This window comes from Chaetura pelagica, unplaced genomic scaffold, assembly GCF_000747805.2.
Source record: "Chaetura pelagica isolate M959 unplaced genomic scaffold, ChaPel_1.0 scaffold20, whole genome shotgun sequence".
Lineage (NCBI taxonomy): Eukaryota > Metazoa > Chordata > Aves > Apodiformes > Apodidae > Chaetura > Chaetura pelagica.
Genome location: NW_009951958.1, coordinates 2,023,628 through 2,095,716, shown reverse-complemented (window position 1 = coordinate 2,095,716; position 72,089 = coordinate 2,023,628). Strand labels below are relative to the sequence as shown.

The following is a 72,089-nucleotide window of genomic DNA, read 5'->3' as shown; positions in this document are numbered from 1 at the left end:
TTTGGGAAGGCTTCATGTGTGAAGGCAGAACTATCTACACTGCATTTTCTCCGGACTGTGTTTTTCCTTATAGTGGACGGTTTACTGTGGACTCTCAAATCAACTGACTTTCTCTCTTCCCTCTTCTAGAGGGAAACCACAGCCGTTGGAACAAAATTTTCTATTTTTGCCTAAACAAAAGAAAAAGACATTCTTTAGCTTTGAATAAGGAGGGCCCTTATTGGTCTCTTGCACAGTGTCTTATGCACCCAAGGGAGCATATTTATAGTCACACTTCTAGGCCTCCTCTGTTTAAAATAAGTTACACAGTTTTTTAGCTGTACCTGTACTGTTTAAAGTAGTACTTTTCTACAGCAGCTATATTGTCTTAGGAATGTTGCAGAAAAGGGTCTAAGATCTACTGGTGTACACTTAGTAGTGTAAAGATATGCCTCCAGTTAATATTACTCTCACAAGCAGTGTTAAAAGCATATTAAAAATTACAGTGTCACCTTTAACTGATAGAGTTATGTTGGCATGAAAATTTAGTTAGCCAGAATTTAAATTAGTGGTACAGTATGCAGACCTCAAATAAACTTGTCACTGTGTTACCATTATAGTTTTTAATTGAATAGTTTGATGTAGGTCTTCACTTGAGGTCTTTTAATGGGAGTTTAAAATTAAAGTCTGGGTAAAGTTGATGCTGTAGAGGCATCTTGTAATTCTGCAGTTCTGTGGCTGTCTCAGCACAGTAGTATTACACAACTTTTACAAATTTATTTATTTTTTCCAGAAAAATCACCTAGATCTGTCTCACAGTATATCCAGTGTGGGTATGCAAAGTACACAGTTGATGTCCTGTACTTATTTGCTGGCTATGGAGTTATAAATTTAAATTGAGCAGTAAGTGAGTAAGTAAGTGGCAATATAAGAGAAACAGTGAGGCACATTATTCTAAGAATAGCTTTTTGTGAGGAACAGCAGAATCCTGTCTGCTTAGTCTTCTTGCAAGTACCTAACCAAAGAACTAGCAGATACATTCTGTGGAACAATACTATACTGATAGATTTGTATTTATCAGACTGGAGGAAGTACCTGAATGCTCTAGCCATGGCCCCAAGCATAGTTGTTAGGCACTATGCAACAACTGTTTTCCAGGTTGTGCTTGTTGACTTCCAACACCCAGGTGAAAGGATGACATAGACACTGAAGTGGGACTAAATGACAGGCTGCAGCTTTTATAAGCAGTAAATACAGGTATGAATTGTTTCTAGCAGAGAGGTGTAGGTTTCTGTACCCATGCTTGTGGTATGTCAAAATCCGCTGTTTAGTTAGAGGAGACTTCTTCAGAGATCTGAAGGTGTCCATCCAGAAACATGAGATTCAACGTCCTATTCTGCTGCCTCTATGCACTACTGCTATGCCTAGTCCTTCTGGTGGCTATGGCAGGTTCTTGGGGCTGGGTTGCTTGTCCAGCACAGGAAATGCTGTGGTAGAGGCTCCTGCAGCTGGGCACTGACTCCTGCTGAGCCATACAGTACAGGCAGTTAGAACACTTTTGGCTCTGACTTGGTCTCACCAGTGCTTGCAGGACACAAGTTTCCTGGCTTCGAACTGTCTTTGTTCCAATATCTGGAAGGGCAACCATTATAGCAGCCTCTTAGGCTCACTGTGGCCATTTAGGTAACGTGAAAAGTGTTTTCTGTCCAGTGCTCAGGTACACCACCCTGGCAGTGTTCCTTGGATTATTGATAGCAGTCTGCCTCTCTTACCCACATTTGCATTTGAGCTGATTAGCACCAGTAGAAGTGGTCTCCGTCACCGTATCTGTCGGTTTGCGACTGCTTCATCTCGTCACGAGGACAAGTAATGAGCCTGCAAATCAAAGAGAGAGCAGCAAGCTGGTCCATTATACTCTAAACCATCGTCTCTGAGGAGCAGAGCTACTACCTGTACTATTCTGAATGATCTAATAAGTTTAGGATTGTGTGTGATAATTGAGGCAAGTGTGCAAGCCTCCATATCTTTATCCAGAGCCAAATGCTCACCTTACCTCTATTTGTATTATGTATTATATTATCCAGTTTATGTTCTCTGAAGAATATTTCTATGGTTATAAATACATAATTTCTTATTGCAAACCTCAGGTGACAGGAAGTTGTAAAAATTTACTATTACAAGAATTTAATGTCTGACGCTGTCTCTTGTAATGTCATTGTACCTCATGACATTGTTATGTAGTGTTTAACTCAACAAGCTATTCTGCAGGGTTATTTTGTATGGTGCATATTCATGTCTGTAGTATTTTGTTGATATTAAATGGTTTTGGTTTTGGTTCTCCCATAGTAAAACTTGTAAATTCTTGGCATTATGCTTAGGATGGAGTAGTCTGAGTGCTCGACAAGATGGTGCATGATCTTGTTTCCTTTCCCAGCTTACCAGAGAACCCTTTGAACTTTCACTATAAAATCACTTTTAACTACAGCCATGAAAAAATTACTCAGGAATATGAACGACTTGGAGAACAAGGTGTGAAATTTACTATGTATCTTTTGGTATTTTACTCATGTTTTGTGGTGCCAATGCAAATACAAGGTATGAATCCAGCTTCTAATGGCTGAATAGAGCTTGTGCCCTGGACCAGAGTTAAGAATGCTAAAAAAACGGACAGCTTTATTATTTTTTTTTTAATTGAAAAAGCCCTGCTTTTTGGTGTTTCTTTCACCTCTCAGGTTAACATGAATTACCTTAAAATACCATTACAACTACTGCATTTTTCTGAATAGCTATATATTGATCTTCTATGAAAGACTTTCTGCCTCTATGCAAGTACTAAAATGATTTTATACACTGGCAGAACGTTAAGAACATTAGAGGGTGTAAAAAGCAACTTTGATTTTATATTGCTTGTGATTTTTAAATTTTTTTTTCCCTTGGATTTTATATCTCAACAGACCTTGCGAATTTTTAAGGTTTGTTCTGTTCCACTGCAGGCAAATGGATTTCACATCAGTTTGAAGAAGCAGCTTAAAAATGTTGTGGCAATTGTACGATATTTGTCGTTTTTCCAAGAAACTGCTGTAGAAAAGAAAATGTACTTGAAGGGCATATTTGCTTGTTTAGATTATGCAGAAACTATGGCTATTTACTTCAATTGTTGTTGCCTTTAACTTGAATTTTGTGGGGTTTTTGGTATTATATATGTATGACATCACAGTTGGTGGATTAAAATGTAATTCATTGTATTCACAGATTTCTTGTTTTGTGATTAACTTTTCCTTGTCAAAGAAAAATACTAATGATTTTGCCTTTTAAGCTTTAGCCACATATTAGTTGAATAAAAGCAGTAAACCAGATTATTTGCAGGTGACTTGTATGTTCCTGTAATGGATGCAGCCCAGCATGGAATGATTCAGGCACTGTAAGGGAGCAGTGTTCTCTTGACCATTAGTGTTGCATAAAGACACGACAGAACTGTCAGTCATGACCTGTAGGGTTATTATATGCACAAGCCTGGTCTTCTGTACTTGAGCTGATGTCACCAGGGTCCTTTGAAGGTGCAGGGATGCTTCCCACAGCCCAAACTCTTGCTAGAGCATACAAGTCTAGACTTTGTGCAGGTTGGTATTATTTTAGAAAAGGCTTTTACATGTCACATGCATGAAAACTTAACAGGCTTTTCTTTGAGTCCTAACTGAAACAAAAGCAGAGATGTCACATCATTCAGATTGCTTTAGTTAGCACGAATCAGATCATCTGTAAGCAGTGGCTGGAAAGGTGAAAAGCAGTTACTCATTAAGGAGTGTGTTAATGGCTTCTTTGGGGGCCATAAGGAATTTCCAGCAGGGATACCTCAAACTGGTGGTGCTTGTCTGGCTGGCAGCTGCCTATAACCTATGAGCCACATCCAGTAATTTTTGGTAGGAATCATCAGCTCTCTAGTTCAGGCAGTGAGAGATGAAGGTTGTGTCTGTTTCCCTTGGACAGGGAGTAGAGTAGAGCGGTCATAAAGCTATCAGGTATCCAGAAGGTGTTGGTGACCAATGTGCAAACCTGGTCTTTGAATCTGAGGTGGCTAAAAATTGAGTGAAGAAGATAAGGAGAAAGAATCGTGTAGTCAGAGTTAACAGATCAGTTCTAGCGTTCTTTTTTTTCCCCCTCTACACTGAGGAAGTTTACTCCTCTACAAGGCAGGAGCTGCAGTCTGAGACTAGGGAAAAACAAACTTTTTTTGTAAAAGCACAAATATTTTTTCATTTTTATGCTTAATCTTTCGCTGAAGTATTTGATACTCATCACTGTCAAGGATGGGTTATTGAGTTAGAATTATCAAATTTGGAGAGGCAATTTTGCATTTTAAAATTAATATATCTTCAGATGTTCATTGGAAAGATTTAATATTACAGTTTTAAAAATCTACACAATGTAGCTTTTCAGTTAGAGAAGTTACTCTGTGTTCTAAAAGTAAGTTCATCTTCTATCTCTTACGACATCCTCATTATAAAAGGTAGCTTGGATACCATACAAACTTGATCAAAGGCTTGCAGATCTGAATTTTTCCTTTTACCCCAAGGGATAAGACTTACTAGAATATTTGCTGCATTTGTTTTCCATTGATTTTTACTTTTGTATTTTATCAAGAAAAATAAAATTGTCTTCCCTTTTACCTAGTGATATTTTAAATATTCCATTGGATTCCATTGCATCCAGCACATACAATTTAAGTATAAAGTATTTGTTGCCTGATAACTGCAGGATTAGAGGTTATAAGGTGCTCTGGCTTCTGTATTGCACACTTAAAACAATAATAGTCTGTTAGAGCTCAGCTTCTAGAAATAGCCCTTAAGAGTGCAGAAGGCTTGGAACCTGTTCCTGCTTGGAGTGTGGGTTTTTAATGTGATGAAAGAAGAGCTATAATAGGATAATAAAACCTCAGCAGTAATTTCATCTCTTGCTGTCCTGTAGTAGGCCTTCAAAGAGTTGTCCAGTCATTTAGGATGTGGAGTGTCTTGTCCACATTGGCGAGCTCCTGCGGAAACATCATCATATAGAAAGAAAGGGCTTTGGCAGGTCTTCTCTAAAAATAGACTTGTATTTGACCAGTAAAATATAGTTACTCCAGAAAAAGATTATGGCTGAACAATGTGTTTTATCTACTCTTAATATATTACTGAATGCTGTATGAATAAGTGGCATCAGCTACTTGACTCTTGGTAAATTCAGTATTCTTTTAAAAATGTTTTTGTATTATTACTGTCACATGAAGAGCCCAAAGCACAGGAAGATCTCATGTCCATATATATAGTTTAAATTTTATATGTAATAATTGGCATTCTCGGTTTATGTGACAACATGCAAAACCAACTAGGTTTTGTGGTCTTGGTTTTCTGTGGTGAAGCACTTGTAAACCTGTTCCTTGACTTTGTTGTATGTGATAGCTTTTAGAGTTCACCCTTGCAAGAGTAGGGCAGAACAAAGCCTCTGGAGGTTTTACAGCATATACTCTGGAGTTTTTTCAGTATTACAAGGGCTATGTGTAGTTATATGTGAACATTCAAAAGCAACACAAAAAACTAGTGATTAAAGAAACCTGCTTTGTCAAAAAAGAAAGAAAATAAGAGAAAAGCTAAGGTCCTAGGTGTGATTATGCCTTTTAGTGCAGCAGAATCTGTGGTGATGCAGCAGTCTTGGCTGTGTGGAACTGGTTTGAGGAAGTTGGTACAGAAAATTAGCCTTGGGATTGTTTCATCTGCAATTGGGATTTCACTTAATGGTTTATTTTCATATACCTGAGTTTACAATGTATTTTTAAAAACTTCAGTTCTGGAACTCGTTCCATGTGGCTTTTTAAGTGTATTTTGTGAATTTGAGCTCACTATTTTCAGTGCTGAATGTCTGCTGTGAAACTTGAAGTGTGCTGAAGTTGTCAGCAGTGCATCTTTGCAGGATCTGCTCTGAAGTTTTGACCTTGCCTGGAACTTCTGAAAATCTGAGTTTCAGAAACATGGTTGTAGCAAAAGGTCCAATGTGAGAAACAACTCGAGAGACTGAGATAAAGCAGGAACATGTTACAACTTTAAAAGCAGTATAGCCTAACTGATATCACTTTGTGCAGTGTGCTAAAATTCTATCTTCAGCTATGTGTTGTAGGTACAGGGTTGTTTTGGTTTGGGGGGAAATATTTTTTTAAAAAGGAACCTTACATCAAAGGGTATTGGTCTATCTATTAGATTAAGTTGGTATCAGTTTAAGCCAAATGTGATGCTTTTAATAGTTTTAAAAGGTGTAACTCTGACTCTTAAGAGTAGTAGTGTTCACGGTCACTGTCATCAAGCAGCAGAAAACTAATTGTGACTTTTAGAGCAGCTGAATTTGTGTTCTGAAGTCTTAGTTCTTTTTTCTAATGATAATGTTATCGGACAGTAATTATCCTTAGGAATGAAGAGCTTGATCTCATACTGCTCGTAGAGCATTTTCTTTAGCTGAGGATAGTTTGTCATGTTCAGAGATTTTTATTTTTTTTTTGGCCTTTCCCCCCCCCCATACTCCCTGAGAAGGAGACTTTGAAATTACAGTAATGAACAGGATATAAAAGTTTTGGTTAGAATGCAAGGTAAACTACAAATAAAGTATTTGTGTCATGTAGAAATCCAATGCTGAGTTAAAAGTCAGAACTCCTATTTACCAAATTATAACGTGAGGAGTCTTTTTGCTTTGCACTTTAGAAGTGAATTTGGATTTAATGCAAGAGCTGTGAGATTGCTTTCTCTCAAGCAGCAGTTTTGTGTAACTTAATACCCTTGAAATACTGAGTGTGTTTGTCCTCATAAAAAATATTCTTGGGTATCACTCTATGCTGATAAATTACTGGCAGCATTTTCTCCATTCAGTTTTGTGCTAGAGCAGAGAGGGATTTCTCTTGGTCTGGGCAGGAGGCCTGGAATTCCAGAGCTCTCACCTTGGCTACTCACTCCCCTGCCTGCCTCTGGCAACATTTTACCCTTTTTTTTTTTTTTTTTTTTTTTTTTTTTTTTTCCTTCAGTTGCTGCACCTGTGAAATGGAGACAATGCCTCCTCACAGGAATGTTTTGCAAATTATGTAGGTGGAGTTAAGCGCGTTCAAAGTGAAAGATCTCTAACAAAAAAAAATAGTCCTTTGAGATATTTCTGTGTGCAGCTCCCCGAAATGGATGGCCCAGCATAGTTCCTTGCTGCCATCAAGAGGCACATCAAGAGATCCTGTTCCTGGCAGCCTGGTCTTGTGCTTGGTCCTGCACTAGCTGGTGTTGAGCTGGGCTGAGGGAGCTGCAGCCTCTCCTTCAGGAATGGCGAGCTGCCACACAGCCTGTTCTGCTGAAGCAGTTAATCTATCAAATATTTTGATAGCCATGGGCTTTATTTAGGCATCTCAGCTGCCTGTGTTGGTAGGGGCAGCATTCTTCTATTAAGAGAATGTGGTTTTTCTTTTTTAAAAAACAGAAATTGGTTTAAATAGAAAGGCATCCCTTCTAGCAGCTGTATATACATTTGCTTTGCCCTTCCGCTTTCCCTCCAAATATGCATAAGAATACCCATTTTTTTATTTCCACGAGTGCTTTGCCAGTATGATTTTTGTGATGATTTGACTCAGTTTTGTTACAATATAAAGTACCTAGAATAAAGGTTTAAATTTTAAAAAAGCACAAGAGTAAGTGTTGGTTTGAGTGTGTAACTGCCCTAACAGTTAGAAAAAGTCTAATTGTTTGAGAAAATGATGTAAAAATGCTAACAGTACTGATGTGATTTTTTTTAATTATTTTTTTTTTCCAGTATAACATTTCTAGTCACAGTATTGTCTGTTTTTACTAGAACAAGTTGAAATCATCACAGAAGGATAAAGTGCGTCAGTTTATGGTCTTCACACAATCTAGTGAAAAGACAGCGGTGAGTTGTCTGTCCCAAAATGACTGGAAGTTAGATGTTGCAACAGACAATTTTTTCCAAAATCCTGAACTTTATATACGAGAGAGTGTTAAAGGATCATTGGACAGAAAGAAGTTAGAACAACTATATAACAGATACAAAGGTGAGTACCTGAATTTTAAGGCTTATTTCCTAGTTGTATGTGTGTATTCTTAACTACATCATGGGTAGCTGTGCTCTTGTGCTTGGAAATGCTCTTTTGGCTTTGTTATTTTTATTACTAATAATACAAGTTAGAAGGGGAATATATGTAGGGTTCTGCTTCACAGGAATTACGTGTTGTTTCTTTGTGCTCTAGATATATGTACTTTTATACAAGATTAGGGTCTGGAACTGGAATTGTGTGTATAGTGAGCAACTGTAATGGTTAATGTGGATTTTAGGTGATTCATCTGGGGAAATCACATCACTCAGGGCTCATTCCTGACAGAGTGGAAGGTTGCATACCAAGAATGGATTCTACCTTCATTTTTAGTGACCTTGTGCTTATCAGATAGATGAAACCAAAGCAGAAAACAAAGTCTCTTTATCTGTTATATGCCTGTTCAACAGATGATATCCTACCCCAAGTATTAAAGTGGATGCAGTACAGTAGAAAAATTTCTGGTTTAGCACTTAAAAAAAATAAATAATCTAAAAACAAGTGCTACATTTTCTGTCAGCTTTCATATGCATGCATAATCCAAATACCATTTTCCTGAAGTCTTTGTTGGCTTGTGTTAGTAGATCTTTGTTAGTGCACTTGAAATGTAAGCATCTCACTTCCAGACCACATGTTGATTCCTTCATGGAAAGAGCAGTGTGTCAGACTGACTTGGAATTGGTAATGGGGCAAAGTCACTTTCCTCTTGAAGGTTACCATGTCCAATCTCATGCATGCTGGTGATGCTAGAAAATGCATAAAACTAATGTCTACTGAGTAGTTTATGGGCAGATTTGATAATTGTATCAGTACAGCTTGCAGATGGACACTGCAGAATTGTTTATAATGGTACACAGATCAGCAGTCTTACCAAAGACACAAATAATTAAGTGTGCTGGTGTGAAAGGACCATTGTTCTCTGTATTGAATGAGTCTGAATATCATACAGAAAACAAATGTTTGTGGTGCTTTTGTCTCTCAATGAAAATAACATAAGCTTTGTTGTATGGGAGGCTTTACTGTAACAACTTCCTCAATTGTTAGTTTTACCATTGAAAATACTAATTTATTTATTTTTTTTTAAAGTGAGGTGATCCCCAAAATTACTTACTTAAAATGTTTACTTATCTTAAATACTCAGGTTGAATAAATCAGTTTTTTCAAAAACCTGGGTTTTTTCTCATACTTACTTTTATTTCCTGAAGATCCTCAAGATGAAAATAAAATCGGTATAGATGGTATACAGCAGTTTTGTGATGATCTAGCTCTTGACCCAGCCAGCATTACTGTACTCATCATTGCATGGAAATTCCGAGCTGCAACACAGTGTGAATTTTCAAAGCTGGAATTCATGGATGGAATGACTGAGCTAGGGTAAGTGTGTAGTAAGTATTAGGCACTGACAGTGTAATCCAGTGTCAGAAGCTGGACCGTAAGTTGGAACAGCCCTATTTTGAGGAATTCACAATCACATTGTCCTTTCTGACCTCAGAGACTTTTTGGAGTCTGGCATCTCTTGTCTGCCTCTGTAAAAAGGCACCTGCTGTCAGTGTGCTGGGTGCTTAATGACCAAAAAAAGGGAGGCAACTTTGAGTACTACTTGTCTTGGTTGTGTGACCATTTGTTAGTTGCTTTAGAGCTACTCAAGTAGGTAAAGCAAGGATGCTGGTCTGCAATCTAGCATACCTAGGTTTTGTCTGCTGTGTGAGACTATATCAGTTTTTATGACCTTTTTCTAAAAATCTTCTGGATTATGAAATCTGATGTGTCAGCTACTACATGCAAATTACAATGTGAAGAAATACAATGATTTCATCTCTTTGTTGCTATAGGTGCAGACTAATTAAGGGCTTCCTTTTTGTTCTGATAATCATGTTGTATTCCACAAGAATTGTATCAATTTTATGTCTAACTTATATTTTATGGCAAAATTAATGATACGCCAATAAAAACATGCTTTTTTAAAATGCAGATGTGACAGCATAGAAAAACTGAAGGCCCAGATTCCTAAAATGGAACAAGAATTAAAAGAGCCAGGAAGATTTAAGGATTTTTATCAGTTTACTTTCAACTTTGCAAAGAATCCAGGACAGAAAGGTTTAGGTATGTATTGTTAATCACAAACATTTGTTCTTAAACATGGGAAATGACTGATTGAAGAAGTAAGTGAAAATTTTCTTGTCATCCAGTGAGTCAGAAAGATAACCACCCTTGGGATAATGTACATCTCTCTGTTGTGTAAGATAGATGCCAATTTAAGGTGTTAACTCGATGGGAATATCTGCATTATTAGTATGGACAACAGAATGTTATGAGAGAGGGTTTATTCTTTCACTAAGAGTGCGTGCAATTCCCAGTAAGCACAATGGATTATGGTCTTACATTAAAGGTATAATTACACCACTTAGAATTTGCAGGACTGAGCAGATTAATTGAATTTTCAATGTTAGGATAAATTTAAGCTGTAAAACTGATTTCCATGTAATTACACTTGTACAGTCTCCAGTAACACCAAAAATGTTTGCAAATGTCTTGGCAAAATAGAATTGGAATAGTACAAATAGGTTTCTGTATCCTGGGCTTCCTACCTGTTGTGCAGTTGGTAGCAGGTGCCTACCTACAGCCTTTGGGGTTTTTCTCTCTGCTGACTGAATGTGTTTTTCCATTATTTTCAAGCTCTTTTTCTGATTGTGGTTTTGATTAATACAACAGGTGAAGTGGAAGAATCACTTATTAAATATAATTTTTTGGAGACAAAAGCCAAAACTGTGATAGAGCACCACGGTTCTGATGGAAATAAGTGAACAAACTGTAGGTCTGTCTCTTCTGTACAGCAGAAATGAGGAAACAGGAATTTCTTTGGGGCAGTATTGTTAACCAGCCAGAATGCATATTCATTTATATATGGTGTAGTTGAAATATTAGCCATAACTAACACTTCATTACTCTCTAACTTTTAACTTTGTAGATTTTAACTGTTCTGCTTTTGACAAGAAGTAAAATAGGCCAGTAGGATCTTCCTTGGCTGCTTGTGAATTTATTTTTCTCAGTAGTGAGAATGCCTTAAATTGATTGCCACTGTCCAGCCTTTTATTCATGCACTGTGAAAAGATGAGCAGTTCTGCTGTGGTTTGCTCTTCTAGATGTGAGCAGCTTCTGGCCTAAAATGAATATTGAAAAAGAAGTAACTAAGTAAATGCTCCATGACTTAGTTTCAACTCTGTCTCCTTTAATGTCTTTCTGAATCCTGCTTTTTTGAATTGAACTGTGAGTTTCATTGACAGAAGCCAGAAGAGCACTGCTAAACTGCTTAAAAATACTTGTGCATTCATCTAGTCAGATCTGAATCCTGCAAATAAATGAATGGACTGATTCTTATATCTTGTAGAAAGTAATGTTATTTTTTTTAGGCTGCTTCAACAAGGAAAATGTGGACAGTAATTGAATTGTGAGAGGACAGAAGTTAGATCACAGAGTGTCAGTGTGGAATCAGTTCTGCAATGTAAATAGTTGCAGGGATTTTTTGGTTTTATTTTTTTATGGTTATCTTTGTAATATTAGTATGTTGTTTTTAATCTTAGCAACTTTACACAGCAAGGAGTATTCTGCAGAATCTCTCTAAGGTGGGAACAGTGAAATGACAAACCACAATGATATCATAATTACATGATAATTTTAGTTGTATTTCCTCAAAGTTTCAGAATAACAGAACTGTTTGATGTAGTACTTGCCTCTCACTTTCTTCTTCATATTTCTAAGGTATAAGGAAGACTTGCATTCTTTTTCTGATTTTTTGCCCCCTCTAGTCCTCTATGGAAATGATCTTTTGAGTATCCCAGATGGAACAGACTTCAGTAAAAATTATTTACCAGGAAAACTAAGTCCCTTGCTTTATTTCTCATTAATCTTAAAGCTTCTTTAAGCAGTTTACACTCTTAACAGTGGCAAAGACAAGTATAGTTTTCTCACCTTCATACAGCATATGCATAGTGTGAGATTTTTTTAAGTCTGGGTCTGGAAGTGATGTAGAACTAAGCTTAAAATCTGGATGCTTACCAGCCCTTTTAGTGCCAATAAATACATGGTTATAGGCATGAATTTGTGATAGGGCAGAATAATTCTGGAAACCCTGAAGCAAAAGACAATTGGGAGAAGTACAGTGCTGAAAAGTAAGTGCTCCTAGTTAGGCAATTCATTTTGGAGTGTCTAAGTAACTGCTTGTAGGAACTTGCAGATTGATTTTAATGTATATTGGTCTCTAATCTTCTGAACATTGTGTAGTAGTTCAGGCACAGTTCTGGAAATGTATTTCTTCTGCATAGTTCCTTACTACCATGTAAGTAGTGCACAGTACTTACTGTGGATGTCTTAATATTCTTGAGAAATTTGCCTGTCAGTTGAGAATACCTTTTAGCTGATGTTAATCTCAAACATGGCTTGCTTTCTGTCTCTCTGGATAAAACTCAGAATGGAGCATGTATTTTGAGACTTTTATATTTCATCCATGAGGACTTTATTTCGACTTTTAAATGGAAACCAAAAATTTTACTTTCAAGTTCTGTTTTCATAAAATTTCTTCTAAAATGGGTAGTTTGCCGTAAGGCATCATGTTTTGGAGCTTTGCAGGTTTGGACTCACATAATGAGTTTGAGGTTTGTAGTATCCTGAGATCTGTTTTTTAAAGGCCTTTGCTTACCCAAAAGAATAATCTCAAAATTGTATAAGCATGTCGAAATGCAGTTTGTTTATAGTGTTTGTTTATAAACCACTATAAATATGGAGTGGTTTGATGACCTTACATTTTTTGTATGCCTGCTATTAATGCAACACGAGTAAATAAAACTTAGTTTTCTAATCTGTTTCCCTGAGGAACTGATCAGCTTGTGTCTATTCATCGTTAGAAAGGCAGTAGTTTTAGTTGAAGGCTGGAGTACAGATTTTTGTATCTGAATCTTTTGTTAGAGATACTTAGCCTGTACACCCTTTAATAATTGTTTATTTGCACATATGGCTTGTTTACTGAGGAGTAGTGGCTTTTGTTTAATTAGACTGTGCTTCTCAAAACTCAGACTTACACTTTTTTCTGAAATCACACTCCTTTGCAGCTGCTGGAACATCATCTGCAAATTTCATTCTTTAATTTGGTCAGGAAGCATTTTAATGTGAATACCCTGTTCGAGCAGAACTTTTAATATCAAAGACACCAAACAATTCATAAGCTCCCCCCCATCACCATCAATTTTCCCTCCAGCAATGCAGAATTCATGCTTTGTTTTGGTTGCTATTGGTTTCACCTCTTAAGATCCACCTCCCCATTTTTTTTAAATAGTCTGTGGGAAGGGAGTGGTTTTCTTGGGTTGTCTCAGGTTTTTTTCTCTTACTTCCTGACATGCCTCTTCTCTGTGCTCTCACAAGAGGATTGTTTGTGAAAGAAGAGATTTGTTGGACCTCAAAAGATATAAGAGCTTTTGTTAAAAAAAAGAGGTCACTTAACTCGGTAGGCTGTAGGGGTTGCTGTGTGTAGGTGGTGGTGGATACTGAGTGCAGTGAGGTCACAGTTAGTGCAGAGGTCCTTGATGTTTCATGGTAATCAGACTAGGTAGGGATTTTTTTACCATCTACCACTGTATGCCAGTAATAAACAGTAAATGCATGTCAGTTTAGCCTTTGGCAAATAGCAGGGACTTGAGATGGTGGGATTTTTTCGCCCCCTGACGTGCTAGACTAACCAGTCTCTTTTTCTAACCTCCACGATATAACACCACCTACTGCTGACAACCACATAGGTTGCCTGACAGGCAGTAGGTTGTTGTTCCAGAACTGTCAGTTCAGGTTTCTCAGTCACTGAGAAACAGATTCAAAACAAGCAAGAACACAACAGGAGTCTTTGGGAGGGGCAAAATCCCCAAACCAACAAAAAAAACCCTTCCAAAAACCCAACCAGAAATAGACCAGGAACTTACAAACCAGCTCTCAACCATCTGCTTGTATTTTTTTCAAATTGAAACCTGATTGCAGAAATGAATACTTGACAAAAGTCATGTTACAAAGCCAGCATCTCTAATAAATGAAATAATAAGCTAGTTTTCTGTACATTGTCTTTTATATATTTTTAGCAAAGCAGATATAGCTACAAAATACTACAAATTTTCAAGTCAATAGCATTTTTAAGACAAAAATTTTAAACAGTTTTAAATAAAATATTGTTAGATAGCAAAAGATCACTATAGCTGTGATTGATTTGGATGTTTTAGATAGTAATATGGGCAATTTTCAGTTCTTCTATATTCAAGTAATAGTAGCAAGATCCATAAAATATTTGTATAACTGTTTATGTTTGCCCTTTTGTAAAGGATCCAGAGGTGTATCTGCATTAGCTTAATCTTATGTTTCATCTTAGTTTTAGTTATCTGTGGAGATTATATATTTGAAATGTATATCTCTAAAAGAAATATATTTTAATATTACAGATTTAGAAATGGCCATTGCCTACTGGAATTTAGTACTTAATGGAAGATTTAAATTTCTAGACTTGTGGAACAAATTTTTGTTGGTAAGTTTAACTCTTTACATAAACTGGACTGCAGTATTTTGAAACTTTGGCAGCTAAATATGTATAAACTATTGAGTAGATGAAATAGACTGTTTTCACCCTGAGCCCAGATGCTGCACTTCATAGTGTGTACAAGAGGGGGATACAAATATGCCCAAGACAGTAAAAATGAACGTGTGTAAAGGTTTTCTGATTATTTTTTTTTAAAACACAAATTTTCCAACCCTTTGAACAGGAACATCATAAAAGATCAATTCCTAAGGATACCTGGAACCTTCTTCTAGACTTTAGTACAATGATAGCAGATGATATGTCTAACTATGATGAGGAAGGTAAACATTTTCATTTTCTTTAACTTCTGTGTTTCATGCTATGTTTATTACTCTGTATCTACTTTGGCACAACTAACTAACAGCTTAATTAGAATATTACTGGGGATCTAAACTTCAGTTAGAGCTACTTTAATGCATGTTGTTAGCACCCCTTTGTTACTGCAGGTTTAAAAAATAACTACTGCAACTTTTTAAATCCATTCTATTTTTTTTTTTTCTGCCTGAGCTTAAATATTCATTCTTAAGTATTGAGGCAAACCTTGATATTTGTCCATTTACAAAACAGATTCTCTGTCAGTGCAGTTCATGGCATTTTAGCTAAGTAACCTAATCATGGCCTGTGTATGTCTTCGTAGGCTTCTCTGATCATTGCATTTCTTAAGCTGAAATTATTTTTTAGGTTTGTTTACTTCAGTTTATGTGAAGATTTGACATGTAATAGTATTATAAAGTGAAGCTGACAGCATGAAGAGATTGTTAAACATAAGTTATTTCCAATCAAAATGGTTCTTGATTGGGGACCTTTTGGATATGGCTGCCCACAATATGTGAAATATAGGTACATGTTTTAACTACCTCCTGTAAAGGAATATGAAAGAGCACATCTACTGTAATACCAGCCCTGTATGCCATTATACCTCACTGCTGGCTTTTGGAGTTCATGTTGGTGTTTTCAGGTACAGCTGAGTGTGCTGATTCTAGCAGAGGATCATGGTGTTAATGCAAAATCAAATTGTGAGCAGTAAGTGCTGTAGCATGTTAGATGTGCTGCTGCCATCAGCTCTTGCCATCCTGGAGATCAAGTTCTGTTGCCAAAACCAGGGCAGGTTTAAGCTGGAATTTTTGTCTGCTTTTTAATTTTTCTTCTTTTTTTTTGGTCAAGAAGATGAAGGAAGTAGGACCCTTGAAAGGAAAATGTATTAACTGGTTTAAAGGAAGGATGAATCTTCAACCAGCTCTTAAATTTCAAGCCAGAAAATCAAATTACAATTTTTTTGCTTGCATTTATGCCAGTTAAAACTGGAGAGTACATAACTTGACTAGATCTGAAGCTTTGGAAAGGATGTCTTGTGGAACCCAGTTCTTATGTTTTGGTCTTTTTTTTTCTCCTAGGTGCATGGCCAGTTCTTATTGATGACTTTGTGGAATTTGCACGCCCTCAAATTGCTGGGACAAAAAGTACGACAGTGTAGCACTAAAGGACCCTTCTAGAGTGTACATAGTCTGTACAAATACCTGAAATGGAAAATTGCACAGTCAATTTCTGCTGGCTGGACTGAACTGAAGATCAATCCTCACACTATGACTGAGGGTTGAGACAAACCTTTAAGGATACATCTTGGACCATATCGTATTTCATTCTTCTACTGGTGGTTTGGGCTTTTCTTCTAGTCTGGACCACTCTTGCCCATTAAAATTCCAACATTGTGGATTTCATCATGGAATTTTTTTTTTTTTATTTTTTTTTTTTTGTGGACCACCCTTGTTTCATCTCCCATAAACCCTAGAAGCTTTATAATTATTTTGAGGTTTCTGGTTTCACATAAAGCACAATGCTGGTCATCATCAGGCAACTGTTGTATGGCATCCGAATTATACAGATCAACATCAAAACAGTTTTTAAAAGAACCCTTAAATATACACTTGGGGCTAGTTGCAAAGACTGCATTGATAGCACTTCCTGCAAGAGTGATATATTTAAGTGTATTGGGTCTGATATTGTGTGTTTTTTCTCTGGAAATGTGCAGGTATCATCTAAGTGAGTTTGAGTATCTGGTAAAAGCGATTATGGAAATAACCAGGAAAACCCCAGGTTGTTGATACTGGCCTATCTAGGTACCTGTCTGAAGGGTTTGACTGTACATCAGCTGAGTGTGAGCACAGCTGTGGTACGACACAAGTGCTGTGCACCTGAAGCCCCTGTGTTCAGAGTCGGCCTCCGGTGAGTGTCCTGGAGAGAAGCTGAGTGTGGCATGATAGCATCTAATATGCTCGAGGTTATTATCTAAGAAATCAGATTTCAGTACAGTTTGGAAATGCTTGTCTGTCTGTCAAAGGAAGGTTTTTCATTTCTGTGGAAACCTAAAACTTGAATATACTGAATTTGTGTCTTAAGTATTTGCTACACAATACAGTATTTTGGAATTTTTATGGTTGAGGTATGACGGAACAAATGGCCCTGTTGTACAAGAAGCTTGTGAGTTTGATGTGAATCTTATGTTTTGAAACCATTATTCTGAGAAGTTAGTTAAATCTTTATAACATACAGGTACTGTCATTATGGATGACACCCGTTTTTTAAAATTATTTTGCTGAGTTTCTCTTGATTGACATATCACTGTGGTTGCCAAATACAGAAATTAAGAGTAAAGCTTTCCCAAACAAGCACAGATCAGATGGAAAAATACTACACTGGCTTTGTTTGCTTAAATTATTTTGTTGATCCATCACTACTTATTGTCTTACTGCATTTAACTAATTTGTTTCGTTCAAAACAGGTTTTATCAGATGCAATTCTTCTTTATTTTTAATATTACAAGAGCTCTTGAGCTGCTTTTTGTGCTTTTTTACTCCTCACTGAAGTTACTTGTGAAGAGATTTGATAAATACTACTCAGTGAAAAAAGCTGGAACCTACCAAGCTCCAGGAAAAAAAGATTATAGTGACAAGTAAAGATAGAGATGTAAGTCCATGCTCTAAATAGTCCCATGTGAGGCTGGAATTCTTTTTGAAATGAGTAGTAATTGGCAGTTGGAGTAAACAGCAGAACACTTTTATGCAAATGCTAAAGTATTTTAGGAAAAAAATTATTAAACTGCTAAAAGTGTTTTATTTGTATTCAGTGAAGTTGACCAGGTTAGCTCCACTTGGGGCAGTGCTCTTTTAAGGAAAGTTAGTTCTGTATTTACTTCAAGAACACAGTTCCACAAAAACGTTGCAAACTTCCTCCAGCTGCTGGAATTGGCTCTGTGAAAACTGGTGTGTTTTGCTGCTTTCAGTATTTCCTTTCTCAGTTTTGTGTAAATGTAAGTGGGGTCTTGAACTTCTGGGGTGGGGAGGGGACGGAAAAAAAAAACCAAGCAAGCAGCTCTACAAGGTCTCTCTCTCAGCTGTTGCTGTCCTGAGGGTTTTGGTACCTTTGCAGGTTATTTCAAGCATCCCGTGTTTGGCGAGGAGAACTTGCTTTTTCTCCCAATGCAGACTTGTCCCTCAAAAAGTCTGAGCTTGGGTAGTGGTGTTTTAAAGAATATTCCTTTTGAATGCCAGATCTTTTCAACAAAGTAGTGTTGTCATCAGTTTGGTACTACACGCTTATAATTACTGTGTAATTATAAAGAAATACAACTTTGGACTATGTTGCAGAAAAGGGTTGTTTGTGCTATGATGGCATCTTAAAAGTTTTTCCAAATGAGTGACTGAAGTTGAAAGCAACGTGGATTTAGCAGGGTGTTGTTCTAAGGAGAAAATGCCTGGGTACAGGGAATATTTTGTATTGAAACGTGCTCAGATGTGGCCACGTGTTTTTTCCTTTATATATTTGTGTGGGTGGTTTGTTTTTTGTTTTTTTTGTTTTTTTAAGAATGCAGACAGTTGCTTACTTGGATTGCTTTAATTCGTAAGTGCTTATGTCTTCAATTTGATGAGCTCCCCTTAAATGGATCAATTTAATTCTACCAAATGTCAAAAAATGGAAAAAAAAAAAGTCGGCGAACATACAGTTTGTGACCTGTTTTTTATACATTAAATATGTACAAAATTAGAAATGCCCTGATATAAAACACTATCTCGAGATTATATTTAGTAAAAAAAAAAAAACCCAACCCATCATTTACATATTGCTGTAAGTTCAAATGTAACTTCTTACAATCCCTCTCATTACCAACAGAGGCAATAAAGCTCCAGTGAAATTGCCACGACTAAGTCTTCTCATGCATTGTTTCAGTGTATTATTTGCAAGACTTCTTGCTAGAATGCGCTTTAAGCAGAAGGAAGATGTATTGAATACTTGTCTTCTGCATGAAATACACTTTATTGGTAGGAGGGGTTTTTTGTTTGTTTTTTGGGGAAAAAAATAATCCAAGAACTGCTGCAACTCCCTGTCTAGTGCTTAAGATTTTAGCACAAATAGGAGCTGATCTTTCCCAGCTGTGCTGTGTTGCCAGGACTTAGCATGTGATGGAAGACACCAGAAATGGTGCATTTCTTTTAACTGTGGGTGAAGATTGCCATACAGAAGGGACTTTTTTTTAATTGATCAACCTGTTGATAAGAAACTTAACTTATGACTTGCTCCAAAACTGTTTTACAATGAAATCCATACTGAGAAATCCTTATTTAAGAAAGATATAATTTTTTTAAATAATGCATTTAATAAACTTTTGTCATTCACGCTTTTTATTTAAATAATATTGCCAGAAGTCTCTGTAGATTTTATTTGAGTTTGGTACACTGACTGTGTTTGGTTTTTAATGCCATGGTGCTCATCAGGCCTCAGCTCTCAGGTAGACCACACCATTAAATAATTCATCCAGTTATAATGGTACCCATCAGAAATAGGCCTTAGCTCTGTAATACTTGGGTAAGTGTTTCTGTACCAACATGTAGAAGTAGCTGCAAGAGTAAAGACCAGAGTGCTTACTGACAGTAACAGCAGTGCTCCTGACAGTGTGAGCTGTAGTTCAAACCCACGTCTGAACATTTAACATGGTACAAAATTCAACTCCCTGCTTCTCAAAGTTCTTCTGCTGACTTGTCCTCAAGTTCTTAATTTAGCAACAGCTGCCTAACTGTAACTTGATTGTTTTACATGACATTACAACTGGTTCCTTTCTAAGCTCAAGGCTGTGGCTTCATTATATGAAATGTCAAGTACTTCTCCCTTGAAGACTTCAAAGGACAATCTGCAAGAGTCAGTCTGATAAACTTGTAAATCAAGTGAGGAGCAGGGACCTGCCCAGGATGGATCTGAAAACTTCTGGGGTGAAGAAGACAAGGCTGTGGCTGGGCAGCCAAGTGATCTCTCAGTTACATTTGCTGTTGAAGAAAGGAGAATGAAGCCCATGTATCAAGTTTTGGGTTTTGTTTGGTTTTTCTTGGTATGGTTCTGGGGTTACTTCTTTCCATGCTTGGAGCTCTATGTCTGTGCTCTCTGGCACGGGCTGTGCATAGAGGGGGGGTGTGTGTCTGGTGGGAAGGTATCTTAATCTTGACTATGAGCCTGGGCACATGGAGTCTCAAGCCTTGCTTTTCCTTGGAATATTTCCCTCTAATATTTACAAAATTAAAACAATGACTCTGGTAGAAGTGAAAGGTTTATTTAATAAATATAATTTTCATTTTTAGAACAATATCTACTGACCAAGCTGTACAAGGAGCAAGCACACTGACTCGCTGGCAGAGAATCAAAAAAATAACGAGGCAGCCACAGTGTCAGAGGTCCAAAGTTTTTGTACTAATTATTGCTACAGTTTCCAGTTGTCAATGCTCCTTATTTGCCTAAAATTAAGGATCAGCATCTTTTAGAAATGTACTTCTTGCAGAGATGGTATCAGTCAAGTGTTTGTTTTCTTCAGAAAGAAAGAAAGGAAAAAAAAAGCAGAACTGGCTCACACGCAGGAGTCTGGATGAGTTATTTTTGCATGGATAGGGCCTGAAATCTCTCATGGGACCACAGCTGGGAATTGTAAGAATATATTCTTTGCCGCATTAAGGGTATCTTATAGCTGAAAGTGTCTCATTTTTAGTAATTTACCGCCTGAATTATCTTTTACCCCACTGTCAAAATGCAAAGAGGTGGAGAACCTGCTGGTGTATAAAATAATAATTTCCTTTAAAACTACCAGGGAAAAATTAACACACATGGCAGGTCATTCAGGTGCACATCAGGGTTCCTGCCAAATAAGTCACACTTGGTGTTACAAAGAGCACTGAAGTTCATTTCTGTCCCCTGCATGTTACACAGGACTTCAGCCCACAGTCCCTCCAGTTTTATTCATGTCTGCATTTATACAAACTGGAAACAACAAAAACTGTATCTACAGTGAGGACAATTGTATGTACTTGTTGTAATACAACATCCTAGCTTGGCAACAGGGTTGAGAACATTTCTTAGAACGAAAGCATCAGCAACTTGGGCAGGACACAGGGACTCTCTTATTCCCCCAAAGCTTCTAGGAACATTTAGCTGAAGGAACAAATCTATGGGAAGCAGAAGCCTTGCAAATACCGATGGGAATGCGCTGCTAAAGGAATTTGCCTGCAGGAGCTGACACAGCCATGAGCATCCCAGCTTTCCTCCTCCTGTTCACAAACTGTGTCATTCCAGTAGAGAGAGCAGGAACCAGACAAATCATGCCACTGGAAGCAAACAACAGAAGCAAAAACATACAAAACTACCAACAATAAGAATAATTGGCAGAAAAAAACCCCAAAAAACAAAAAACCAAACTAACCCTAAAGCAGATCTGCTACAAAGGAAGTTTAACTGGACAATAACTTTGGAACAGAAAGACTGATGTTAGTTTGGTGACCAGTTGACCCAGCCCTAGGAATAAAGGTAACCCAGCAGTGCAGTGACAATGGTGGGAGAGTTGTTGGGTGTTTCACTCTGAGAAAACAAGAATCTCAGAATAAATTGCTCAGAAGCACATTAGGATTGAGCAGCTTTGAAGACTGAGTTTCACCAAATCACTCATATTTAGAAGTGTCAGCTAAAACAAGGAAAAATAATGAAGGCTACAGCTTTGAGACACTGCTAACACTAAAAAAAATACATTTTTTTTTTTTCCAATAAATAAGTCATAGTGTCATTAAAAAAAAAACAACACAAGAAACCCATGTGTCTGAAAGTACTACCAAAGCTTTCCAGAAAGAAATTATACTTGTCTAATATGCATTCTAAGGTGCATCTTTTTCTTAAATAATCTTTTGCACTAGAGAACAAGAAATAATTCTGATTATGTAAAGCCAAATTTTCAGTATCCCATCCTTTGCATTTATTTGTTCCCCCTCCCATAACCTTAAAAATATACAGAATCTTAAGCAGAACATTTACATTTCAATTTGTGAAACAATTCAGAGCATCTACCCACTTAATGTTTTCCACAGCAGCCTTCAAAAAGCAGTAACTTTGGCAATTAAAATAATGATTTTTTTTCTAAGTAAAAACAAACCCTATTTCTCACAAAACAGCTACAAGCCACTGACAATCCTGTTCTGAAGGAGCCTATGGAGAAGGTGCTTCTTCACTGACACCACATAACAGTGACTCTACAGCACTCTCGTTTTTAACTGAGAACACCTTTTTGCCCTACGTTATGGATTTCAAGGCTAAGAGGGACTTTAAACCGCTTCTTCTCTAGGGCAAATTGCCCCACTCACCCATTCACTCCAAATCAGGGAGCTAAATGCCAGTGATGCACAGAATTAGCTGTATTATTTTCTGTCTTCATGAAGAAATTCTACCCTGTATCCAAAGCACAGGGAATGTTTCACACATTTCAGCTGTCAAAGAAATACACAAAATCCTTTTGCCTCCAATACAAGTAAATTTTTTTTTTTCAAAGCTTTGTGACATCAATACAAAAAAAACCCAAAACAATAACTTCTTCCATCCAAAGTATTTGTCAGACCAAAGAATCTGGTCTTAAGCAAATCAATCTCACATTCCTACTAAATAAGAAATTACTGACTTAGATTTACTGCAAAGAGAAAAATATACCTTGGCAGAGTGATGGATTCTTAACTTCTTCCTGAATTGTTTAAATACGCATTTCTTCCGTAACCTTACAAACACTGGGAAGAGGGAAGGGGGGGGGGGGGAAAAATGGAAGGTTTTAAAGAAACACATAATGAACATAAATTATTCTTCAAATATAGGACTGTGCTGCTTTTCTGCAAATACCATTAATGTGTGGTAAAAGCCAAAGCACATCTGTACAGAGCTCACTCTAAATGCTTGGAGCAGGGTTGTCTATCAAAGCCTCTGCCTTCTACGCAGACCTGGCCCCAGGTTGCAGGTGGAGACGTAAGACGTGGAGCACACGGACTGGAGAGGTTAGATGGGCACACAGAGGGACTGGGTGAGCAGAAAGGCTGATGTGGACAACAGGTACTTCTGAGGAGTGGAACACTGTGAGTTAAACATGAAAAAATAAAGCTAAACAGCAGATATCTGATTAGATATTTTTAAAATATATATGTGTATTTTAATAATTTATTATATCTAGCCTATAAAATAAGTTACAAGAATCAGTGAAATCCAAGTGTGTGTTTTCCTACTGTGTGTCTGGATAAAGGTTTTCCTGGGGGACTGACAAGATGACAATTTATTGTAGCTCTGCACATCAACAAGGTTTCAAACTACGTGCAGTCAGGAAAGTCATGTTCCCATTACATGGAGAACATGAGTCTCACTTTTCAGTTATTTCCTAATTGTCTGAACACTCAAGGTGAGAAGTTAGTGGTACAACTGACATTTTCAAGCTGAAGCTTCACTACACCTACTCCTTTGAAGGCAAGATACAGATATGATCTGTAAGCACTGAATGAAACACTTAAAAGGAAAAATTCCTTTATTTTCCTTTTGTTTCTTGTGTTTCATAACTCATGTTTAGTTTCTTAATCTATTTGTGAACTGGCCTTTATCTACGCCATTTCACCAAATCACTCATATTTAGAAGTGTCAGCTAAAACAAGGAAAAATAATGAAGGCTACAGCTTTGAGACACTGCTAACACTAAAAAAAATACATTTTTTTTTTTTCCAATAAATAAGTCATAGTGTCATTAAAAAAAAACAACACAACAAACCCATGTGTCTGAAAGTACTACCAAAGCTTTCCAGAAAGAAATTATACTTGTCTAATATGCATTCTAAGGTGCATCTTTTTCTTAAATAATCTTTTGCACTAGAGAACAAGAAATAATTCTGATTATGTAAAGCCAAATTTTCAGTATCCCATCCTTTGCATTTATTTGTTCCCCCTCCCATAACCTTAAAAATATACAGAATCTTAAGCAGAACATTTACATTTCAATTTGTGAAACAATTCAGAGCATCTACCCACTTAATGTTTTCCACAGCAGCCTTCAAAAAGCAGTAACTTTGGCAATTAAAATAATGATTTTTTTTCTAAGTAAAAACAAACCCTATTTCTCACAAAACAGCTACAAGCCACTGACAATCCTGTTCTGAAGGAGCCTATGGAGAAGGTGCTTCTTCACTGACACCACATAACAGTGACTCTACAGCACTCTCGTTTTTAACTGAGAACACCTTTTTGCCCTACGTTATGGATTTCAAGGCTAAGAGGGACTTTAAACCGCTTCTTCTCTAGGGCAAATTGCCCCACTCACCCATTCACTCCAAATCAGGGAGCTAAATGCCAGTGATGCACAGAATTAGCTGTATTATTTTCTGTCTTCATGAAGAAATTCTACCCTGTACCCAAAGCACAGGGAATGTTTCACACATTTCAGCTGTCAAAGAAATACACAAAATCCTTTTGCCTCCAATACAAGTAAATTTTTTTTTTTCAAAGCTTTGTGCCATCAATACAAAAAAAACCCAAAACAATCACTTCTTCCATCCAAAGTATTTGTCAGACCAAAGAATCTGGTCTTAAGCAAATCAATCTCACATTCCTACTAAATAAGAAATTACTGACTTAGATTTACTGCAAAGAGAAAAATATACCTTGGCAGAGTGATGGATTCTTAACTTCTTCCTGAATTGTTTAAATACGCATTTCTTCCGTAACCTTACAAACACTGGGAAGAGGGAAGGGGGGGGGGGGGCAGAATCGGGGGGGGGGGCAGAATGGAAGGTTTTAAAGAAACACATAATGAACATAAATTATTCTTCAAATATAGGACTGTGCTGCTTTTCTGCAAATACCATTAATGTGTGGTAAAAGCCAAAGCACATCTGTACAGAGCTCACTCTAAATGCTTGGAGCAGGGTTGTCTATCAAAGCCTCTGCCTTCTACGCAGACCTGGCCCCAGGTTGCAGGTGGAGACGTAAGACGTGGAGCACACGGACTGGAGAGGTTAGATGGGCACACAGAGGGACTGGGTGAGCAGAAAGGCTGATGTGGACAACAGGTACTTCTGAGGAGTGGAACACTGTGAGTTAAACATGAAAAAATAAAGCTAAACAGCAGATATCTGATTAGATATTTTTAAGATATATATGTGTATTTTAATAATTTATTATATCTAGCCTATAAAATAAGTTACAAGAATCAGTGAAATCCAAGTGTGTGTTTTCCTACTGTGTGTCTGGATAAAGGTTTTCCTGGGGGACTGACAAGATGACAATTTATTGTAGCTCTGCACATCAACAAGGTTTCAAACTACGTGCAGTCAGGAAAGTCATGTTCCCATTACATGGAGAACATGAGTCTCACTTTTCAGTTATTTCCTAATTGTCTGAACACTCAAGGTGAGAAGTTAGTGGTACAACTGACATTTTCAAGCTGAAGCTTCACTACACCTACTCCTTTGAAGGCAAGATACAGATATGATCTGTAAGCACTGAATGAAACACTTAAAAGGAAAAATTCCTTTCTTTTCCTTTTGTTTCTTGTGTTTCATAACTCATGTTTAGTTTCTTAATCTATTTGTGAACTGGCCTTTATCTACGCCAGGGGGACAAAAAAAAACAACCTCACATACTGCATGTCCAAGTCACTCAAGTCTCAAGCTAATGTTGTGATGACACTTTCACAGGAACATTGCCTTGAGCAACGAGATCTTGAAAATCCCCCAGTACCAGTAGCCTTTGGTACAGATGGCAGCTTCCAGTCATTCATGTAAAAATCAAGTGAAATAATACTGGTTAAAGTCATGAACAGCAGAGCTGTTTATAGGCAAGGAACATCTGAAGCGTTTGAGGAACCTCTTGAACACCTGAACACTCTCTCCTGCAGCTCATTGAACTCGGGAAAATTTGGGATGATCATAACAAGAGGGGTTCATTTCTCTGGCAGCAGCCCAGGCCCCACTGAGGTGTCACACCAGAAGGGTAAGATATGTCTGCCTGAGTTATGGAATAAAAGTATCTGCAATGTGATTAGCCTGGGAAGTGGCACTTCAGCCAACAGTGCAGGCAGGGGGGAAGCAGCTAAGAGTGGTCTGGCCAAATTCTAAGCTTCACGGTGTATTAAAGAAGTTCTCCAAGATGCTATTTACAGTCTGGGTTATTTACACTGTGGTGGAGCTACTGTTGATTCTGCACCTTTACATCCTTTACTGTCTGACAGGAAAATTCTAGTTATTGGTGGGAATTTCATGACAGTGACTGATAACAAACTGCATATCAAAACAAGGGTCCAGAAACAGAAGCAATTTTACCAGCCTCTAGCCGTAAAAAGTGCTGTACCCAAAGCAATGTCTGTGGTGGCACCACCTCCATTTTACCTCCCACATATAAGTGCAACCAAGAGGTTTAGTCATCTGAGCTTAATGCACAGGCAAATGTTGCTGCCCAGCCCCAAGCACACAGACACGTCTATACTGGGACAACAGATGTACCTGCAAGATGCACCTGCAAGATGTATCATTCCAAGCTCCATCTGTGCAATTTGTTTTTATTGGCATTCTTAGGTATCAAAACATTGCCATGAATATCTCAGATCCTTTAGATATATTAAGATAATTAAGCATGAATTGTATCTTCAAAGAACAACAGGGACAAATATAAATACATGAAAAAGAATAAAACATGCAAAATTTCCTCATCTTTAAAAGGGTAATTTCAAAAATTTATGCTAGTGAGATTTCTGCACAATCCACCAGTTCTTACAGATTTTTTTTTTAACATCTCAAGATCAAGAATTGTTACCAAAACACCCAGGGCATAACAACAGAGGACTGCCTTCTGAACTATAGTTTAAGAAAGAGCGATCCGTTATATCCCTTATTATTCTAAATCATTAATCTGTAAAAGGTGACAGTGCTTTTCAAAGCAATTACTAATGTATTGCCTTTCATACACTAGCATAAATATTTGAGCTGTATTTAACTCTCAAAAATTACTAAACTGGTTGCTTATAGACTATAGTAACCATGGAAATAACAAAATTGGTTTCCAAACTGCTAAGACAACAGCTGTAAGAGACGGCTCAAAATTAACCTGGGTGTTGGAAGTGAAGGGTCATCAGGAAAAATGCAACTTTTTTTGAGGTTTCACTGAGCAAATTCAGTTCTACAGGATCACAGGAGGGGAAGGATTTTGTCACTGCACTACAGTGACACCTCAAGTATCAAATGCAGGATTCCAATCTGTTCATATGGTAACAAAAAAAAAGGTTATCTGACCAGAGGTAAAAGCATTCCTCACACAAAAAATGTTATTTAGCAATTTGTGGATATAATTAGAAAAAAAATATTGGAAGCAATGTCCAGATGACTTATGCTAGGGCACAGGACAAGCCCAGCTTGTATTTAAAAGTCATGGTTGTCTTTTCTAGGGCAAGGATGTAGCACTGAACTCGCTTCAGAACCTACTAGAAGTGTGTGAGCACCAAATGGCTTCCACAAGGCATTTACAAATGTCCCTGTTAACAAGTGGACGAGTCCATTGTGGAGAGAGTCAAGATGCTTCTGTCGTTGGCATAGAAGGGATCCGAGGAACTCCAAGATCTAAAGTAACAATAAAAGAAAAGTTTGGCTGACTCTGGGGACTTATAATCTAGAGGTGAGGAGAGAAGTCTATGAAAGCAGATAAGTGTTAAGAGATAAGGCAGATGTAACTCTTTAAAAGACTACTCTGTTAATTTCATGTAGGCACCTGCAATTCAGCCAGACCTTTGAAATCAGACTGCAATTAATCATCCCAGCTATGGCACTAACAATGCTGTATTTATTTTTCTGGCAGATATTTCCATGACCATGAACTAAAAAGATCAGAGCTTTATATGCCAGTTTTAGAACCACAAGTTAAATGACTGTGCCTCCTGGAAAATCTGACTGTTGTGTGTGCAACCTGAGGCACTGGGAGTGCCACAGCCTGATGTAGCCTAAGTTATTCTAGTAGAAGCCTTGTGAGACACACAGCTCAGCATGGTAACCTGGTGTACTGCTGCCCTACAGTTAAACACCCATGCTGCCTGAAGCTGCTGGCAGGCAAAACTTGCCTACAGTCTATGTATCTAGTTCATCCCTTACTGTTAAGTTAAAAGTTAAGGCCTCAGGAAAAGTACCTGTCACACAGCTTTTGATTGAGATGGGATTTCACAATGTCTCTCTTTTAAGGAGAGATTACTACTTAGGAAGAAATGATGTTCTTGGTTGGACAGTAAGATAGGACTGTAGGTGAGAAGCTGAAAAATAGAAGGCTGGAATGCAGGAAATCAAAATATCATGAGCTTCTACTCCAAATTTGCCTCTCTCAGAAATCTGCTGTTTCTTTAGAACTTCTACATGCAGTGCCTTGACACAAGCACCACTGGTGAGAAATCCAAACAATTCATTAATGAATCCTACTGTACAGGATGCATGTGATCCAGCATTCCCTAATAATTTAATGACTGACAAGCTGACAGACAGTTTAATGGAACAGACAGACAAAAATGCACTTATCATACCACAACACACATTTTATATTACAACTGGTGAATAAAGCTATAGGAAATACTTCTAAATACATTTTACAAGCAGTATGTTAAGTAAGAGACACATTGTTCCTGTGGCCCACTACTCCAAGCATTTGTACAACTTTGACTCAAAGGTTCTATCAAAATTTGATACCATGATGGATTTCATGTTCAGTCATTGTATTTGACAGAATATCATATTTGACAGAATATAAGAAGCAGAGAATACCACACAAGCTAGCTACAGCATCTGCATTTAAAATAGTGTTCTTCATTCTACAGCACCCTCACAGACAAGGGTATTTATCAGCAGCACTTCATACAACAAAGATAATTTGCAGCCACCTCCTAGTTGAATAAGAAGCTCCTTCACAAAGTGCCAAGTACTCCAAAGATCCTCTGCACAATCTCCTGAAGAGAGCAGCTTCAGGTAAAAATAAAAGCAGCTCAAGCTTGTGAACAAATGCTCAACAACCAAATGGATTTCTTAACTGTACCTTCAGCATTTCACAGCTTGAAACTGCCTTATGTGATTTAAGCAATTAGTACATTAAAAACCAGAGACTTTCACAGATTAACAGAAAAGTGTAGGGGAAAAACTAGTCTCTAGTACCCTGAAATGTAGACTAGGTTTTAAGCATGAATGCTGAGTACAAGGAACAGAAATAACTGAAGAAAACAAGAGAGACTGAAATGTAAAAATGGTCTTTTCTAGTTGAACATAAATTTAAGTGAAACTAAAAAGACTGTTGAGAATAATTTCAACCAGAGGCAGAAGCAAAAATGACAGAACTTCAAGCCCTTAGTGTAGCACCACATAGTTTTGCATATTCATTAAACACGATACTAACTTCTATGTTCTAACAACTCTAGAATCATTCAGCTAGAAGGAACTTGGTCTGAAAATGCCATGAGGTAAGCAGACAAGAATCCTGAGAACAAGCAGTCTTCAAAAGTGTTTAATATTCTGTCAAATATGAGTTATGTTCAATAAATATTTGTAATTCCTAAAGAAAGAAAAACTGAGTGGGGAAAAAAAAGGGGGAATTGCAAAAGTGTAAATGCATTCCAGAAAATAAAACACAGAATACCTACCTTGTAAGAATACACATTACTAAGGCATATGTTCACTAAAAAACTGCCTTCATTAGGTAACAATAAATAAAAAAGCAGCACGAAAAGTTCCTCATTTGGAAAGCACAGATTTACAGAGAAGTGGAAAAAACCCCCAAAAAACTCCAAGCAACTGCTACCAAAATGTTGATTTTTACACCAATTAAATGCTCACCTTGTAGATTAAAAATTCTATTAAACTGTTTATTTTAGACATCATGCCCGCTTTCTATACAGCAAGAGTTTGAAATAAAAATGTACTTAATTGTAACAGTTCATTTTTCATATGGAATGAAACATTTTGCATAATCATACCCTAGATTTGTGGAAACGTTGAGTAAATTTCATAAGCCAGAAGAGAGAAATGACTGAAAGCACAGACACTGTGTCCAACACAAGAGCTCAGAACAGAGATTTACTACAGACCAAGTTAAGACCTAAAGGCAGAATCAGAACTGACAAAGTTTGTTGGTGAAAACGACCCAGAGAAGATTTCATCCTGAAGGAATGATATCACGACCTTTAACCAAAAGAGACAATGTTCTTCAAACACAAAATGAGTTTCCTTGAAAATGTGTGAAGTGCAACTTCTTCAGGTTTGCCTTTTGACTAATGAAGGACCATGATATCATTCAGGGACTTAGAGATTACAATGTACAAAAGACTAATTTTATTTCTACCCCCAAATATTTCCATGTTTGTTGGCTATCCCTCTTCATTTGGGAATGGGGAGATGGCACATCAGCAGATTTAGTAAGAGCTGCTCTCAGAGTCAGGCTGACTGCAAGAGCAGTGCTGCTTCTTGGATCTATCTGATTACTCTGACTTGCTTTTATCCCATTGAGGTTTGTGAAGGAAACAATTATTTAGCACATACTTTGGAATGGCACACGTGATTTTGACAATATACTTTCTAGAACTGAAAAAAACATTTAAAATTCTTAGAACCTGAAGGCTCTGTTCTGTCAGTTTCTCTGATTTTAGAAATAGATTATAAAAGTTCTACTACAAAAATATTTCATCTTCATATCAATCAATGGCTGAAAGATTGAAAGATTCTCCTTCTGACAATGAAGTTATATTTAAGGGGGGAAGTGTGAACCTCTCATACATCTTCAGGAGTAATGCAAGCTCCAAGGTAAATATTTGGAGGTTGTACATCAAGAACCACAGGGAAAAGTCTTTCAGCTTTACAGAGAACTCCTGATTCGTGAAGGCAAAAAAAAATAAATCATAGAAAAGAGAACAAAAACAGCAGCAAGGCTTGATTTTCTAAAGAGAAGAACGTACAAAGCAAGAGAAATTACCATAGATACAACACAAGAACTTGCAGAAAGCCAAACTAAATGTTGTAACAGAAATCTTTTGAAAACCATTTCACCCCCCTCCCCATCCCAAAAGAAAGTGCTCAAAAAAGAAACAAGAAACTAATCTTTTAGGATGAAAACCAAAAGTACAATAAAGAGTTGCATTTCCTACTTAAATAAGCAAAACCTGCAGCTGGTTTGCTAGACATCTATTGCTGCAGGTTCATCAGGTTCCAGTTTATAGGAGAATCGTCTGCAGCAAAGGTTAGTGAGAGAAATGCCACACCTGCTGACCCGGGCTGGACTACACCTTCCCATCAGTCGTTCCAGCAGTCTTCTAACAGATGTGCATGCTGTTTCCCCATCTGAGAAGCAGCACATGGAGTCCAAGCAGTTGATACCTGAACCTGCCTCAGTAAGCTGGAAGGAGGAAATAAAAAAAAAAAAAAAAAAAGAATCAGTACTCACACATTATAGCAATGAAGATGCTACCAGAAAATACTCAAGAAAAGCACATTTTCTTGAAGTTAGAGTGTTGAATATTTTTCAAATTTATACAACTGCAATGATGAATAACATTACCATGGCCCTACCTAAGGTCTCTATACATTAAAACTTCATTTTCCCAAGGTCTGCATGCAGCCTTAGTGAGTGTACGGAAATTGTTTATCACCATCCCTGCTTAATGTTGGCAATAAACTGGTTAGCAATTCTCAGTGTCACAGCTGCATCATGTCACTGCATCATGCAGTTTAAGCTGTGATGCCTTGATTAACCTCAGCAAAGAATATACAACAACTTAGAGAAGCTCCAGGTCTGCCCTATTTTAAGGGAAATCTATTGAGCTTTTCAGACCCAGGCTGCAGAATGCTATGCAGCAACCTGATGGTCAGTAATAATTTTTCCTCAAGTGTAGAATGCAACTGTGTAAGATAATTTACATTGTATTTCTACCCTAGATACCCTCGGTTTGGTAAGGAACAGCACATTCCTAATGTTGTGGTTATCTCATATCTAAATGCAAACAAGGCTGATTTTGGAAAGGTTCAGTCACATTCATGCCAGCATGAAGAATAATTCAACAATAATGAACTTTCTACTGTTCATCTTAAGAGATGAGAAATAAGACTCAGACAAAATTAAAGTAGCAATACAGAGTTGTAGGGGCATCTATCAGTGTGCTCCTCTATATTGTTTTTGCATACTAGTCAACCACAGCATAAGTAATACCTAACTGAAATCTAGTAGTGCTGAAAAAAAGAAGCTCCAAACCCAACTTCAGCATCATTCCCAAAAGACAATACAAATGTGGAGTGTGCAGATGCTTTTGAATATAATTTGAAACTCTCCAACAAAGCATCCTGTCAAGCAAATGCTGAACACAGAGGCTAAACTTAACTATCCATTATCCTCACCTCACTCTCAGACACCAGTGAACAAGGAAGACGGGAGGAGGAATCTCAGTCCATGACAGGACACAGCTCACTTCAGAGCTTCCCCCAGCTTCTCATCGTGTGAGCAAATGCTGCTGACTGCTGTCCTAAGTCTTTGGCTTCCAACCCCAGTTTCCATCATGCCACCCACCCTCACTTGCCCAACACTGCAAGGAAAGCAATGAACCTCAGAGTTTCCTATGGGAATGACTGACTATGAGTGGACACATTCCTTTCTAATCCCCCAAAACAGGCAACTGGACAGATTAGCTTCGTAACAGAACAATTCCTGTACTACAAAGAAGAGGCAGCTAACAGAAACTAGAGGCATTTGGAAATCCAGGAGAAAAATCCCAACTGGTAGGACAAGGGGGGGCACACAGGCAGAATGGTATTTCCATGCATCTTTTCCTATGCCTGCCCCTTCCTCTGCTCTGTTCCATGTTCCCTAGATCTTCCCATCACACCACTTCATGTGCCGCTTACAGGATTGTCAGGTAACAACACTGTGAACCTTCAGACAGCATTTCATTCAGTTGCTACACCCTGGAGGCCATGGTTAAGTGCAGGCACACTACTTCTGACTGACTCGTTTGGAAGCTCTTCTGGACACAAAATGAACATTTGCTGTGGCAATGAACTTCTGGAAATACCTGAGACAGGAGCAGAAGCATTGCAACTGACAGGTCTAAAAGAGGTTTTGGTTAAGACCAGACCAAAACACGTGCCAGAGCTTGAGTCCCTGAAATGTCCTTATTTGACAACCACCAAATCTGGTCACAATTGTAGTGACAAAGAAGATACCATAATTAGGAGCAGCACAATTTGCAGCACTGCAGTGCTAGGAGGTATGACCTTTCCTGCAATGTCATGCACGCTGTGCTCAGAACATCCCACAAAAAATTAGACAGAACTTAAGGAACTCCTGAGAGGACGTCAAAAAGCAAACTCCCTGCTACATGTGCAGTGACTTCAGAGCTGTGTTTGCAGCAATAGAAACAGCCCCTCACATTCCTACACAGTGGACTTCACAAAGAGTATTTAGTCCATCCATTATCTTAAAGTGGCACCCGTTAAGTTACTGCAGAAGGTGACATTACTGTGGTTTTATGTAGGACCAGGTGGGCCAGACTTTTGTCCTAGAATCATCTCACCTCAGTGCTATCAGCCCTGAATATTATAGAAAGACTGGAAGAAAGAGGAACCAAGAGTAATCCAAACTAGCTTACAAAGAGTGAACTCTCAGCTCTGAATTTTGGAGGGCTGGTGTCTCCTCTTTACTACAATCTCCTTTGTTCTTCCCAACTTAGATACAAAAAGCCAGGATCAGGCTTAAACCACAGTTCATTGAAAAGTTAATTTTTTTTATTATTTTTTTTTTAAATAGCAATGTGATCTTACATAAGCCTGGAAACAACATTTATATTTTATGAAACTCACAGTTAACTGTGAAATAATGTGGGGAGTGTATTTAGGACAACATAAAAATAAATTTAAAATGTTGTGTTGAAATATTGTGTATCACTGTCTGGTGAACACGGATGTTTGTATTTATATCCACTACATGGAAGGAAGATACTAATATGATGCTCAAGAGTCCACTTTCTCACTTTTCTCTGTGTGGCAAAGAATCAGGATCATAGTCTGATATCCATGCAAAACCTGGCATGGTAAGGCAGTAGACCACAACGATTTCTGAAGACCTGAAACAGAACCTCAGAAAACTAAAGACAGAAGAGACAATGCTTACAAGAAAACAAAAGTAAGTTTAGAGGAATATCCAGTATTAATCATATTTGGGCTGCAAATAAAGTATTTTCATCAGGTAAGATCCAGGATCACAATAAACATAATACTGTATATGATAATGGCCCATTTCATGTAGCAAATAAAAAAAGCAACTGAAGTGCAGAACTAAAGAATGATTCAGCTGGAAGAGGAAAAAAATTAAACCCACATACTATGATGCAAATTTTCTTGTAGATACCAAAAATATGGGTATTTTGGGGATGGCTCCATGACTGTCTGTATATGAGATATTAAAAAAAAATTATATATATATACACACACACATTAGGGTAGAGTGGGAGTACTACCTAGTGAACGTAAGTACTGTCGGGCAGGCTAGATGGATCTAGCAGTTGCCTATTGTCCTCCCCTCTGTGCCTGCTTTCAGCAAAGTCACATGCTGAGCTGACTGAACCCTTATCTTCTTCCATCTAGAAGGACAGAAAAGCAACAAATCTTAAAAAGCACCATGCTTGCATTGCCGTAAAACAGTTACCATTTTATATGACCTTTCATTTTGCAGATCTGTTCTTGAGAGAAGGTGGCATATTTACTGGCAAAGAGGCCTTTTTTTAATGTTAATCTGTAGTTGAAACATGGTTTCTCAGTGCACAAGGTATTAGAAGTGTTTGGTTTTTTTGTGCACGGAAAACCCAACAAATTTGAAATCTGTTTCAAAATCTCAGGTTCTCGTGTCAGATTTTGGAGTTTTATTTGTTCTCCCCCTTCTAACAGAAAGGACCATGTCAGTTTGCACGTCTTCTTGCAGGGTATGCTATGTGCCACAAGACAGACATTTCAACTAAACATTTAATCACACAATCATACACAGTTGGGACCCTGCTGAATAGGAAATGTATTTAATCTTGTACACCAAGTTAAAAGCACTGCAATGCATTTTCCTGAGCCCAGGTCCCAGCTGCAAACATGTTTGATGCACCATGGATGGTTCAGAAAATATGTATGTGATGGTTATTACTACTCCATAATTAAGCTACAACTTCCTCCCTAATGTAAAGCTCACTTTCTTTAACCCTTTAATATACAGCATACCAAAACCCCCCAAAATTAAAGATTTTAAAAGAAAATGTAAGAATATTGACATCCTATGAAGACAGGCTGAGAGCTGTGATTGTTCAGCCTGGAGAGGGATGTTTCATAAAGGCATTGAGTGACAGGATGAGGGGGAATAGTTTCAAACTCAAGGAGTTTAGATAGATTTAGGTTAGATATGAGGAAGACATTCTTTACTGTGAGGGTGGTGAGACACTGGCACAGGTTGCCCTGAGAAGCTGGAAAGCCTGATCCCTGGAAGTATTCAAGGCCAGGTTGGATGGACCTTGGAGCAACTTTGTCTAGTGAGAGGTATCCCTGCCCAAAGCAGGGGCATTGGAACTGGATGATCTTTAAGAACCCTTCCAACCCAAAACCTTCTATGATTCTATGATCGAACAACTTCACTGGCACTTATGTTTTCAATATTTTTTTTAGTTTTTGAATCAAGTGAACTGACAAATGCAGAATTATTTTGTTATCTCAAAGCTGTTAGACAGAAGTATTTTCAGGTAAGTAAATACATGCACTTTTGCAACTGAAGATGAATAAGAAATAGTCTATTATTCTCTCATTTATTCCCTCTTCCTGCCATAGATTCTGTGGATTATTTAATAGATCATCTCCACACTATGCAAACCTGCAAAGAAAGAGATTACCCTTGTTCAGCATCTATCATACTTCACTAGTGCAGATGGGTGTTTGTACTTGAATAGTGTTTTGGAAAGGATATGTTTCTTACATAAAACATATGCTGTAAAAGGAGCATAAACCTGTCCTCAACTTCACAGCTGGGCTGGATCAGATATGAAAGCTATTAGGAGGGAAAGTCTATGAAACAGTAATCAGAGAAAAATAAATACAGACAAGTACTGAAGGCTGTAAAGCCAGGACCAGAAGTCTGGAGCTCTGGAGACAGCAAAGCCAGCAGATGTGTACAGAGATGAAGGGACAACAGGGCAACAACAGATTCATGGGCCTGCAGAGGGGGAAGGAAGAAGGTCTTGGTTGTGCTAAGGGAAATGCCACAGTTTGAGAGTCCCAAATACAATGTTATCCACTGACAGTAATCCCTGTAATAGGAACCTTTTTTTTTCATTTCCCTAGTATTGTGCACAGCTGTAACACACTGTTCAAAGGTTAAAACTATCAACATAGTTATTCCCATCAGTAAACAGAATGAAAACATCTGTCCGGGTAACACTGCTCACATGTGGCTTAATAGTTCTGACAGTTCTTATAAAGCACAGAGACACATATATACACACACAACTTTGTAAACAAAGAAACAACTGAAATGAGAGATGATGGGACTCAGTACCCTAAGATATAGATTTGACACATTCCAAGGACGAAAGAGACAGCTACAGAGGAAAGAAGTACTCAGTCTCCAGTTAAGTGTAAAGTCTGCTCCTGACCTGTGGTCCCTGATTTCCTCTTCATCCCAAATTACAAAAGTGAAGTTCAAAAGTTTAACAGGTACACATAAAACTGCATTTTTTACTTACAGGAATCACAGAGACACTTAAAACACAACACACCTCCCCACCCCCCATCAAAGCTTTTAACTGTACTTCACAAATGTACTTTATATAAGTGTAGACATTTTTTGCACACTGTGAAGCCTAGAGATATAAATATCATACTTGTCTTTTAATTTGCATTCATAAAGGTCTTCTCCTTTTATATACCAACAAAACAGAAAGCGCATTTGCAGAACAAGGCATAATGCAGTTTAACCTGGTGCTATAATCCCTTTGAGGTTTTAAATACTTGTTAAGCAAAACAACAAACACTGCCAAAGTCTGTTCATCAATACCCACTCATTCTGCAGTCACAAAGGATGCAATTACTGGGTGGGCATATACAAATGAGGTGGGACAGAATTAGCTGCTTACAGCTACATTTCACCAAGCAGCTGCTTTGTTTCATGTTCCTGTAGTTTTCCTTGCTTTCTCTGCTCTACTGCTTTTGGCAAACAGCTGCTCTGGATGCCACAGAAACTAACCCATGGTGTTCACTCCAAGTAAGTTTTTATTTAGTACAGTGAAGTGAGTAGTTTCCATCTATTAACTGATTTCTCCTTTTAGTTTTTTAGGTGAGGATCCACAGGATATCTTCTAAACTGAAGACTACAAATAAAGAACTAGAGAAAACCAAATATTTGTTTCTTTCTTGTTGTGCTTTACCACTTAAACTGCAAAGTATAAGGCACTCAGTGCTTATATCTCAGGTACCTTACTATCAGGTACTCAAGTGTAAAAAATCTGTCATTCAAGACAACTGGATTTGCATAAATATGCAAAACAAATTTCCCAATTTTATTAACATCTTCCCTGACTGTCATAAGAAGAAAATCTCCCCAAGTTAGCAAGCATCTTCCTATTTTTTAATTTTAATAACTACAGTGCTGTATTCCTAGACAGCTTTTTCCCTCACCATCTAGTTGCATAACCCTTAAAACATACTTCATGTTGGAAAGTTTAACAGAATCCTTTGTTATAAAAATCTTATGATGCACCACATACTTCACTGTAATCATTTAGTGAGAAAACAGAAGCTTACTGGAAATTTATTTATCCAAATTTTTTAACAGATAACTTACATAACACTGATAAAACTAAGGATTTTAAAACCTAAATTGTAAAAAGCTTTTGCAGAGGAAGTTCCCCAATATGTTGGTAAGTTTACTGAAATTTAAGTTTGCCTCTTCTATCAATAGTAAGTGATGAATTAAAAAAAAAGAGCAAAAAACCCCCACAACTACATCCCTGAGGAGTTTGGAAAACTAAGCTGATATGTTTCCCAGTGTGACAACTAACAGCTAAACACAATTGCCATTTCAAGTTTTGCCTTCAGAGGTCTAACAAACTCTCAAGAGGAAATACAAAGCTTTTCTTTTATTCCCTCTTTAAAAGGACTTGTACACTCTGTTTCAATTAACTGCTACAAATTCTCTGCTACTAATTTACACTGTCAGCTTCCTGCCTCCTACCTTTTCTCGGTTAAACAAATAACAGTTAACTCCCCAAAATGTAGGTTGGTTGGTTTTAGCAACTGTTGGCATGTTTTCAAACAACACAGTCACTTTAAATCTTTAAAAGGAATCAGTTCTTCACACATATTCTTGCTATAGAATAGAAAGGCAGATAAGTGTGGGATAAAACATCGAACAGGTTCAGACATTATTGATGCATATGAATGTTTTAGTCTTACAAATGACAATAAGCATTTCATAGCATTTCATGCACTGAACTCAGTGCACCTGAAGAGTGTCAGAGTCATAATGATTTACCTGCACACACACATGTACACGTTGATTTTTTTTGAATAATTTTCTAGGACTTTGTAGCCAAATGCCTTTAGAAATGTATCCATACACATTGAAAACAAACAACACTCACTTTGTAGATGCACAAAACAAACACAGAAAGCCTTAGTCACACAATATATGTACACACCCAAGCTTAAAACATTTTCTGCCCTTTCAACCTAAGTGAAAGCAAATTAAAATGGGCAAACAAGTCGCAAGAAATTGCTGCCTGAAATATACAGACCTTCCTGTCATGGCCTTATGAAGCTGAAATTATCCACCATGCAAAAAGCACCGTTAATTTTTATCATAAAGAAATTAAAAGCACTATAACCATGCTAGAAACTATGATTATTTAAAAATGGATGCAAGAAGAGCTAGCTCTGTATTCTGAAAGTTGAGCATCATGCTAGGGATGTTTTTCCTTAAGCACGTCAAACACATGCTACCGAGGAGAAGCATTTGGCTCAAAAACACAGAGCAAAGCCAAGAAATAACCAAACTCAATATATCTGCACTACAGGTATTGCCCCCTCAACCCACTAATATTCATTCATGCCTCTTCCCATCTCTCTCAGCACTGGTTAGTTCACCTTCAGCATGCATAAGAGTTGAAGAGGAACTGTCCCCCCTACTCTACCTAATTTTGCTCAGCTGATTCCTTGCCCTGGACAATGGCTGCAGTGCGATGAACTCGTCACTTAAAGCAACTCTGTTGGAGTACATCTACAATTGGACAGAGAAGGGATGGAACATACATGTCAGTAAGTAGCAGCAGTAATTTTCTAAGAGAAAGACACAGGACAAGACATTGTTATTAAGTGGAATACACATCATATATAGAACACAAGCCTGGTACCTTCAGGACAGCTCCTGGAACCATCCCAGCCAGTTTTGTTTGGTAGGACAATTATTAAGCATACCTTAGCTTTCATACTGAGAGAAAAGACCTATAAACCTTTACATCTGTACTTTACCAGACGTCTTTATTCATTATTACCTTCTGCCCTCAACAGAGCTGTGATTTATATTTACCCAAAGACTTATATTTTGATTCAGGTTTACCGTACTGTCCACTTCCTCCTATATGTTTCTGTAACAGACGTAGTGCCAGAAATTACCCAGAAGCTACTTCAGGGCAACAGACCAAAGTCAAACATAATAGGGCCAGCAAAAAACTATTTGGAACACAGAAAAGAAACCAAAAATTTCACACATGCACCCGAAGTGCAGCAATGGAAATCAGAGTTAACCAAACTCATCCCTCTGTAAAAGTCAAGTAATGGTTGCCTGTTAAATTTTTAATATGCTGACTTCCCAAAATGGAACTGTTTATTTTCTTCAAATTACTGTGACAGAACAATACTTACGTACTTACATGTAAAATTTTACCTTTAACAGAATTTCTCAAGTGTTTCTCTCTCACACCAGTTAAATTTCTTAACTCGCTTGTGAAAAAATGAGCTATATTAACACTGAACTGATGAAAGCCAAGTTGGCTGCTGATGCTACCACCTTCTACTAAGATAAAAAATCAAGTTCCTTATATACTCAGCAGGGTAAGGCAGATCCCTACACATACAGCAAATTCAGAGCACTGAGCTGGGTAACTTGCAAAGCTACAGTACTTAGTTTCTGGAAGATCAAGACAACAGAGGTGAGCATTTTCAGTTGAGAAACTCCTGTGTTGCTCACTACTCCAGAGAATATTTCAGAATTTAAATGATGGGGGAGAGAAAAATAACTGAAATTGGTGTAATTAAAAAAAAAATTAGTGACTAGTTCATGCAACAATTTACCTTGCCCTGATAAAAACTTAGTACCTCTGAACTAAACTTTTTCTTTCCCTCATTCAAATATACTTAGTCCTATAACTAAGACTATTCTGTTATACAGAGGGTTCACCTGCACTATGAAAAATACATTTAAAAGGGCAATATAAAAAGTTCCATGTTCACTCTTTTTAAATGTCTGGCACAGAAAATTCCCAGCTTTTGGAACTCAGACATTCTTCAGACTCATTCTATCTGAAAATCAGAGTTCTTCCATTTGAGATTGAAAGAAAAATATTTACTAGACCATTTAAACAAATGTAATGAGGTATAATAACAAAAGAAGCATTCTGTCACTACTTGACAATAAATGTACTAAGCTGGTCATCTGTTCATCTTCACTAATGTTCACTTCCTCACCACAAGAACAGCTGATGAAATTCAGTGGGTCTCACTGTCTCTCTAAGAGTAAAAGTGGGAAAATCTCAACACGTTAAACCTCAAGGAAGCAAAAAATAGGTGCCTTCTTTTTGCAAATAAATACATTTTAACTATGATTTCACTATCAGACACACAGAAAAACCAATGAATGGCTACTGAAGCATTTCTGGTTAAACCAGATTTTAGATACTCCAATGTTGCAGTACCAGGATTAAGTGCTGTCAGAAAAAGACAGTTATTTGCTAAACACAGGCCCTAATGCTGACACTGTCAGATGGCAAAGTAGAGTGGGATCAAGGGGAAAAAAAGCAGAAAATATGACTAATAAAGATACACAAAGTGAATTGACCACGGCTATGAACCAAGCTATAGCCACAGGAAAAGTATTAGACAGTCATCAAATTCTTTCTTTAAAATAAGAAATCTGACTGTGTCCCTGACAACACAACTGGAGTGGAATCAAACTGAACCCAGAAACCCTTTAGAATTGATTCAGAAAGCAAGAGAATCCCCAAAGAAGTGTATGAATAAGGCTAGAGAAAAAAATATGTGGGCTTTTTGGTTTTTAATTCAAGCACTTTAGGAACATCAGAAGCCTCAAAAGCCACACAGATGCACTGCCAATAGAAATAGCTGATGTACAGGAAGGCAGGCATGGGAAGTGCTTGATAAATATACATATATTGCCACTGATAGTTGTTGAAGGAAAAAAGAAAGATAAATAACTATCATTACCTATAGAATTTCTATAGAATTTCTCCTAAATAAAGACACTCTCATCCAAAAAGTGCAATAACAGGCAATCAAGAGCTTTATCAGGTCTAGCTGAACAGTTTTCTGAAAGCTAGTGGCTATTTACCTTGGCTTTTAGCTACTACATTCCAAGACTGGAAAAAGCAGCCAATATTCCAGTTTCGAAAACAGAATAATGGGATATTTTGGCCAGCAAAAGGTTTGTCAGCATGATGTTCATCCTAGGCAAATTTAGAGATTGTGTCACCTGGATTTATTTTTTTTTAAACACACAATTAGAAAGGCAATTTAATTTAAGAAAATTAACATGCACTTATATCAATTTAATGACAAGATTTGCTGCTAAAGGTACCAGTGTTGATGTAATGCAGTTACGAGTGCTGCATAGCACACAGCTCAGTGGCATTTGTATTAAGCGCCTAGGACACCACAAAATCAATATGGCATAAAAATGGCCTAAAAACTGCTAACAAGTTTAAGAAAGTAATGTATTTAGGATATCTTTTGTCAAATTGATTCTTCATTCACTTTCACATTTTTTTTGGGTCCTATGCTATCTGATCTCTCTCACCAATGACCTAGAAGAAACCAACATAATCACTTGCAGATGAGGAAACGATGCAGAGGATAACAGGGTACTGATAAATATGATTTTGTAAACTGAAAATATCTGGAGGAATCATTATTTCCATACTTGGCACTGGTATATGCTGTGCTGGAATATTGTGTTCACTGGCAAAATCCAAAACTCAAGATGAGGTTGAGGAAAGGTGAAGATTACAAGAGAAACACAAGAATGAAGAAGATTGGAAAACAACCTTTTTGACAAAAGATGTAAGTCTAATTTACTTATCAGTGAGAAAAATCAACTTGATCACTAACCTAACCATGAGTAAAACAAAAAATTGTTAATAGAAGGCTTTTTCAGTTAAGCAAGAAAAGTATAAAAAAATAAAATGCTGAAAAGAAACCAGAGACAGTAACTATTAGAACAATGGGTCAGGATGTCTTCTCCATAACTGTCACTAAAAAGAAAATACTCAAACATAGATATTTACCTAAAAGAAAGCCTAATTTCAATAGAATGTTTTCCAGGAGTTTTTGTAGCCTGTGTCAGGCAAAAGGGAGATTCTGTTATGATAGTATATCTTAAACCTCTTCTATGAATTTATTAAAAAGCCACATGGCTAATTATCTTTAATTCCATAACCAACAATCAAATACATGGCACATGCTACATGATTGAGATTTAAGTAATGATGATTAAAACTAGTGCTACTGAAGTAATTTTTAAAATTACTGTTTTCGTTACATTTCGAGAACTATTCAGTGCCAATTACAGTTGGAGAGAGCTTCTAATACCTAGACCAAAGTGACAATAAGTCACCACCTTTAAAGCAGCACAAAAATGCATAATTTGACCCTCTCATTCAGTTGCAAGCTGAGATGCAAAAGACTGAGTGACCCCTTTACACAGAAATCTACTATTGTTCATATCAATTACTTATATATAAAAGTTATTTCCTTGTGAAAAGGTGTCTTCATTTTTGTAATTTTAAATTAACAATTACCTTTTGAAATAAGAACACTTCCATGCATTAAACATGACAGCAATGTAAGAGGATAATTAAATAACCCAGCAAAGCAATTAGTGTACAAGCCACATCTTTTAAATGAAGTGTTCTTTTAACTACTGATCAAGTTGGATACAAAAACATAACATTACCTGAGCTTTTTCAGTACTTGTTGGTTGTAGATGTCTGTACAACACTTTCTTCACAACATCAAGAAACAAACAAGCAACTACTATGAGGATTATGGCAAACCAAGCAGAACCACTTGACAACAGTTGAACAAATACAAAGTACATGTCCTGGGTATGTAAAAATGGCCTGAAAAGTTAAAAGAAGAGGCAATTACTAAAAGGAACTTCTAGAATCAGCACAGGTAGGTTCAAGTGTCTCTTACTTCACATCAAGCAGCAAGTCTTTCAGGATGCAGTTACAACTTCACGGTGCCTATGAAAAAGTCTGGACCTGACACCTGCAAAGAAACTCTGGGCAAGGAGGGCAGCAGGCTTTAGAGGGAAAGGTTCTGGTTTAGTTTAAATTGTGTTCCAGGAAACTAATCACTATCCTATCACTCCAAGACCCCCAAATAGAAGCAAACACACACCACTTCACTGATTCAAATCCAAACGTCTTCATTTCTGCTGCAAACATTTACCTATTACAATTACCTCTGGGAACCTATCTACGTTTTAAAAACAAAAGTGCCTTTATATTCCCAGGCTGCGAGAGCAACTCCTGTCCTCGAGCACAGGGGAGCTGAGAAGCATTGCTCACATTTCTTGAAGAACTACTAAAAGTAAGTGGCTTCTCTAGGTTTAAAAATGTATTTTCCAACACCTGTCACAAATTCAGAGCAACATGGCTCAACATAACACTTCAGTGCTTCTTCATATCTTCATCTATCATGTGCAAAAGAAAGCAGAAAGGAAAAAAATAAAAACACTCACCAGATAATTCCCCCATAAAACAAGGAGAATATGAAATAAAATACAATGGATCCCCAAGTAACAAAATGGTTTATCCATGTCCAGAAGTGAGTTTCTAGTGCCATCTGAAACAAAGATAAGTTCAATGAACTTTTTTTCCCCCTGTTCACAGAACATGCTAAATACTGGTTTGAAAGTACTTAATAACGTCCAGTTCAAACAGTAATTATTGTGGTACACACAAAAATGACAAAGAGAAGTTTTATCCCTCATTGAAACAAAACATAAAAATAATTTATCTGGAATCCTAAGGAATCACTTACTTCTGTATAACTTCTGATCAATTTGAAATTGCTGCTCTACTACATATTTACCTACATACCCAAACTCAGAGCAATCAGAATAATATCATACCTTCATCGTAACAGTTATAACCATAACGGTGAAGACCAAAGTACCAAATGTCCAGTTTCCAAACATCTAAGAAAAGAGCAAGGTGAAAGTCATGGAAGAAAAAAAACAACCCAACACTTAAGAGTATTCACAATAAGTTATATTCTTCTGAAATCAGCTACACTAATGAAGCAAGTCTGTGGACATAAGCTTATGACAACTAATTCTAGGGAAAAAACAAGAAGGCTACAACACACACTACTAGAAAGAAACAGAGCTTATGATAAGAGCAAAATTAATAACCCACAAGTCATCTTTCTACTTGTTCAAAACAAATCACCACAAAGGCTATGTGAAACACGAAGAAAGTCCAAAACAGTAACACAAAATGATAGGAAAATGAAGTTATCCATTTGATCCATTAAGTATAAGCATCCAATAGAAAGTAAACATTGGGTGGAAGGTATTTTCCTTAAGTGCAAAACACTGAGTTTTAACATTTCCAGAAAATTTTCAACATGCAGCATCATCTGAAAGTTCACTTTTACCCCAAGCACAACTTTACAATTCAAAAATAATGGTGCCATTGAATTTTTTCCAAGACAATTCTAAAGAAAAGACACTTTGTTTCAAGGCTAACAGAAGCAAAATTAAGCTTCAATTCTAAAATGCTGTATCAGACACTTTTGTATTCTCTTGCCCATGGAAATTAAACTATCAAAACTCTGAACAAGTTCTACAACAATAAAATCTCAGCTCTGACAAGGAAGCAGGGATGCTGAGTTTGTTGTCTATCAAAACACATGCTACTCAGACACTCGCTGCTATTCTACAACAGGCCCAACTGCTCTGCTCTTACAAGCAGTCTGGGTGCTACAACTGAAGGTGTTGCTGTTTCATAGCTATTTTTGCCACTGACATACTGAACAATGACCAACTCAATTCGGTATTGACCAGCTGTAGCAAACTAAGCAAGCAAGGAGAAAGGTACCACATGCAGACAGGCAATCAAATGTCATCCTAGAGTTGATTTGTTAGTACAGCACAGAGGCACGAAACTGGGATTCGCACAGTTGAGTCCTTGTTACAGAGCTCTGACCAAAAAAAAAACCAAAATAAAAATCTCAAGTCTGATGATGGATCTCACAACTGCTTTTCTCATCTTTACACAAGATTAAGGCAGCCATGAGTCTCGATTTGCTGATAATTTTAAATAGCTTTGTTATAACATGTCTTCTGAAGCCCTTTCTTCACTTTTCATGCTGATCCTAATGTTTAACAAGCAACATACTTGCTGCTAACTGCTGCAATATTAATCTTCAAGTAAAATTGGACAACTTCTCTTAAGTGACCTGTGAAATAAAGTGTCTTTGCTAACACTGCTCTCAATGGTCACAGTCAGAATGCAAAATGTCAACACGTTCTTGCCACCATTTTATTTTTGAACACAATGACGCTGCGGATGCTGCATCCTTTAATCCTGTGAACTAGCAGATACAATATTTTGTATCTCCTCCTCTTCTGAACTCTTACCATTTGCCTGTTAGGTTTCAATATCTGACGACATGCACAGCATGAAAAAGGGGGGAGAAAAAAGCACTAAAAGATCAAGTTGTTGTACAATGTCTTGAGGCAATCCTAACAAACCACCAGCATTAACAAATCCTTCACAATCTCTTCTGTTTTGCTTTGCTCCAAACTGAGAACTCCCAGTGAAAACATGAGGCCTTGCACTGACACCATGTATCACACATTGGCACAAAGTGATCACTTTTTGAGGACTGTTACAAGAAAGCACTTCAGCAGTACACAAGGTTCTCTTAACTTTGGCTTTTTCACGCATTCATTAAGTTTGCAACATATATTGTTGCAAAAACAGGTATTTTACTGACATAGTTCTACCAGTTTTAATAACCATCTCTCCACAAACATAGAGAAGGTAGAGAGTAAATCCAAATAAATTCTAAGACTTTATAAAAGTCACATAACAGAATACATGAGAAGTCAACGGGGATCTGAATGTTTTATTTCCAGTATGCTTATTCACCAAGTGTATTTTAAAAATCTTGAGGTTAATTTACAAGAGAAACTATTAAAAGAACCTTCTCAATAAGGTCTACATTAACACACTGGTGTAGATTGAATAGAACATGATCGATTCCCCAAACTCAACATCTGTTATTAAATACAATGAAAAAAAAAAAAAAGTCTGTTCCTGCCTTGTGGACATTTACTAAGCAATTCTGAAGTGAGGTTCTGTGACAACTAAGACAGATGCACAGGAACATGCTGATTCATAATGTAAAATTACTTCAATGGAGGAGTACTGAAGGTTCTTTGCCAATTCACAAGTTCAGTCATGCAGCTTATAAGAAAGGACACATATCTATTTTCTAAGAGACATTTTAGTCTAAAGTACAACTATTTTAATGTACTTCTCAAACACTTTATGATTAAATAGGTACTCCAGCTAGGTGCACCATTCCTCCTGCACTGCTCCTTTCTCTGCAGGGATACTAACCACCAGTTCACATGCTCTCTGATTTCAGTCACTCAAGATGGTTCTGGCCAGTGTCTGTACTTCAATATATGGAAGCTCTTTTTTTTTTTTTTACCCCAGCTCCTGCCACTCTCTATCACCAGGTGTGTACTCTGAATGCAGCATGATGCTGGGTTTTGTACCATTTGCTACAACTTCCAACTCTACCAAGAACTACACAAGAAGCAGAAAGCACTTCACGTCAACAGTAAGAATGGCTCTACAAAAGAAGCAAATGTATTTTTGCATCACTACCTGTAACAGTTTTATGAGATGAAAATCATAATCTAACTGTTCTAAATGAGGCAAATTAACTCAGAGCCAGGGAGGAAGCAGACTTGCAATGGGTTTTTTGTGCATGGTTTTTCATGTTAACATAAACATCTTTAAACCAGAAAGGGTCAAATTAGCATTTGAATACTTTATTAAGTTATTGTCTTAAAAACATTAATTAAATAAAAGGTATAAATTAAAAGCAGCTTGCATCACCTTATTTATAAAAATCGAGTTATTCCCATAATACATCTTCAGGAGAAGCTTTAGGACTTAAAGCATCTTTCAGATTTATAGTAAATGCTAAAGAGAATCTGTTGTTTGACACTGTGATTAAGTCCAACTCAAAATGAGCCCTGAATGAACAAAATGCTCTGAGCAACCTGATCTAGCGGGAGGTGTCCCTGCCCATGCAGAGCGGTTGGCACTAGACAATCTTTAAGGTCCCCTCCAACTCAAACCATTCTATGATAAAGTTCTCATTTGCTGAAGTTATGGCAAGTATACATAGTGAAGTTTAAGACAAATGTCTTTCAAAATAACAAGTGTATTATGTGTTCTTTATAGACATACACTTTCTGACACGTCTCTCAGTTTCCACACTAAGAAATGTTACTCTTGAGAGCACACATGAATATTGCAAAATCATCTTTGATTATTAAACAGTTAGTAAAAAAACAAACTTAGATTTTGCTGACGTAAGACAATTAAAAAAACTCACTTTAAGAAATATAATAAAAAATACAGTGGTAGAATCATTCTTGTGATACAGTACCTGGCCATTTCCCAGCAGAGAAGTGTCTTCTCCCATTAGAAGATAGGAGCCATAAAAGAAAACAAATGCATGGAAGAAGCCCAAGACGGTCCAGTAAATAAATGGTTTAAACCCCAGATGGGCATTTCTACTGATGTCTCTGTAAAAACAGAACAGATTTTGAATTTCAGATTGTCTTTGCATAACCCATCAGCTATTTACACTGCATGACTGCTACTGCTTTGAATAAATGTAACTTTCAACTGCATCAAGATACATTTAATGAACACTGACATATGGGGAAAAAAAATACATAAACCAGGCACAAAAAAAGAACTTTAAGCTCTCATGATCTGCCTCTGCTTTATACAGGGATCACCAATGGCAAGGGCTTCTAATGGGTCAAATTCAGAACAGTACTAACTAGAATTCATTTCCCTGGAGGTGGAATTGCAACAGGAAGAGAAAGTCCACTGTCCCAATACCTGCCCCATGCTCTGCTTTAAAGACCTTTAGAGAAACACCTAAGAGACATATCTTTCATAAAAAATGTGTACTTTTCTCTCCAAAAAGCAGTATGCAGTGCAACATGTAACCACTGGGCGGACATCTAATTCTATAGGAAATCACTTCCCCTCTTAGTATCGCATTTTTGAGGTGATTCTCCAAACTAGACTGTCCTAGCTCTTCATTTGTGTGTCTGAGTTATTTTTCACCTCCTATAAGTAAGGAAAGAGAAGGGCTGACAATCATGTAAGCTGACCAAGTGCTCAGTTCTCTTCCTGCCTTACCATGACTGACACAAAAAGATGCTTCTCTTAATACAGACATATCAATTCACTTTTAGGGTGAAAACTATGTAGCTGCAGTCTTCCCTCCCTCGAAACAGTTACTAAAAATTGCAGAAATTACAAATAAAAATACTGTAGGGATGCATAGCAGCAAGTTCTGATTCCTGCAGGTGCCACTATTGCTCTAAATGATATGCCACTGTGACAATATATGCAAGACATACATACCGATAGAGTACGGGTTTACTCTGCAATACATGCGGATGCACATGCTGTTCAAAAAGACTGTATATGAGGACAGGCAAGGAAGTGAAACAAATATTGTACAAAGTCAGGTACACACTGTCATACAGCGTCTGTAAATGGAAACAAAAAAAACATTTTGAGCCTTGGAAAGAAAACAAGTGTTTATATTTCTTTAAATTTTTTAGCACATCAACAGCAGCAACAAATCGTTAAGTGAATTTACTACTTAGGAAAAAGCTGTACTTGCATAGCCAACTAGTAACATCAAGCTATCAAATACAGAAGAAGATGAAGTGTAAAATCTGTGCTGCTCCTGTGTACTTTTTTCCCATTTCTCTACTTATTTACCCTGAGTGTTTCACACACATTTACCAAGATGAAAGGCATCCAATACTTACTTGTTGTGAAAACAAACAGAAGAACTGATATAAAAATTGTGGTGTAATAAAGCACACATTCTGAAAAAGGAAAAAGTGAAAGAAATGGTTAATCGTCAGTATAAGCCTCACAACCTTAAAAAAATTGCTAACTCTTACAAGGTGGCAGAAACACACAAGAAGAGCATAGTGTTTCAGCATTTCACTTGGCCAAGTGAAGCAAAATGCTTTGCTTGAGTGTATTTTGTTTGTCCTCTGTGACAATGAACCTGGAAAATATAAACTTAATTGTATGTGCTTGACTAAAACATCTCATTATAGAAGTACAGGAGGTATTAAAAGAGGTGAAATAAATACATTTTCCCCTCAGTTTCTCTTTAAGAATTTCTTAGCAAACTACTTTCCACATTTCATTCTAGAAATCCTGTGTAAAAAAAAAGCTTACTCATATAAGCTTTATGGGAGTACACAAAACAGAAACCAAAACCTAACACCACACTGTTATCTTTGAACAAAAGTAATAGAAGATAAAAAGTAGCTTGGTGGCCGATGGCAGAATCTCAGCTAAATTTTAATTAAGATATGTTAATTTTGATATTTCATCAAAACTGATGATTAAGTAACAGAAACAAACCAAAAAAGTTACTAGCCTTGAGTTTCAAACACCCCAACCCAGGATTGAGCTCCCAGACCAGTTCCCTTACTCTTCCCTTTAGCATTCTCTTAATAGTCCAACAAGCTCCTGGTGCTTGCTTTCCTTGCAGTGTTTCTCTCCAGGAATTCTTAAAGTCAAGGCTGGGACTGTTTTCTTATGGTAAGAGCCTGCCAGCAAAAGAGCATGCTCTCTTCCCACACACATTCTGTGAGCCCGTCCTTCCCACAACTATTTCCTGTGCTCCTTTTTCGTTTGAAGAAAGCTGAACAGATTTGGTTTGTATTAAATTAATTAACAAAAAAGGTTATACTTTTATATCTCACTAAAGAATGCATTTAATTTCAAGTAATACTGCTTTTGGAGAGCAAAGAGGTGTGCCTCTCAGGCTAGATATTTAATACCCATTTCTAGGTGAATTATTAAACATTTTCAGAGTTAAACCACTGCATTTGGTTGTAAAATACAACAATTTACAATTTAAGAGAGATATTTTATCTGTTTCAAACTAAAATATTAGATCTGAAATAAATTACATGCTGGGAAAATGTTTCACATTTTTCTATGAACTTCAGTGCCACCCTTTGAAGACTTACCTTATAAAAAAAGTACTGTACAAGGGTTGCTATTCTAATATAGTAAAAGTGCCCATGAACAAAAAGCAACTTGGAAAGGAATTTAAACCGTGCTATTGCATAGTCACTGTTTCTTACAGCTTGTCTTCCTTCCTTGCCCATGATTCCTGCAATATTTGGGGAACAAAACAGAAAACAGGTGATTCCATTTAAAAGAAAACAACCAACACAAACAAACAAAACCAGACCTTTGCTTAGAAAAGATTTATGGAAAGACAGAAATAGTAACACTCATACAAAACCAAATTTCTCAAACCAAGCAAACAGTTGTCAATCTATCATAAATTATCAATTTTCTTAGCATGTTTTACTTCTGAAAGATTTTTCTTTACTTTCTGGGAATAATCTATGACCTGTACTCAACAGCAAACTAAAATAAATGCCTTTCTAACAATAACAGTTTACTTAATCTGACAGGCTGACAATGCTTGTCACTTACCACAGCTGAACACAAATTCATGTCTAAAAACTATTATTAAGGCTAGGATAAACATACACAGAGAAAGCAAAATGCTTTTTTACAGAAGAAAAGTGTCCAAGGAATCCTGTAAATCCAACACTTATAACTGCTGGTTGCTTTTGGGAAGAAAAAAAAATATAGTCTAAAGGTCCCATCACACTCCACGGCAAAGATTTTCTAGTTCTGACTGAGGCACATGTCACATCTAATATGCTATAAATTACAACAAATTTGGATAATTTTGTTTTTTATAAGGTTTAGTTAGTTGACAAACTAACTGTAGAATAAAGCATCATTTGATATTGCCCTGTAACTTTCTCAAGTAAGCTATATCTATGGTCTCAAAATTCACGGCCAGATAATTTACATGCTAACATTACATGATAAACATTACATGTCACAAAGGGTGGCAGACTACCCTGATGCACCAATACCTTATGTAAGAACCTTCAGCTTTTTCAGCTCTACTGTAACAAACACTATTCAACCAAGTCAGTGGAGGAAATGCCAAAAAACTACATGATGAGTAACAGTTCAATTGTATCCATGTTTTGTTATATAGCTGTTATACAGCAGAGCAGAATAAATCAGTTTAAAGAAGGTCCCGGATAGATAACAGAGCACAATATAAACAGAGAAAACTACCAAGGTTAGCTGAGAATCAGTAACAGTCGCTCAAGAGATACAATGAAAGCCTTCTCCTCAAAGACAAACTAGACACACTTGACATTTCTACAGTGATACAGAAATGCTGCAAACAGTGGCAGTTTAGCACAAAGAAAGGTTCAAAGGTCAATTTTACAGAGAAACTTAGAACCTGACAATGTGTGATGTTAAAGTTACCCATGTCCAACCCCTGAAGCAGAGTACTTCTCAGATTCTAGTTACTGAGTCTTTGCTGTTCTTGAGGCAGCATTAAGGACCTCATTATTGGTAGACAACATAATAAACCTAAACCTCCTAAAAGCAAAAAGCCTTAAATTTTAAATTCAGTTAAAACTCCACTACAACAGATGACTCAGATTGTCATCCAGCCACCCACAGATGCAAATACATGACAAGCCTATCTGTTTATAAGCACTATTCCCAACTTAATCCTCCACGAAAATCTGCATCTTATTTGCCTGTATCTGTTCTGACAAAAGGACGTTACCTATGCCAACATGTGCCTCTTGTATCATGCTCACATCGTTAGCACCATCACCAATCGCTAACGTGATGGGTTTCTCTGGAGAAGTTTTTAACAGTCGCACTACCTGGAAAAAAACCAAAAAATACAAATTTTTCAGATTAGACAGTTTACCTACAAATCATGCCACTAATTCCTAATCATCTACCTGTTAATACAATTTATATGTTTTATGAATGTGCACACTGAGGTAAAAAACACCTTTGGCACATCACCTGTGAGAATCCACTGCTCCCTGAGAAAAGCTGATGCATGAGCCTTATTTCAATATTAAGCCTGCCTTCAACTTATTTTTCTGTTCTTGTTTAGATGCTCTTTTATAACTCTGAATTTGCTTTATCATACAAAGAAATCACGTAAAAACTGGAACTAAAAATTTACTCAGGGAGTGATCCAGATTTAACACCCTTTACCAGACTTGCCCAGATTCTTCACATTTTCAATTAATGGAACTAATCAGTGTAGAAGATGAATCTGAAAAAACACTGTCTTAGCTCAAAGATCAATATATGCTGTTACTAAGGAAAAGTTTAATTTTTAAAAGCATCTTCATTATAACCAATGGTTATTTTCAGTTGGAAAAGTCACAGAACATAGTATAGACAGAGGAAAGTAATTTTTCACACACAAGGCTCTAAATTCCTCAAAAGAAGAGCAGTGATATCCTGCTCTTCACAGAAAGGAAACAGATGTTTAATGGGAAAACCAACAGTATTCTAAATAGAGAGGAGTTATATGAGGCTTTTGGCTAAGGAAAATTAGTAATTCATTAAACTCCCAGAGAGCTCTAACTAAAGGTAGAGGCTTCACTAATTCAATTGCAAACGGGCTGCAGAGGTAAATGTGTGAATGCAGACCTAGAAGGCTTTCTCAAAATTCTGAGTATCTTCTCACTTACCTTTGCTTTCTGAAGGGGTGCCATGCGACAGCACAACACTGCAGAACAGTTTTTGCAAACTTCCATGAACAGTTTTTCATGTTCCCTGAGTGCAAGAGAGAGGCTTGTCCCATCCACAACCAGTCCATGCTGGATAACATGGTCTTCCTTTATTCTATTCAGGGACAAAAACATTGGCTTTGTATTGGTGTGATGGAAAAATGTAGATTTTCTTATGAACTGTTTGGTTGCCAATAAAAAAAACAAATAAGCTTCCTGTTACACAGACTGCTTCTTCAAGCCTGTTATTAGATTAGTAGATTTCAAGAAAAAAAAAGCAACTTCATGTGTTTGGCACATACATCAAACAGATTGTCAAAAAATTTGAAATATTTTGAGATACTTTACCTCTTGGCTAGCTGCCTCAGTTGCTCTGCACAGGTACTGTCTGACTTGTGCTGCACAAGCTCAAGGATGTTCATGGTTCTGTGGAAGTGTCCACATGACAGACTGACACTAACAGCCGTTTCATGCTTATCTCCAGTGAGCACCCACACTTTGATACCAGCCAACCTGAGTGCTTCTATTGTTTCTTGGACTTTTTCCTGCAGTCTAGAAATAGAAAAACCTTAAGTAACCCATCACTGTACAGAAAAAAAAGATCTCACACTGTAACTCCATGTTACTCCTGTAAACCCATTATTATCATGATTTGTCAGAGAATCATAGTCTGGCAGATGACATTCTGTTACCAGCAACCAAATGAAGAGCTTGATGAAACAGAAGATGAACTTCAATCTTGCTAAGTGATGGAAACTTTGTAATAAGCACATCTTAATTTAAATTAGGCACCATTGCTGCATTTGAGAAGCTTTAAAACACTCCACAATTATTACTATCTATTGTGGTAAATGAAAAGCTTTCAAGTGCTCCATCTGTACACTCCAGTGTACAATACATCCCCTAGCTTACAGAATACAGATTATTCTTTCAAGCAGAATGCCTTGTAAAGTAGCTATGTAGAGAAGCTTTCCCAAGGAACTAGCCATTACCCATATTTACTGAAATTACTGTGTTCCATACACACCAAGTCCCTCCTGATGAACCACACTGTATGTCATTATTATTAAGCCCAAATCAATTGGTAAAACTCAGGTTTTGAGTGCTCCTCAGTACAAAGAGTGGTAAACATACTGAACAAGAGTAGCACAGAACTTTTGGTGGTGGTGGGAAAGCTTTTCATGGTACACATCTTTCAGTTTGAAATCCTAAACTTGCTGGTTTTGATTGTATTTAGCAGAAATTCCATTGCGTACTTGTCTTCTACTCCTGTAGCCCCAAGTAATTCCAGATCTCTTTCTATGAAGTTGAACACATCTGCTAATCTTTCTTCCCGTTGCTGTAAGGCAGTCCTGGCCTCATGAAGGCGTTTGCCAATTTCTTGGTACTCCTCAGGTGTGAATCTTCTGTAGGCTACGCACAAAGTTCTTAGTCCTTTCTGTGAGAAAATAAAAGACTACATTCAGAGTAGACGAGATTCTGATCTAACAAGGTGTCACCTGTAATTTGCTCACTTAAGTCTCAGAATTTGTAACAGAAGAACTCTCTTCAGATCAGCTGGCAAACACTTACCAAAGCAAATTCATCCACATGTATCCTTGTTTTGTCTATTTCTCCACTCTTACTACGAGGAAGAATGGCAGATTCTGCTCCCTTTGTGAACAAAAGCTTTTCCCCTAAATAATAAAATAGAACAGAAATTAAGACTATATATTATTTAACAAGTTCTTAACTGCAGATTGTACAACATCTGATCACTTACCTGAGGGACTCTCTACAATGACACTCATTCGTCTGCGATTTGGATCAAACTCCAAAACATGAAGCAATTTATACCTGTATTTTGGGTTTTAAAAGAAGAAGGATGGGGAAGAAAACATTTTTAGAAATAAATGTCCAAAGACAACTGCTTATAAATACACATTTACCCCAGAGCTTTCCCCAAAGTGTCATTTTAATATAGAAACTAATGAAAATTAATGCTACCGCTATTGAGCGGTATTGAGCTATCACTGCTGCCAGCGCTTGTGCAATTGATTAGTTTTCATCACCTTATCTAATGTCTTGAAGAAAAGGGAAGGGAAAAGCATTATAAAGAGTATTCCATGGAAAGGCCAGCTTCTTATCAACAGAGAGGATTAAGAGATCATTGTATTAATCTTCACTACTGTTCTGTCCTTCAAAAGAAACAAGGAATAAAAAATACCTTTCTGGTTTTCCCAGACTTTTTACTTCCATACTGTTCCCATTAGTTCCAGTAAATACTACTCCAACCCTAAAAGGAAAATAAAAATACATATTTAATCATCATTTTAGTCACAGTGTCTATTAATTGTTAGGGGCAGAAGGAAGAGAAGATACAGGCTCTAGTACCCATTACTCTATTTCTAAAGAAGATTAAGGCTGCCCGCTTGTTGCAATATTTTAATAGCAATAGCACTCCGTCCCCATGAATTTCTAAAGGATTACCAAAAATATTTTAAATCATCACTTCATAATATGCCCAGGTTTTTGTGTATTTTATTTTTGTATGTTTTCATTGGCAATTGACAAGGTCAGGCCCTGGGCTTTACAATCCTTCTGAGCAGTTTTCAGGAGTTTGCCTGCCATAGCAGGTATTTTCTACATGAGCAGTTTGGGCAGCCCAGCTCACCGGCTCGCAGCTTCAACTAAAGCTTTCTCATCTGGTGAGGAAGCATAATACTCCAATGGGGATGTTATTCCATTGGCATGCCAGGGACCATCAGCACCATCTGTCTGATCTGCATTAATCTGCACTGTATGACAAAGACAAACTGCTTTCAAGAACAGTTCTTCCTCTTTCATCTAGGGAAAAAAAAGAAAAAGTTTATTTGTAGCATTTAGGTACCAACCCAGTTTTGAACATATTTAATAAAAATTACATTTTTACTTAAAATTCTGCCAAGTATTCCATGTTAAATAACCACATCTCAACATGTTTAATGAATACAATTTGTTCAGTAACACTTAACAGCTTCCAATGATTCAGAAACACTGGTTTGTTTTGAATATACTAATGCTGGAAGAGTATTTCTCTGAAATAAAACTTTCTATCTAGATGCCTAATGAGGGGAAAAAAAAAAAAAAAAGTCTTACCAAACCATGTCTATTGCCATCTGGAGAATCTTCAGAAAACCCCTCTGGAGTTAGTTTACCATTGACCTCTTGGTACTTTATGCCATTAATGGAGCACTCTCGAAACTGCATCTCATTTTCAGTTAATGTACCAGTTTTGTCTGTAAACACATACTCCACCTTTTGTGAAATGAAATAAAACAAAACACAGACTTGAAGTTGCATATACTTGTTGGAAGGAAAAAAACCCCAAACATCCTTAATTCACACTCTCTACTACAAAACTACTACATGATCACTACTATGATCATGTAAAAATTTTTATTTCTGCCATCAGATATTGATATCTTCTTTTCAAATTATTTGGAAATCAAAGGACAAGCAATAAAAAGTCTGCAGTAATTAATTTTGGTATTTTAAAAAGTAGAAAATAGAAGAAAAAAAAAAAAAAGGAAGAGAAAACATATTTTTCACTCTACCTGTCCCAGCTCCTCATTGAGGTCCGAAGTGTTTACTTGTGCTCTCTGGTTTGTTTCTTCGTGATAGAGGTCAAGATCCCAGCCAATAAAAAAAGACCCAAGAAATTTCTGCATCTCAACAGTCACATAAAGTGAAATAGGTATGATAAAATTGTAAAGTACCAGAAAAGCAAGAAAATCTGAAATAAATCTCAGAATCTACAAGAGAACAAAGAAAAAAATGTGAAGATTATTGCAGTCATCACATGAAACATGGTTACTTGGATATGTTTCAATATGCACACAAAACGAAATCCTGCCAGAGCTGGAGAAGACCAAGTCCCATGTACATATGAGAGTCAACACATTCAGTGGCAAACCAGACATTTCCAGGTCACCCCAGCAATGTGCCTTCAGATGCAACAAGATTGCCTTAAGCTATGACTGAATGCTTCCACTCTCAAGTTCATTAAATTTTTGCCCTTCCTAGTGATTCTACAGGAGGGCTGCCAATTAATATTAACTATTGTGGTGATTCTGTTTTCAAACATGTCTCTTGAAAGAGCTGGGTCTGAAGAAACTAATGTGTTCTCCATTCCATCAAACACCATCATTCATAGGCTTTTCTGAGGAATCATAAACAGTGAAGGCAAACATGGATATTCCATGTTGTCAGAGGAATCTGCAAGTATTCTGTATTGGTTTAGGACAGCAGAGAAACAAGAGAGTTCCTGTCTACTGGCATTCCCCATTGGGGTGGGTGATACTGACTATACCACATGAAAAAGACTGTGGACTTAAATGGCACAGACTTCTTTTATGTCTTCTCAAATCGTTGTGTTTGACTCATACAATCCAGGTAAACAGCTTTATTAGGTATGACAATTTTAACAAATGTTGTAATGCAACATTACAGTCTCTTTGAAGTCTCTTTTTCATTTGCACAACAAACTTGGTAGCTAAACTGCACATTGGGAAGACTGAGCAACACCTGGGTATTGAGCCAGGGAGATTAGAGATGAGAAAAACGGGCACATCTCTTTCAACTCTACCAGATGCTGGTGCAGAAACACATTTTGAAGAAAGGGAATATAAAAGTAGTCAACAGTTTGCAAAGCTAGATAATGTCTGTTCTTCTTAAATAGTGTGGCTGTAATAACTTAACAAAAGTCAATACCCAATGATTAAGGTGTCTTACAAAAACTCAAGAAGTTCAGTGCCTTAAGAGATCTTCCAAACTAAACCAGAGAAGACACACAAAGACTGAAAGCAGTAATCCATGTTAGAGAATATAAACTGAGAAGTGACAATTACTACAGTTGGCAAGTTTCTTTAAGCATTGCCTATTAAAAAACAATCTGCACAACCCAGGACAGATGAACAGAGAAGGCACTCCAAGTAGGGGAGTCAGCATATTGAGAAATGCAAAGCAGACTGTGGAAGCACAGAAGGGAGAGAGAAAAACAAAGACATGATATAAGGAGAGTGACACTGCAGGAACACAGATCTGTAGATCTATGCTCCTGCAGGCAATGGTGAAAGAATGGAAAGACTGAGTAAATACTTATTCTGATGCTATTCAGAACTGAAAGGGCTCCCCAGGCTAGTCTAACTTACATAACAACTACTTCAAATCAAAAGCAGCCAAGTATTTACTTTACTAACCACTTCAAATAGTTGAAAGTGCATTAAATGAGTGCAGGTACTAAAAATAAAAGTCACTACACAATTTTAAAACTTTGTCTCATTTAATGCTTTTCAACAGTGACACTTTCACATATGATTATTTTAGGACACATTGAGAAGTATTTGATAGCTGTAGGGATAGCCTAGATTAGTAATTTTAAATAAAACATAGCATTGACATAAATATATTTCTTCAGTTAGACCACAAAAATGCTTCACATGACAAGTTTCTGAGAAAGCTGCACATGCACATTCCAGTCAACTCTTAACTCTCCTTGAATCAAAGACATTCTCAAATTACACTTCTTTCCTTCCTGAAACACTCTGCACTAACCACAAGTTTCACTCTATTTATGAAGCAAAACAGAACTCTCCTAACTTTGGACTTGGATCTTCTTGTACACATGGCACCTTGTGAGCACATTTAATTCTCAACTCTCGCGGAGATGCAGAGAGTGTGGGAGGGTGGGTATTAAGCATCTAACACTACATCACATGTGGAAACTGCATTTCCATTTATTTTGTGCTTTGAAAATTCCCTCTGCTCCTTAGAATCAGCTCCAACCAGCTTCTGAACTCCTTTGGAAGAAGGTAGGCTCATACAGAAATAAAATAATAAACTGACTCAGAAAAATATAGGGAGATTAAAAAGACACTTCTCACAACTGCAGACTTTAGGAACACCTCAAAGTATCCCTCTCTCTACAAACAAGTGAGAAGGCAAGCAGGAGCTTGAGCAAAATTACAGCCTTAGAAAATTGTTTAAGAAATCTTAACATCAAAAAATGTCCAAAATGCCTGAACTGTGAAATCACTGCAACAGAACATGCACAAGAACAGCTTCCCTCCTCCTGTTCTCATGTAAGGAATAACAAAATACAGCCTAAAGATGAATTAAAATAACACAGAACATCAGAAATATGTCCTAGCAAAACCAAGAACTTTCAAAAAGCTTGCTCTTTTCATAAGGGAAGAAAAAGTCCAGCCAGTAACAGAGCTAAGACATTTCTACACCATATTGAGGTTACATACACTCATAAAAATACTGAGACAACAACATACAGATTTGCAAATGGATCATGTGGTAGTTACCCCTTAATCCAAGAACTGGGACACAATCAGTATCACATTCAGTGGACAGTGGCTGAAGGTTCCACAAATATGCAACTGGCTAGAACTACATTACCTTACTGCTGTTTCTTTCATGCTCTGTTTTTTCATTATACCAAGGCTCATCCCATTTTTCTTCAGCTTGCCATGCATACTTTAAAATAGTACTCAGAATGGCTTCAAAGAGGAGGATTATTAGATAAATAATCAAAAAGGAATTCATGGACCTACAAAGAGGCAAAAAATAATAGCAACTTCAGTTTATTTTACTTAATGTTGACACACTGGCTACATGAATTGATCAAGAACTTACAGAACTTTTTTTTAATGTTTCCTTTGTTTGACATGGATATAAAGTTTGTGTGACAAAAAAGCAAGTGCAGTGAAAAGAAATCCTACTTCTGACTAAGATAGACTCTACACAGAGCAATATCAAGACTAGATTGTGGTACAAGAATACCCCATCAGCTGACTTGTGTCACAGATTTTGCCCCAGGATTTGGGGAGCTGACTTATCCTTCCCCACTTCCCTGAGTATCTAGCAAGGCTGTGAAAGCAAAACAAATATCCATTGTGTAAATCCAAGGCTGCAATATTTATTCAGCTAGAAAAGCAGTATCGTGTGCACTTGATTACTTAACTCAGCTCATGCTATACCAGGATATAGTCAAACTTGCCTCTGCATTCTGTAAAACTAGCCAAACCAACTTTACACTTGCTTTGATGAGCAAACAGTTCTGCACTCTACAGTTCTAAGTGGTCTGGCTATAGAAGAATTATCAATCCTGGGTTTGCAAATGAATGCTGGGAGGCTATCTCAGATTTTTAGCAACTGGAATAAGAAAAACACATCAGAACTTTTTCAAGTAATTCACAAGTTTCAGCATATAAATCTCTATTATAGTAACACCTATCCCATAACTCTGAGCAAAGATTTTTTTTTCCCCCTATTGTATCAAATACTTGGACTCAGGACAAAGGCTTGTAAGCAATTAAGACTTCATTTCAATCCACACTCTTCAAAGGCATGATGGAGTGTTACAGTAAAGGATGCACAGAACAGCAGAGGCTGGGCCTGTTGTAAAAACTGCCTCCAAGCATATGGTTCAAGCAATATTTCACCTATCATTAAATGATCTCCACATCTCAGAAAAGCAAACCTCCTGAACTAACTTTTTCTACCTTAGTCGTTCTTACGCTTGGACATTTCAACTTTGCGTGTTACTGGAAGAATCAATAAAGGTGAAATATTCCAAGCATATGGTTCAAGCAATATTTCACCTATCATTAAATGATCTCCACATCTCAGAAAAGCAAACCTCCTGAACTAACTTTTTCTACCTTAGTCGTTCTTACGCTTGGACATTTCAACTTTGCGTGTTACTGGAAGAATCAATAAAGGCTGAAGTATCAAGAAACAGATTTTAACTTTATAGCTTCCTACTGCTGAATGCCAAACAATTACACTCTCTTCCCTTGCTACTACCATGAGTTCATCAGGTTTTTAAAGTTACCAAGGAAAAACTAAGTTAAAACTCTACAAGTAAGAAAGATATTAGAAAATAAACATACTTTTCTACTGCTGACCGTTTCTGAGATTTACTCTTGTAATTTAATGCCATCTTTGTCTCCATACCTGTATACACTGCAACACCTGGGAAGGAAGGGGAGGACAAAAGTGTTATACTTTTATTTTCTGCATTTATACACTTTGCAGAATCTTTCTTTTTAAGAGACATAGGGTAAAATCAAGATGTGACAGTACGTCTGTGTTCACTTCAGTGCAATGGTGAGATAGTATTTTGTATCTGCAATACTCTGCTCTAGTAAAACAGTAGCACTGAAGTAATTTTAACACCTACTGAAATGCTTCTGTTATTCAATATGTATGTTATGGAAATCAGAATGGCAGGTCTCAGGAGAAAGTCTTGAACAATGGGTAACAGTAACAACAGTAATTTATCCACTGAATTTAGGTTATTCCTTTATCAAACCACTTGAAATATTTTCATAGAGCAGAGCTGGAACTTCATATCCCTAGAGATTCTTCAGCATAATATCATTACTTTCATCTACGATCATATCCCCTCAGGTAACAGTCAGCAGGATTAGCACAATTTCTTCAGTGCAAGTAGAATTAAACCACAGTTCATTAACGTTTTAAGGCGAGAATACTCTTTAAATATTTAGGCATCTACAAACCAAATATTTCTTTAGTGTTTTTTAATCTTGCTCCACGAAGTAAAAGACTTTCAGGCCCAAGGGGTCTAAAAAAAAAAAATAATAGACATATAGTCATTTTAAAATCAGTTTTATATTCTGTAGGGACTAATCAATTCCTGTTACCTATGCAAAGTTGTCCAATATCCACACCACAACAACTCCAACCTCAGTCTCACAAAGGTCCACCTTTAATTCTCTTTGCCCTTGTATAACACCTTACCCACATCTCCACAGAGCTCTGCTTCCTTTCATGTATCCTTTGGTCACTGCCATACTCTCCCACCACTGTTAAAAATCTCCTACTTAGTGATTAAGCTAAATATACTTAATGGCTGGTTCAGAGAGATCTGCAAGTTACTTGAGAAGCCAGCAGGCAAAAAACCTGTGGAGCTCACAGTGCAACAGGAATGCTATCGCCGGTTTGGCTATTTTACCTATCTTACTTCTACCCCACTGTCAAACTGAGATGATCTAGCAAGTTGAAAAGCTATTCATAAGAGAGAAGAACAACTAGATGGACCCATCAGCACCACAGCAGTGCAAGTTCTGCTTCCTATGCTAAGTTATTTAAATTACAAATACATATGTTAATATTTTTTGATAGACTCAAACTTTAGCTGAAAAACTGAACTAAATTTCTAGGAATTTCAACTGCAAAAACACTTGGTCAATACCTCTGCTAAACAGATGACAAGGGATCTGCTGTGGTCCATTTAATAGGCCACTGGAAAATGTTTAAGATCAATAAATGTTTCAAATAACAAACAGCAACAAAGCTACCCAGCTGATCAGCAGTGCCTAAAAATTATGCCCTTCAGAACAGCTGAGCTTTCCAGAACTGTCCTGTTCAATCTGAAGAACTAGGGAGTAATGAACTTTCTTTCATTATTTTTTCTCTTTTCTAACTGAAGTATGCAGCTACAATAGACACTTTCAGTAAAAATACCCCTCCCTTTCATATATTCAACAATAACTCTTGTGATGGTCATGATTTTAACAACTCCCATCAGTTCCAAACATTATTCTTAATAAAATTTTACTTACCGTACAATTTCTTCAGCTTGTTGACTTACAGTTATTCTTCCAACAAATCTATGAAAGATGACCATATGTTAAATATCTACATAAAGACTCAAAAATGTAAAAAATTCCTCTGTGTCTCAAAAAAAGTCATTAATGGTTCACAAGTAAAAAATAATCAACATTTTTAACAAACATAAAAAAATATGGCACCACTGGCAATAATTTTACAACAACAGAAACGTTTATGCATTAAAAGAGCAGCAATCTGAAAAACCCTATAAGGGGTGAAACCACAAAATATTATGTTTTTTTACTTAATTAAAAACGACCCCCTGCTACAAATAGGGACATGAACTTCTATAGTAATTGTACCTTAACTTGATACTCTCTACAAACTGAAATAAAAGCTGCTTAAACTAAGTATCTTAGTTTGTAATAATGTAATATTTCTCAAAGATCCCAAAACCTGCTTTAGAATAAATGTTGTGACATACTGCCATTCAGTAGCTACCATTTCCCATTATACAATTCAGGAAACTTGGATGGGAATATAACTTTAGTTATCTATGATGCTGTTTTACAGAGTCTATGGCATTAGTTGTTGATGTTAAAAATCAAAATGAAGAATACTCGGGTACAACTGTTTCTAATCTAAATTTTTGCTGCTGAGAAATGAGGTGAATAAAGTTAAAATCTTCTCTTGAGCATAAGCAAAATAAATTTCACCAGTACATATTCTTAGAATTAACATAAGCTGACAACACTTTGCTATGGTTTGAGTTAATTCCATTAAAGAAACCGAACTATATAGCATTGAAATCTCCTGGCAGAACCACATTTGACTCTTTCTCCAACCTGCTCAGACTCACAGGCCATTTAATTTTTTCAAATCCATAAACAAGATTACTGGTTAGAACACAAATGTATGCAAGTGGTGTGATTAAAAGGTAAATATTAACCTATAATTTCTGATTTATTTTGCTGGTCACTTGCAACTTTCAGTAAGTATGTATGTATAAATGATTACACTACTTATTAAAACCTAAAATTTAAGCAAATACCTGAAGCTATTTTAATCCCAGCAAGACCCATAACATTCCTAAAATTCACACTTCATTTTGATTTTATTGAAAAATATTTACTAATAACGTGATACCTGTACAGATCTGCTTCTGGCTGCTGACATTCTATAACAGCTACAAGTTTGTCCAGGTTGGCAACAGACTGTAACACTGCTGTTTCTGGGACTGCAACGTGCGTCTGTAAAACAGCGTCCATTAAGTCAATGACACAGGACTATGGGACCAGGAGGATATTTCAACAGGCTGAAATTAAAATGGCAGCACAAATTAACTACTTTCTACTTTATATCAGTAAACCAGACCTTAAGATTGGTCTCTCCATCCAAACTTGCAGTAGTAACATGGCATGAACCGTCAGTTCGATCAGATGACAGAAGCACCAGATCGACAGGAAAAGTCTCATCTTTGGCTACTCTGACAATGTCCCCCACCTAACAAAGTGAAAAGAAATGAGAAATGTATAAAGAGTTTTAAGAGCGAAGAATTTGTTTCAGCACATCATGACGAAGCAGGTCACAACAATCATTAATGAAACAAGAGCTTTAGCTATGCAACAGAAACACAGTTTTCAGTTTGTCCTCAGACACGTACCCGAATGTTTTTAGATCTAGTTTTTACAAGGCCACCGCTTCGAACAACATACACCGGAGCACCATTTACTTCATTGTCTGCTTTATGTCGTAGCCAGTCTTCATAACCCTGTGGAAAACAGAGAAAAATTTACTTTTTAAGTAAAGCCTTTAAAGCATAACAAATACCTTCTAAGAAAATGTGCTTCAAATTACTTGCTGCATAGCCTGCATACAGTTACTAACATGTCTTGCATTTCTAGAAACTGGGAACCCTCTTCATTTTCACTCAAATAAAGGCAAATACAGTAGTAAAAGTGGTGAGGAAACTAAGTAGTCCCATGTTCTGTTAATAAAGACAGTGACATTTTCCGCAGACAAGACTAAAGCACTGATTCAATCTTTTACCTATATGGATTAATACATCACAAAAATTGCAACAGTCACTCCCAGTCTCTCTCCTGGATTTTTTTTTTTTTATAGACTGAAATTACTTTGTCGTGTTACACTGTATAGCACTTCTTATAGTTAATCCCATTGTGAGTTGAACAATTTGCACCAACTGAGTTTTTAAAGGCATAAATTAAGCACTAATCCTTCACCCATTATCTGGCACCTCTTCAAGCACCCTTTAACCCATGCACACACATACACAAACATTCATTACAGTGAATCCAGGTATAGTATTTTCCTTTAAAACATTCATTACAGTGAATCCAGGTATAGTAGTCCCCTGCTATTTTCCTAAACTACTAATAAATTGCCTCTTTAATCCAAGAGCATGATTGTCAAGACCAGATCTCTGACCCCCAAGCCTAGGTACTGCTTGGAAGCACAAAGAAATGGATCAGTCCGACTGTCTCTTACATCCCAACTAGACTCCTTCAACTGATTTGCAGTAACACAGACAATTCCTAAAATGCTTTAATATAGGTATAAAAAAATGTGAAAAGAGTTAAACCCACTTCCGTTTAAGTTTGTAGACAGAAGAAGGGTGCCCTCTGAAAGAGCAGGCATAAACCCAACTCATCCTAGAATGCCGCAAACATTATATATAAGTGCTGTAATACAAAGAATACTAATGCAGATACAGTTTGGAGAATTCTGTGTTTGATTGGAGTTTGCAGGAAAGTAATATGATGAATTTAGCATGTTGAAAGTATAGTTTTTCATGTCTGTCTTCATGTACCTTCATTGTTACTAGCACAAATGAGTAAGGACAGCACAACTGCACATAGGGTGTTTTTTTTTGTTGTTGTTTGTTTGTGTTTTTAAAAAAAAAATAAGAGAGAGGGAAGCTTTATAAGCTAACTGCTTAAAAATAAATAATTTAGAAGTGTGTAGTGGTAGCAGCCACACAAAGAAAAATCAGAAAATACTGGGAAATCAGAATCCTAAAGCCCCTAAGTAAGACTCTTGAAGAGTCCTTCCTAATCATTATGAGAACGCAAGAGTCGGTACCTACAACTCCTTGTTAAAGGTGACAAAGAGAAGAAAGCAAAGATTTAACTAACATCCAGTAACCTTGGGGCATTCATCTCAAACTTGAAGAGCTGAGCAATATGGGCATTTGGCAAAGAACTGAAATGTACCTTCTTTAGAAAGTACAGATTTCAGCGCTTTCTCCATCTAATACCGACTGCCTCCAACACAAGGGTGACACCTCACACCAGGGAATTCTTGAGAGCCAACTCACTGTACTCAGTTTAAATTCCCCCCAAATTTACCTACTACAGCATTTTTTGAGAGAGTTGCTTATCCTCACTTGGAAATATTGCAAAAACACTGTTAAAAGAAAGATGCTATAGGAATACAGGGAACGGTGCTTAATTGCATGAATAGCAACTAAAGATTAAAATCTCTCAATTAATTTATATTCTAAAATCCTACTTAAATAACTGCATGAATGTACTTGAGAAAAGGACATAATTTTAAAAGGCCTGCATATTATACTACCAGGTATTTCATTCTCAGTTTAGGTCTATAACTAATCAAAACCTGTAAAGCAGTTGTCTCTAATCCATCTGGCAGTCATGTAAGCATCTGTATCCAATCAGTTTGTTTGCTACATACTTATGAACTTAGTGAAATGGACCAAGTTCCCTAGAGTTCCTCAGGAAATACATTTATTTTGTTGCAGATTTATTTACCTTTAATTTTTGTTTTATAGTTATTTATTTTATTTTCTAATTTTGGACTCCTCTGAGGACTGCATATGCATCTTCATAGGTATAAGGAGGGAAGTGTTCTGGCTAACAAGACAGACAAAATGACACAGCATGAGTTGCATCACTTTGCAGTCTTCTATGTCCTTCTCCTGACCTAGGTGCAGTTACACTGTTGACAAGAAAAAGTTCTATCTCCTTGGCTGAGATTACAATAAGGCTGAGTTTTGAGCTTTGCTAGAGGTGATAACTGGCCTCCTGGGAGTAGGGGAGATTTTTTTCACCCTTTCCTAAGCTTCTCAATCCCAAATACACTTAATGCTTCTACTCTCCCCTTCATCTTCTGAGACTCTAAGTTACAGTTTAATGTTTATCCTGATGTAACTTGGTATGGCAGTTTTCAAAAGGAGTTTCTTCCACTAAAATCTGCTTTGTATTATGCTTCTGGTTTGAGAGAAAATGGGACCTGGTTTTGAGACCATACTCAGTATTTTCCCCTCTGAATTCCACAAAAGGTTTATCTTTCCTCCTTGTCCAAGGGCAGCCTGTAGGAAATAGCACACTGAATTGTCTTTCTAAGATAACAGCTTCTGAATACTGTATGTCTACTTTGCAGTAGGATAAACTTGAGAGTCCATCAGATCAGTTTAGGTGGTTCCAATATTCCTTGCAGAGATATTGAGACAAACAGAAAAACTTTTGATGGTTGGCAAATCCTGAATTACTTGAAACTTCTAGAAGGAACACCAGAATCTCTATTATTTGCAACAGATAAGTTAAATTTCCTAATGTAAAATTTGACATCTGGAAACAAGGTGGTAATAAGAGTATTCTAAACTATTTTAGACTTACACAAGTCCAACTTCTTTCTGAAAATAAATAATATTTATAACTAAGTTCCACAATCCCTTTCAGTTCACAGAGCTGTAAGGAATATTTTCTATTGCCTACCATACTACTCTTGAAAATGTGATTTTTTGGATAAGAACAACTGCATTGACCAGGATTAGAATACTCTACATATACAAATTGCACAGCAACAAGATGGAATGTTAGTTCAAATATTACTCCAGCATTAAGATCCTCTCTGTCCCAAACACCATTCATTCTATCTGCTTGAGAGCTAGAGCTATTTTTACTTTTGCCCTCTTTCAGGGTGGCTTTGGCTCTTACTGGCACAGAAAGCAAATTGAAATTCCAGTTGTAGCTCCCTAACAGTCTCCTGCTTACTTTTCAGTTGCTATGACTGCATCTCTTCCCCAGACAGCACTGTCAAGCCCTTTGCAGGGGATAGTTTCTGAAAATTACCTCCCTGCAGAAGAGATTACAGTTTCTATCCACATCACTTCTTTATTTATGTGCTTGCTTCTTTCTCCTCTTGCTTTAAGGGTTTAAAGAAAACAGAAGTGGATTTTTTTTTCTTCTTTTTCTTTTAAACATTCTCTTTCCAGGGGGTCTAGGTCTTAGCAGGATGTAGTATGTTGCTTGAACAACATTTCTATTAAACTCAGAAGCTTTTTCTTATTTCAAGTGCTATAGAAGCACTCCAAAATGTTTTAGGCAACCAAAGAAAAAGTAAACAAAAACTGGAAGCTTTCTAAACTGGACTTTCTACCTGGTACAGGATTACAATTATTGTATGTTTTTCACCACAAAACATTCTCCTTGGGGCAAAATTTGCCTTTTAACTACTGACAAACATGGATTGCACCATTGCTTAAACTACTCGAGCTCCTTTCTCAGCATGTCATGTGGGAGGATTGGTTTTAATATGCAGTGAGGTATGCCAAAGGAATAAGTGAGGAGCTTTCAGAAAAGGTCTTATAACAAGTGACATGTCCTGTCTAGATAAAAATGCAGTCTGACAGTCATTCACTGTCCATTTAAGGATACCAGTGAGTCACTGAGTGCTTGACAACTAATCAAAATTCTCAAGTTCAAGCACCCAACACGAAACATTAAATACAAAATTCTTTCTAAAAATGGCATCTATTTATTTTTAGAATCTAAACACTATCTTGGTCAAACTTCATTATGTAATTTACCTTAGAAAGACTTAATGGCATACCATTTTCCCCCTTTACCTGTTTTATGGCTGTCACAGTTATTACAAAGAATAATGGCAATCCACTGGTAATAGGACTGGTAGGGGTATCTATCATCAGCTAAAAGAGAAGGAAATACAAAAATGAGCCACAATTTTTATAATTGTAAATTAAAAAAAAATAATTAATGAAGCAAGGTAACAACTATTTCCCAAATTCCTCATGTACATTTTTACAGCACTCCCTGCAGTATTTCTGAAGCAAAATTCATTTCCTGACACCTAAATCATACATGTCAATAATGATGCAAAAACCAGTTCTAGCATAGAACAGAGTCACATTCTTGATGCCTGTGCCAATTTTAAGTCCTTAGTGAAAGGGAGATACGTTTTCATCCTACTAAGATGAATGCAAAAGTATATTACAAAGAAAGGAATAATGAAGCTGTTTCAATACTATATACAATCTACTGCTTAACAGCAATGTGGAGTAAAGTAAGATCTACTTCAGAAGTGAAAATTTTCCACAGTTTAGATGTTAGAGAACACTTTCTTAGACTGCTCCTTTCTGCTACCCCAAGTTAACATGCAGTTTTTACAATCTGTGCTATTATTGCTGGCATGCCAAAAGTGCAGTGTATACATGAAAATTCTGTATGTGGGGGGAATGTTAGTGGTTCTCCTCTGCTGCAGGAAGAAAACAACAAACTTAAATTTGGACAAAATTATTTTCAAAGTTATTTTCTTCTTGAAGTTATTAAGGAGAAACTGGAAATGTGGTGTTTTTATAGACAGAACACTGAAGTAGAGAAGTTAAATTCATAGAACAAAAATCAGTGGCAGAATTTACAACACAGATTGGAATTTCCTGAGTATTATTCAACTTACCTGAACCAAAAATATAATCAGAAAATAAAAGTTGGCTACTCTTCTGAATTGCTCAAATAAGTTTTTTGGAACAAAATTCCACACTGTATACTGAAGGGAAAAGAAGGAGGGAGAGAAGAACAGTTAGGACACTCTGAACAATTTTTCAGTGAAATTCAGTTCTGTTCCCATTAAACTCTCTTAACTTAAATATTTTCATTTTCCATCTCCCCTCCCCCAAAGCTTCTTCTGGTCTTGCCCTACTCCCACACAGAACTGCTGAATCCAGTTTTTATTTTTATTTTTTAACTAAAGAGAGCAGGGAAGCAGGGATAGCAACTGCATTGCCTAGAGTCAAAGTTTTAAATGTTTTCCAACCAACTGGGATAGGAGCAGCTGGAGTAATTTGGCTGCCTGCATCCTGGGTAGCAGAGAAGAAATTAATTCTTGCAGCTGTAACTGTCTGTCCTACACTACACCAACAAGACACAACCCCACCATCGGTTCTATTGATTCCAATCCAAGGTCACATCAGGAGGGAATCTGCAATTGCAATCCTACTTCATCCTTCCTTTTAAGTGGTTCTGTGCATCACATCCAGATACAGGCAACCCTACTACCTCCTTTTCTTCAGAAATTCTGACCAACATGCTTAATTGCTCTGTATGTAGTCAGATTCTGAGGAAAGAGGGATGATACCAGGAGAAAAAACACAGGAAGCAATCTGGATTTTTCCTCAAAAAAGTTCAGACCTTGTTTCATCCTGAATACTGTATATGTACCATTAGACATAACAGACACATGCATACTGCCTACATAACTTCTTAAGTAACATACCAACTAGTTTTTCCATAATAAATTGATACTTTACCTTGGACGAGATGATTCTGTTGTCTGCAAACTTCTGAGGAACATAATGGCCATGTTGGGGAAAACGATTTGCTATATAAATAGTTCTTGTATCGCTTTGATGTGGTGGGTCAAAACCCTAAAACACGAAAAAAAAAGATGATCAAGACTTTTATTATAAATCTGCAATTTTGTAAAATTGTTCTTTGTACTCAGAAACGATACCCAGATATCAAGCAGCCATTTTAGAATAGCAGCTTTTGAATGGGAAACAAAATTAACAAGTAAATCAAAGCCTGTTGTGTCCAGGGAATTTTCAAAAACTGGAGGTAAAAAAAATAATAATCACAATGTTGAGGTTGTGTACTCATGTTGGAAAATGAAGGAAACAATCCTAATCTGCAATTTTGTAAAATTGTTCTTTGTACTCAGAAACGATACCCAGATATCAAGCAGCCATTTTAGAATAGCAGCTTTTGAATGGGAAACAAAATTAACAAGTAAATCAAAGCCTGTTGTGTCCAGGGAATTTTCAAAAACTGGAGGTAAAAAAAAAAAAATAATCACAATGTTGAGGTTGTGTACTCATGCTGGAAAATGAAGGAAACAATCCTAAGTCTCAAAAAGTATAGAGAATATTTGCTACTAGGCGAACTTGAAGCTCCATGACACTTAGAAAACAAAAAACAAATGGAGATGAGAACATACAGAAATTACAAACCTCGAGCTGTGTACATAGTAACCCTAATGCAACAATTATGGGAGAAGGAAGAGGTACTAGTATGCTGTGGTAACTGGATTTTGAAAAGATTCTCAGCAGTTTAGAGACAAAAGCATATGCATCTGACTAGACAACAGAATTCTTCTAAACAAATTCTATCTCCAAGAACTAACATCTTGTGTAATGTCAAATGCCATTTCCTGCCACTAGCAACACTAAAAGCAAACATATTTTAAAAAACCAAAAAGGATAATCAGAAACATTTATCAATAGTTTCCTGCCAAAACATAAGATCTAAGTGATGTCCCTTGGAATCAAAGCCCTGTTTCAGGTCTAATCATCCATATTTCATCCATTCCTTCTGTGAGTGGAAGGGAAATACAAGTGTTGAATTTGCAGATGACACCACCTCAGTAGTGCAAGAACATCAAATGACCAGAGAAAAATCAAAATCATCTTGATCAACCAGAAGGACAGAAGAGCGAAAGATACAGCAGTTAGACACAACTGCATCTACAGAAAGAGAATAAAAGCCCATATAGGAGTTCTGTAGAAAAAGATCAAAAACCTATAGCTGATCACAGGTGGAATGAGACAGTCATGTCACCCCACTGAGGATAAGGTCTCAGTATTAAGGATGCTAGAGGAAGAATGGCATCCACAATTGAAGCACTGTGAACCAACTGGACAGCATCCAGAGGAGTGGAATATGAGCCACAAGAGATCCTGAAAACATGACATATAATGCAAGGCTGAACAATCTAAAAAGCAAAGAGCAAACAAATTACAGCCATTTAGCCTGAAGGAGAGGAAACCTGGGATATACTAGCACAACTTCCAATACACTAAAGCCAGATCCACAGAGATAAGGAGGTAATCTGAAGGACAAAGGTGACAGAAAAAGGCTTCAGTTG

The 72,089-nt window shown here is 37.0% G+C and overlaps 2 protein-coding genes across 2 annotated transcripts; one reads left to right on the top strand and one right to left on the bottom strand.

Moving 5' to 3' along the window:
• The first annotated feature begins 7,833 nt into the window (after nt 1-7,833).
• DCUN1D1 (DCN1, defective in cullin neddylation 1, domain containing 1) lies at nt 7,834-16,579 on the top strand. The gene is made up of 6 exons (XM_009999342.1): nt 7,834-8,044; nt 9,289-9,457; nt 10,056-10,186; nt 14,554-14,636; nt 14,872-14,968; nt 16,082-16,579. Exons 1-6 carry the CDS (start codon nt 7,870-7,872, stop codon nt 16,159-16,161), a joined length of 735 nt encoding a protein of 244 aa, XP_009997644.1. The 5' UTR covers nt 7,834-7,869; the 3' UTR covers nt 16,162-16,579.
• Nucleotides 16,580-27,315: 10,736 nt separating this feature from the next.
• ATP11B (ATPase, class VI, type 11B) lies at nt 27,316-70,587 on the bottom strand. The gene is made up of 29 exons (XM_009999331.1): nt 70,477-70,587; nt 69,627-69,716; nt 68,779-68,859; nt 64,552-64,659; nt 64,263-64,391; nt 64,035-64,138; nt 62,900-62,947; nt 61,835-61,899; nt 61,205-61,286; nt 59,709-59,859; nt 56,858-57,055; nt 56,400-56,558; nt 55,936-56,108; nt 55,489-55,557; nt 55,045-55,118; nt 54,855-54,958; nt 54,539-54,720; nt 53,631-53,834; nt 53,244-53,397; nt 52,310-52,412; nt 50,658-50,803; nt 49,431-49,490; nt 49,015-49,142; nt 48,017-48,155; nt 44,451-44,516; nt 44,058-44,161; nt 43,266-43,431; nt 31,273-31,406; nt 27,316-27,613 (listed from the first exon to the last, which is right to left on the bottom strand). The coding sequence occupies exons 3-29, from the start codon at nt 68,854-68,856 to the stop codon at nt 27,532-27,534; spliced, it is 3,210 nt and encodes a 1,069-aa protein (XP_009997633.1). The 5' UTR covers nt 68,857-68,859; nt 69,627-69,716; nt 70,477-70,587; the 3' UTR covers nt 27,316-27,531.
• Between the last annotated feature and the right edge of the window lie 1,502 nt (nt 70,588-72,089).

Excerpts from the sequence above, each read along its gene's own strand:
- DCUN1D1 (XM_009999342.1), top strand. The coding sequence starts at position 7,870 with ATGGTCTTCACACAATCTAGTGAAAAGACAGCGGTGAGTTGTCTGTCC. Across the intron at positions 14,637-14,871 it reads TGTGGAACAAATTTTTGTTG|GAACATCATAAAAGATCAAT; the intron begins GTAAGTTTAACT and ends CCCTTTGAACAG. Across the intron at positions 14,969-16,081 it reads GTCTAACTATGATGAGGAAG|GTGCATGGCCAGTTCTTATT; the intron begins GTAAACATTTTC and ends TTTTTCTCCTAG.
- ATP11B (XM_009999331.1), bottom strand. The coding sequence starts at position 68,856 with ATGATAGATACCCCTACCAGTCCTATTACCAGTGGATTGCCATTATTC. Across the intron at positions 55,119-55,488 it reads AGTCTGGGAAAACCAGAAAG|GTATAAATTGCTTCATGTTT; the intron begins GTATTTTTTATT and ends CCCAAAATACAG. Across the intron at positions 31,407-43,265 it reads CAAGTACTGAAAAAGCTCAG|CTTACTGAGGCAGGTTCAGG; the intron begins GTAATGTTATGT and ends TCCTCCTTCCAG.